Raw genomic sequence first — 70471 nt, 5'->3', positions numbered from 1 at the left:
TCTATCCTGCACTGTCCAGAGGCCCTCTGCTTTGGAGAACCTGACACTGACCTCAGAGGAGGAAGGGGGAAACAATGTTACCATGCTTACAGCTGGCATAACTACCTCTCTGGTTTGTAACATTGACTATGAACATATCCAGCAGCTGTGGCACATCTTGGCCACCTACAGTGACTCTCCCATGAGGCTGGAGAGGGGCCTGATGCTGGCCAGAACCCCAGAGATGATGTACAGGTACAGCCAGATCAGACCCAAGGTGGGACAAGAGGAGATCCACACAGACATTGAGGCTGAGATTAAAGCTTCCCCTGCATGGCTGATGCAGGGAGAGATCAACTTCCAGCTTGACCGGACTACTACCACTTTCTCTACTCTGCATATTAAGTACAGGTCTGTGGTCAACCTGCGTGTGGAGAACACAACACCAAAGAGAGACCGCTACAGCTGGACCATGATCAAACGAGACAACGAGACCAAGACTGAGCACACTGTACTCACAGGTGGGAGTTAGAGATTAATGCAGAATAAATTAGCTGATAGCTGGTATGACCTCCACTCATCTAACCACAAATAATGCAAAAACACTTCAATTCATATTGGCCCACCATTTAACTGATGGATGATAACCTAGTAACCTGTAAAAATGTCAACATTGTCAATCTTTATTTATTCACAACAACTCAGAAGACTAAAAATGTCAGTGTGTAGTTCTATGATAAATAAAAAATAGTAGATTACCTTTACAAGGACACAAAACATCAGTTGCTCTGTGGCAATGCTGTATTAGAATTATAATAACGCATAAATTTACATACACATCAGAAATAAATATTGAGTAATATTATATTGTATTGTATTGTATTATCATAGGTGGTGTGGCACAGTTGAACTGCCAGACCCTGGGTGAGCCAAAGCCTTCGGTGGAGTGGATCTTACCAGATGGCACTAAGGTCAGAGCCCCTTACTCCAGTGAGGACAGCAGGATCATAATCACAGCTGAGGGGAAGCTCACTGTACAAGGAGCGGATACCTCCGACACGGGCCTGTACCGCTGCATTGCCACAAACTACCTGGACGCAGATATGCTCAGCTTCCGGATGACAGTTCTGTCCCCTGACGTGGAAGAAGCAGAAGTCAATGGTGTCCAACTCTCTCAACCACTGGGTGAAAACCTGGTTCTGGACTGTGGCTCCACAGGCAGCCCTGAGGCTTCAGTCCAGTGGATACTACCTGACCATTCAGTGCTGGACAAGTCTCATGGGAACAGGAAGGTGTATAAGAATGGAACCCTGTGGATTCAGGGTCTCACAGTGAGGGACCGAGGATTTTACAGGTGTGTGGCTGCTAACCACCTGGGGGTTGACCTGCTGGTGTCTCAAGTGACAGTGATTGGAGAAGGGTCTGAGAAAGTGACAGTGGTGGACAATGAGGGGTCAGGGATGGGAATGGAGGTCAAGGTGAACTCTGGCTTGTCAGAGAACAAAGTCTCCCTTAGTGAGATCCCCTCTTCCAGCCCCTCTAACAAAACCAGTCAGGAGTCTAGGACCATTACCTCAGACCGACCCTACCCCAGATTCAGGTCACAGGGCAGAGGAGGCTCTGCAGGTAGACTGGGACAGAGAAGGAGGGGTCCAGTCAGCAACAGACGTATCTGGAGCAATAGGAGAGTCTATGATAAAGCACCCAGGAAAGTGGACCCACAGAAATTTGCTGAATTTCTGAAAAAGGCCCAAGATGGGTCAAGAATAAAGACTGGCACTGAGGTAGAGAAAGTAAAATATGAAGACTCAGACACTGGTCTTTCTGGTGATGGTGAAGGAGGCTCTGGTGAAGATCAGCTCATCATTGTGCCAACTACAGATAATTCACAAGAAAGTAGAACATTTGGCCAAGAGAATTATAACAGGCAGACAGAAACCATGACAACCACACAGAACAGTCAGCATAATGTTTTAACCACAACAGAGAATAGTGAAACCATTGCCATGGATACCACAGAGAGCCCAGACAGAAGTCAGATTAGTTATGCACAGGTAACAGAAAACACAGACACATTAACAACAGAGTCATATACACAGTCAGATCCTACACCAATCAAATCCACATTCACACACAGTCCAGTGAGACTGAGTGAAACTCAAAGTGATGCAGTCACACCATATGACATGATTTCAGACCATACAGTCATCCCAAGTGTTGGTGAGTCCAGTGAGTTCTATGCCCTGAAAAGAACTACCCAACCACCCTCAAACACACGTCCTGTCACTCTCCACCTCACTGTGACAGACACTTCACAAGAAACCAAGCTCCAGTTCTCAGGAGAACCACCTGGAGAGCCAGAGACCTCCACTGGGGCGGTGCTTTCCTTTGTCACAGACCCAAACGTTACTCCAATGATGGATGGACCAGGCCCGATGGAGCCAATCGTCCACACCTCCATTGACCCAGAAAGCCAGACCACCTTCACAGCCGTCACCACCACAGAGAGACAGAAAGACCAGATCACCTTCCACACCACCCAGAGGATCAAATCCCCGCGTCTGCCTGCTGGATCTACCATTATCTCCCGCCAGCACATCCATATCATTCCACCCAAGAAGGGCCGAGGAGGGGGTCGCAGGAGGACCTTCCAAGGGCGCAGGAGGATCATCAAACCCAATAGGATCACTGATATACACTCCTTCATCAATAAAGTCAAACAGCCCACACTGAAGAAGGAAGGGAATGCCACAGTGCCATATACTATTGAACTGACCACAGGTAGGCAGTCATGATGTTTTTTAACCTTGTTCTGAAAACATGAATATTGTCAATTTTGAATTAATGTCAATGTGCTTCTGCAGCTGATATTTTATATACAGTATATTTTATAGCTGATACTGTATTGCAAACCATGCAAAAATCCAAACTATGTACCTATCTATGTATCAATGTATCTATCTATCTATCTATCTATCTATTGATTACATATGAACAGATCGAACTAAGGAGTATTTTTTTTTGTTCTGTCAGACTGTGACGATGACGAGGACAGGAAGAAGACAGCAACCAGTGGTCCGCAGGTTGTCACACCAACAACTTCTCCTAGTTCATCTTTACGCAGAACAGAGAGACCTGACTCTACACAAGATACCACAGCTACTACCACTAACTATTACATTACTTCAAATCTCCCCTTCACCCATACCCAGTCTAGGCTAGAGGTGCCCAATGGCTACATCACCTCTGCTGATGCCCCTGAGTTTGACCCGAGTCCTGATCCATATATGACCACAAATGAAGAACCAACAATCTCCACCACCACTACTACTACCAATTCTAAGGTTATCCGTGGAAGGATTCCATGGAATAGGCTGTTGGGAGGCAGGGGCAGACAAAGAGAAAAGATGCTGAACAGGCTACGGAAACCATCTACCACCACAACAACCTCAACTACAGCTGAATCTACGACAATGACCCCAACCACAATCCCTGCTGCTCCGCCCACAGCTGAATCTCTGGCTGAACCTGAGACTATGTCCCCATCCAGACATAGAGAGAGCACAGAGAGCTCATCAGACGATGACTATGGAGATTTCTCCTCTGCTGATTCTGAGCTTACAACGCCGCAGCCTAGCTCACACCGTCAAACCACTATCAGCCCATCCTACCACTCCAGGTCCTCCACGACTGCTGAAACGCCACCAGAATCCCAGACCTTACCTTCCCCACCTACTGTCAAACCACCTGCAAGGACAAACCCTGATGAAGCCTTATCATCTGGATCTGGGGGATACTCTGGTAATTGGTTTGTAATCAAACAGAGGCCTGGCGGAGCCGGAGGACGATTAGGGCGGAAGAGGAGGCCCTTTAGGGGCAGGAGACCCTTCAAGAAACCTAGAATCACTGAAGCTCCTACCACCACAACAGAGGCTACAACTACTGAGGAAACAACTATGGAGACAACCATGGAAACCACCATGGAAACTACAATGGAGACTACTGCACTCCCTCAGCGGACCATTTCAGTTTCCAAGCCCCTGTACACTCCATCCAGGGAGTCAGACAGATCAGCAGTGACTGTCTCCACTGATCAAAACTCAGAGGAGGAGACAGACTCTTATGAAGAAGTTGACTGGAGCAGTTCGTCAGCCTATACAACAACCAAGAGACCTTGGACCACCTCAACCACATCCAACCCTAGTACCACATTCAGGCCAACTACCACAAAAAGGCCTTACACCACATCTCAGAACAGAGTCCACAGCAACATCAGACCACCAACAGAGAGGAAAAGTGGTAACACTACACAGAGGCCCATGATTAGGAGAGTCAGACCAACTGTACCTAGTAGTGGAGCCAGAGGCGGTTCAGAGAAAGCCCTCACCATTGACACAAGGACCGTTCTCACAGCAGAGCAAGGATACACCAACACCCCTGCCCCATACAACAAGAAGGACATACACGATGCCATCTCCAGTGTCTATAATCGTGTAACTGGCTATGAGACTACAACTGCCAATATTGTGGGCTTTGAGCCCTCTACTGAGGACATGCCAAGCAAGCCCAAGATAGTGGGGGGCAATGCAGCCAGCTTCACCGTGCTGTCCAACTCCGATGCCTTCCTGCCATGTGAGGCTGTTGGAAACCCTCAGCCAACCATCAGCTGGAAACGCTTCTCCTCGAGCACAGGTGCACAGAGAATTTCTTTAAAAATTTTATTTTGTATATATCATATATGATATTCAGATGGTTTCAGCTGTAGCCTGAAAGTACCCCAAGAACCAGGTGAAAAGTGAATTAATTCTTTGATTCTCTAGTAATAGCACAAACATCAGCAATATTTAGAAATACTAATTCTAAGTGAATGAAAGTCACAGAGGCAACCACGATTTCAATTAACAGGGAAGAGAGTGTTGATGAGTTTAAGTGATTTGATCATGGAATTATGAAACATGTTGTAATTGCTGCTCTGACTTCCATTCGTTTAGAATTCAAGGTGGGTGGAGTGTGTAGTTTGTTCTAGGCAATGATGCATACTACTTTCCGGTTTTGATATAAAATTGTGATAAGTACAGTAAATGTCTGTTTTTAAGTCTGTATTTGTGTGTGTGATATATTTTTGAGTGTTTTTAAATTAGTTGTTTCAACATCAAAATGTCTGTCTCGATCTCTTCAGGAAGCACCATTACCATCAAGGGGAGGATGGGCAAGTTTGAGGTGTTCAACAACGGCACACTGTCCATCCAGAATGCCAACATTAAGGATCGTGGCCAGTACCTATGTCTAGCTGAGAACGATCAGGGATCAGACAAGCTGCTGGTCACCCTCTCTGTGGTGGCCTACCCTTCTCGCATCCTGGAGCCAAAAATGCGGGAGATAAAGTCACATGCAGGGAAGACTGTGGAGATGAAATGTAAAGCAGAGGGTCGACCCACACCTATGATATCCTGGATCCTGGCCAACCGGACCCAAGTTAGGGGTCATAACTCAGACAAGGGGAGAGTATCAGTGACCAACGAGGGGACCCTTGTCATTGAGCAGGTGTCTGTTTATGACAGAGGTCATTACAAATGCATCGCCAGTAACCCAGCTGGAGCCGACACAGCTACAGTCCGACTGCAGGTGGTGGCAGCTCCCCCAGGCATCCTGGAAGAAAAGCGGCAGCAAGTGAGGGCTGGTGTGAGCCAGAGCCTGTGGCTGCCCTGTACTGGCCAGGGTAACCCACAGCCTATTATTCACTGGGTCCTCTACGATGGGTCAGTGGTGCAATCTAAAAGGCCTGCTGTTGACCCCAGGGTATCAGTGTATGAGAATGGAACCCTCCACCTTAAGGATGTGACTTCAACAGACAATGGGAAGTATGAATGTATCGCTACCAGCTCTACAGGCTCAGAGCGAAGGGTGGTGACTCTGACAGTAGAGAAGCAAGAGTCAGCACCTCAGATAGTGGAGACATCCCAGCGGATCACAGATCTGTCCTACGGGGACCAGCTCAGACTGAACTGTTCAGCCACAGGAGACCCCAAACCCAGGATCATCTGGAGGCTGCCCTCTAAAGCTGTGGTGGACCAGTGGCACAGGTGAAAATGCTTTCATTGTTCATTGGTAAAAATGCACAGAAGCATAGATGGTTGCATTTACAACAAACACTTTACATACAAGGTAAAACAGACATGGCCATCATTTTCAATGGTCTTAGAAATATATCAACTGACACTTAAACACATTTTAAGAAATGGCCATGCTGGTCTTGCAAAAGGAAACTGAGCTTTGGTGGGGAGTGTGCTTCTCAGTTCAGGATTTAATAGTAAGTCTCCATTCATGCACTGAGCACCCAAAGTCCTGGAATTTGCAAATGTAACTGGAATTGGAAACAGACATACTTCAACAATAAATATGAGTCTTTGAATATCAGCTGAGCTCTTTAGCACAGCTTGAGCACATGATGTGCAAAAAGTAACATCTCTGGGGATCATGTGTTTATATAGTTGAAATTTTTCTGTTTTCATTTTAAAGTCTTGTTCTCAGGTTTCCATATTTCCTCAACTTGGTTTCCTGCGTTGACCTTTTGAGTTATCCCCGTAAGGTAGAGAATAATGGTGTCAGTGTTTTGATGTGATGATTAGTCAATCCTTCCATGTTTGAAATCAAAATAAGATACTGAGTTCCTTGACCATACTGTTTCAAGGCTTAATTAAATCCAGTTCAATCCAGATGAAAACACTGGCAATAGAGTGATTAAAGCTGTTATGGTAAAGAGGCCAGTTCAAAAGAACTTGGGAGCTAGCTCACTTAGAAGTCAGAGGATTTGTGAAGAGTGCTTTTTATTTCTATATTTTTTATTTTGTTTTCATGAAAATGCTATACCATGAGGCTATAATAATGGCGACATAATGGTGGTCTGATGACATTAATATTTTAGTGAACATTAGCCTATCCAATGTAAATTGTGATAAGCATGCATGTTCAAGCCTAGGTAAGAAATATTCAGATTTTTTAAAGGTCACTAGTATAACCTATGGTATTAGCTATTTCCTATGATGAAAGGTTTGTGTGTTGATGAGCTCTGATTTCTCTATGGACAACAGTGAAGTAGACCTCAAATGAACTGTAGTCCCATTATGACAAGCCACAGCCTATGTTGAAGCTTTACCAAGTTACCACAGCCAGCTTCAACACTTTATCCATAAATATTTTCTCAATTATTTCCATTACATTCTCTGAGCAGGGAAAAACATGACATAAGAATAACAGAATTTTTTTTTTTTTTTTTTTTTTTTTTTCAGAAATAACAAGCTGTACATCAGCAAGAACTGGGCAGTTATCCAAGTTGTTCTTATTTGACTCACAGTCAAAAAGAAACATCAGAGTACTATAAGAACACTGGCTTACAGATAGTGGCCTTCATATTTCTGTAAACAATTTGTTTGACATGAAGCCTCTCTGCATGCAACAACAGGGGGAAAACAGCTGAGAAAGCTGAATGCTCCTCAATTCCAAGAAACACATTGTCAATACAGTAGTTCAATACATTGCTGCGACCAATGGCTTGGTTTACTGGTCAGTTCATAAAGTCATTAGTCCCTTCAATTTCCTTAGTGGGTTTATGTAAATATTTATGTTTGGTTGAAAGGGTTTTTTTTGTTTTTTTCTGTTCCTTTTTCTGCATTTCTCATCCAGTTTAAACTATTTGAAGGTACAGTACAAGATGCAGCCAATGACCATCTGCTTTTATACAATTGTTACTAATGCGGTGTACTGTAAGTTTTCCCCCAGGTAGTGTACACACATAGGAATAAATATAGGAGAAAACAAGAAAGATTGCTAACTAACATCTTTATTACCACAAGGCATAGCTCCCAAAAAATGCATGGCTCATCGTGTTTTAGGGGTATTATTAGCACATTTGGTTCTTATCTTTGACCTGTCAGATTCTTTGGCTGAAACTACCTGTTACCAAGAGCATTGATAAGTACTGAGTTAAAATACATTCAAGCTCCATATGAGGAATACTCATATTGATACTCATATCTTCTAGATGTCAAGACATGAAAGCTGCTGACTTAGCAGGGTATTAAAGTGAAAACAGAAAATATTCCTCAGTCCTTGTCCTACAGTAGAAATGGCCTACCTGTGCAAATTCTACCAGATTAGAGTTTAAATGCTGCTGTCATGTTCTGTTTATTTGATCAGGCTTTATTTTGTCCTCCACTCATGATAAATCATCCTAATTTTCTCTCGTGTCTTTCTCCAGGATGGGCAGCAGAATCCAGGTCTTGGATAACGGTACTCTTATCATTAATTCTATGAGTGATAAAGATGCCGGGGACTATCTTTGTGTGGCACGAAGCAAGATTGGTGATGACCTCCAACTCATGAAGGTCAGTGTGTCGATGAAGCCAGCCAAGATAGAACCTAAGGTCTACCGCAAGAAACAGGTGCCCTATGGTAATGACTTGAAGGTGGACTGTAAAGCCTCAGGAGCTCCAGAGCCAGAGATCTCCTGGGGACTACCAGACGGTACAGTGGTCAACAGCGCCCTGCAGTCTGACAGCAGCAACGGAGGAGGTCGAGCACGCCGCTATATTCTGTTTGGCAATGGAACACTCTACCTCAATCAGGTATGCTGGAGATACAGTATATCATCATCCTCCATGAATATAAACAATTTTCAAAAGTTTTACATCAATGTTATGTTTCTCCAGGTTGGCATGTCAGAGGAAGGAGACTACACCTGCTATGCTGAGAACCAGGTGGGCAAAGATGAGATGCATGTACATATCACTGTAGTAACTGCTGCCCCCAGGATACGCCCACCCAGCCAGACCTATGCCAAGGTGAAGCCTGGAGGGAACATCCGCTTTGACTGTGAAACAGTTGGAGAGCCCAAACCCAAGATCCTGTGGATGCTGCCCACCAACGACATAATTGCAGCATCTAATGAGCGATACTTAATGCATGTCAATGGCTCTCTGGATATCAGAGATGTGAAACTGATTGATGCTGGGGAGTATGTGTGTATGGCTCGCAACCACGCTGGAGAAAATAGCAAAGTCTACAAGCTAGATATGGATGGGAATCCACCTGTGATCAATGGCTATCACCAGAACAGGACTGTAATCAAAGACACAGCAGCTAAATACTCCAGGAAATTTATAGACTGTAAAGCTCAGGGAGATCCGGCTCCTACTATCACCTGGATTATGCCTGATAACATCTTCCTGACAGCACCATATTTTGGCAGTAGGATTAACGTCCATCATAATGGAACATTAGAGATCCGGAATGTGCGGCCGACTGACACAGCAGAGTTCATCTGCATGGCGAGGAATGACGGAGGGGAGGCAGTAATGGTGGTACAGCTGGAGGTGACTAGTATGCTTCGACGGCCCATCTTCAAGAACCCCTTCAATGAGCGCATTGTGTCTCGGATGGGGAAGACCACAGTTCTGAATTGCTCTGCCGACGGACACCCAGTGCCAGAGATTATCTGGACCTTGCCTAATGGGACGCGGTTTACTGGTGGGCCCGACCGTGGCTCCCGCCATCACCCAGGCAACGATGGGACTTTGGTCATCTACAGCCCTAGCAAAGAGGATGCTGGGAAGTACCGCTGTGCTGCTAAGAATTCCATGGGCTACATAGAGAAGCTAATTGTCTTGGAGGTCGGGCAGAAGCCTTACATCCTGACAAGGCCTAGGGGCATCATACGCAGCGTGTCTGGGGACCCTCTCTTCCTTCACTGTCTGGCTGACGGGAGCCCCAGACCCAGCATCTACTGGACCGTCCCTGGTGGCCACACCCTCACCCGGCCTCAGATCCTTGGGCGCTACCAGTTGCTCGAGAATGGGACCCTGGTTGTCCGGGATACCACTCTCCACGACCGGGGGAACTACGTCTGTAGGGCACGGAATGATGCTGGGGAGGCTCTTCTCACTGTCCCAGTTATTATAATCGCCTACCCTCCTCGGATCACAACTGGGCCACCTCCTAATGTGAGGGCAATGGCCGGGGCACCTTTCCAGCTCAACTGTGTTGCCATTGGGATCCCCAAGCCAGAGATCACCTGGGAGCTGCCTGATCATTCACTTCTGTCTACGGCGGGGCAGGGCCGACCTATGGGTAGCGAGCTGCTTCACCCCCAGGGTACACTTATCATCCAGAGACCCACAGCCTCAGACTCTGGCACATACAAGTGCCTGGCCAAGAACCACCTGGGCACAGACTCAAAAGTCACATATGTGCGCGTGCTGTGAGAAAAAGACATGACTGAAGAATGACAGTGGTATATCAGAATGTAAACTATTAACACATTAGTAGTGTCTGTGATGTACAGTATACTCTTTCCCACATGGATTTGTGAGGATCACTGCTTGTGGAATATTATTAAACAAGTGACAGACCTGGGTTAAAAAAATAAAGGGAGCAAAAGAAGAGAGAAAAAAACAGACATTTTAGAGGAAATTTTTTTCTTTTTTTACCAGGAAAGCCCAGCCTGGGACTAGAAAGGTGTTATTGTAACATTGGGGAGTTGGGGGTCTGGAAACTCGTAGGTGGTTCTCATTTGGATGTTTTTAAAACCTGAGCAAGGGAGCAAGAGGGCCAGTTCAAAGAGTTAAGCTGGAAGCAACGGCTTTGACCAGGCACTGCTAACTGAAAATGAGGATTACTATTATAGCCCATAGATAGAGGGAGAGAATAAAGTGTTACAGAGTGAAAGAAAGAAAAACTTTGCCGGTAGGGTTTTGATTCTCTTCAGACATTGGCCAAAAGTTGTCATGGCAAATTGCTTTGTCTTTGAACAGCAGATGATGACAGACGACAATTTGTATAAAGTAAAATATCTAAGAGCACATCATCAGCTTTCAAAGTGGAAAAAATAGGTTTACTCAAAAAATATATAGAGACTTGTTTTACACTGGATAGACATCTGCATGGACAGTACTTTCATACCTTAGTTACATCAGATTTCTTTATTATCTACTCATTTTGATGACAGTTAAAAGAACACAAAAGAAGCCTTTTCCTTTATGTCTATTCTCAGTACATTAAAGAGGACAAATCATTTACAAAAACAACTACTACTATTCTATTGTGTTGTACACAAGGATCTACGGTAATGTTATACATTATGTTATTCTGTAATAATACAGTATATGTATGTCTTTTGTAGTATCTACTTTATCAAAGTATGATTTTTTTTACCCTAGAAGGAAAATTGAAATCAAATGTAAAATGTGCTTCATGTCTTTTTAATGCTTTTATTGTACCAGTTGGAGCACCAATGACAAAAATTTGGTGTCTTAATAAATGTGTTTTAAGTGAAGAACAAAATTATTGTGTGAGGAGCTTTTTAACATTTGTTAAATATATCACTGGTGGAGGTAAACGGAATTGACCTGGGCTCTCAGTATTATGACTCTGAAATAGGCTGTTACAGTACTGTAGCAATGGAGGTCATTAGGATCAGCTAATTCTGTATCCTGCAGAAGGAGGTTGGCTCTCTAGACACACACACAGTTTAAACTCTGCAGCTGTGAAAATAGCTCCTCACCCAGCTCTTAAATATGTGAGATCCATAGGGGAGCCTTTGATTTTGTTTGTGATTATGTGCTGATTTTACTGCATTCCTGCAAAGTCGAGTGCAAGAGGAGAGAAAGTGGAGGCAGAAAAGGGAAATGGAAATATAAATATATAAAATGGGCAAAGGCAAAGGGAAAGTGGATGAAGTGATGAGAAATGAGAAAGGTTTTAGAATGTAAATCTGAGCATTTACAAAATCCACCAAAGATTTCAACACAATGGGGAATTAATGTCCATGAGATTGACATGGGAGACTACACAGTGATTTATGCTCTCTAAACACACTTCTATGACAAATGTGTGCAGACTTGGGTTATTTTTTCCTCCTAAAGAAATGGGTTACAACAATTATTTTAAGGGCAGTCATTAAGACAAATACCATTTGCCTTAAGAAAAACAACTGGTAACAATTTCACAGTAAATTGGAGCAATTGCAGATCACCTATAATGATGCACATTTAAAATGGGTAGAAAAACTTCCCAGCTCCTGCTGACTGCAGCTTGACCTCATAGCTAATGCTGTCACTTTTGCTGAGGTATGATCAGTGTATTACATTAATCAATAGATCTAAGGCAAACACGGTGCTATCGGCCACATCATCTAACTTTTCTGAGCAACTCCAATCACATCGTTCTACTCTCTGCAGCATTGTGTCATCACTCACCCTATAGCCATATCAGAGAGTACTCTGCAGTCCCCTCCTAGTTGCTGGAGCGTGGAGGATAGCTGTAAATATCTTACTCAGCCCGGTTAAACAGGACATAATTCTCAATGACTGACAATACTTAACAACTTCAGATTAATGGAGACTCACAAAGGAGATGACTGTCTGGTGCTGAAGTATGGATGTTCCAACAAATCTCCCTTTTTAGATTCAAAAAAAGATTTTTTTTTCCAAGACAAGAGCCAGTCCAAAGCAGTGCGATATGTCCTTGGCTAGTATTGGGAAAGAGGGAATTCTCTTCCATAAACTTTGGAATGTGGGCCACTTGCTCTGTGATTTGAAAACTGCTTGCATATGTGAGCTAGAGGACAATCAAACATAGTTAAATGAAACTAGTTAGGTGACGTCTGTAGTACCTCTTTATGTATGGTTCTTCGAATGTGCAAGACAATTCCATCATTCACACCCGTGCCCTCCACGGACGGTGGAGCGTTTATTTGTTCAGTTCTGGTTTTGCAGTTCATGTTTGGGGAATGGTTGAGTTTACCTTCCACTGACTTGGATATTTATGAGGATTTTAAACATGTGATTTTCCCATTTGTTCCTTTCCCCTTGAGTGTTGTAAAGAAAAGAGTTGAAGTCAAATAATTACCCTTTAAAATATGGTTTTACAACAAACTACTGAAAGGAGTTCTCTATTGCCCCAGAGGGGTTTATGTGTGAGTCTGTGTGTAGGAGATTGCTGCAGCTAAACCATATTGTGGACCAATTCCAATTACAGGCCAGCAATTTAGATCAATGTGTTGTTAAATTATAGAATAAGTTATTTGTCAATCTGTTTTTCCAGACATTATTCAGCTTTGCCAGTTCAAATACACCTCTCAACTCAATTTCTGGTTAAAGTTGTTGAGACAGGTTGACGTGAAGAGATGCACTACCACTACAAGTTCATGAAATGAATGAACCCAGTTTGTTTTTACACTAGATGAGGTAGGTGAAAGGACAGCCACTCCTTGGCCACCTCTAAGAGCGTGGAAAAACAGCACTAATCTGCAGAGGATCAAACAACTTTTTACTGAGAACACTGTCGTCAACTCATTACCCCATCATACACCATCTCCGAGGGACTTACCTCACACTGTGCACAAAACATGCAAGATCCATATCATGGAATTTTTCCACAATTACCACTGCTTTTTATCTGGATTCAGCTGTCAACCTGTTACCTTCTCATTGCTTAACAACAGACCACCAGTCCATTCTCTACTTCAACCCAGTCTGTAAAACATGCCCAAACAATCTGGGTACATTTAACAATGGACCCTTTGTTCAACTAGTACTGTCCCACCTAAATATGCTCCATAATTCCATCCAGAGGCCTCCAGCTGGGGTGTCCATCTCCAGTCCAGGACCCAATAGGAGCCTAGGTCTGCCCCACAGATAGCATGTCACAGGCAGGGAGAACATGGAGTAAGTTTTTCCCTCATCTCATCTGTGTTTATTTTCTGTTTTCCTCACTGACTGAATCTGCTCTGCTTCAGTCAGTGATTCAACCTCTGGACAACTTTCTCAACTACCCTAATTCAAGTCCTCATCTTAGCTGCCTAACATTTATATTACTGCAACAGTGTGTTAGAGTTTTTTATCGTCAACAGTTTTCAAGTGTATTCTTCTGTCGTCATGATATAACTCCTTTTCAATCCAACCTTGGCTCAGTATGATGTCATGATCCCCAGCTTCCTTTCTGGTTAGGGTTAAGGGTGATGATGGGTTGTATAAAGTTTATAGGTTCACAGTGAGATATATAAAGAATCTTTATAGATGAACAGAGCCTGTTTTTTTTATTCATTTGCTTGGGGGTATTGCTGTCTCCTCTCCTGGTAGTCAAAAACACAGATCCAAGAAGTGACCCCAATTATTGTTTAACCACTGTGCTACAACAACACTGTGAGTGTGGACCACATGCCAGGACACTCCTTTTATCACTCTCTCTAGGGCTCCTTTGCTGTTGAGGTTTTCTTGTGACCAGAATGTTTAATGTTTGGTCTGCACCCTGCCTGGTTGTTTTTGCAGCTAGCCTGACAGACTGATAAATAATTTATATTCCACCCATTGTGAGACCTCACTCATTACCTCATCACAGTGAAACATCTACACACACTTTAACATGCTTGCCTTTGATATACATATATATTATGTACCGTGTTTCAAAAGTAGGCATACTTAAGAAACAAAACTGTATGACTGTATAAACTGCTCATTTCAATTGATAATATTAAAAAAATAGCGTAAAATATTTAATAATACAGTGAGAATTTATAATGTATATAAAAATGAAACAGGCTTTATATGTCATATCATATATCCCTGTGTGTGGATACCAGGAATGAGGAGTGGCAAATGATGGAAAAAGAGAGAAAACTTAGAGCTAAGTGAGAATTAGTGGAAAAGGAGGAGAGAGTCTAACAGAGCGGATAGAGGAGGGAAACCAGGGAAGGGTGAGACATATTTTTGGTCTGCGGCGTGAATTCCACTCTACATGGTGTATGACTGCTCAAACTAGAATGCTGCAAAAAGCCTGAACATGGAAAGCTGGAACCCAAGGGAGCACTGTTGGGAGCTGACCACAGCCAGTTTGAGAAATTACTCCTCTGCTACTTCAGAGAATTTGTCTTACTTCTCTGACGCTGTAAACTTCACAACCACTAAATGTCACTGGAGGAATTAAGTGGATCACACGCTTTGTTTGGGATGCAGGACTAAGAATGGGAAGCCCTTTTCAAAATATCAAAGGGTTAAGTGGCTCCATTTCAAATACCAGGATGTGCACACAGCCACACGTATGCACACACGCTTGTCCATAGATCGGCGTCTCTCTCAGTATCTGTGGTGATGTCGGAATTTCACGTCAGCATTCTAGAATCCTCACCTCCACCTTGCAGCCACAAGGCAGAGATTCATCGTTCCGCTTCCCATCCAGGTGGGGTCGATCATGCCATGGTGGGTCCCAGGTGCCTCAGGTCGCTGCTTCTCCGGCACATCTGTGGAAATCCATGCGGCTATAAAGAGGTCATGTTTTTGGCCATAAGTAAGGGAAAAAGAAAGTAAGCAGGTATCAAATGTTTTTTTTTTTCTTGCTCCCTCTGTTGCAATTAAAACAAAGCTGGAATTACAGCGGGACTCCTCGCGCCAGCGTGACATTCATGAACATCCTGAATCTCAAACTCTGTCTCTGTCTCAGATATCTGCTTTAAGTGTTAGGGGTGAGTCATATTGCACCTTAAGCCAAGTTTAAAAGATAATTCCGGTTATTTTCAGGCTGAGCCATATTCTCCTAGTTTTTCATTGTGGTCAAAATTCTGTCACTTACTTCACTGCAGACATGTAACTGCAGGGTGACTGTTATTGTGTTGAAAGGACGTGTTGTTATCGCTTTTTGGGTTTGTGACTGTTGGAGATTGCCTTGGCCCTTTCAGGGTGTATTGAAGAGCAGCACTCCAGGCAAACTGGAGGTGTATTAAGCTCTACAGTGAAGTAAGTGACTAAATGTTGACCACAATCATGATGGCCCAGGTTGAAAATAACCAGAATTTTCCTTTAAGAGATAACAAGGACCAAGGTGCAAACATAAATCAGTCTACTGCAGCCATAATTTGGCCAAACCACTGAGTAAGCAAATACAGTGGCCATTAAATGTAATAATCAGTAAAATACCTGAGAGGATCAGATAAAGGCATGGTATATACATTTTAATGGGGCCATATCCCTCACATTCTACCCCAGGGGCAATAGAAGTACTTCAATGGGGGCTCTCTGATCTGATTGGGTGCAGATGTGGTCCTGGTCCTCAGCAAGTAACTCATCACTGTATACCTAACCTTAATCACTCCAGACCCCCAAACACCAACCTGAGGACATCAAAGCACTTCTACATTACTGAGTCCCAAAGGGGAACACGTTTTTAAACAACCCAGCAAGCCAATTAGATGCATCAACACGTGGCATGTGGCACTGCTACTTCACGGCAGAGGTTGATGTTTCTCAGTGACAGGTTTAGCTTTTCCAGATAGCTTTATCAGTTCAGTGATGATTAGGGAAAAGGGAAGGTTTCAGTGGGACCACATAGGCAAATAAACTGCCTGGGGCCAGAATTATAAGGTGTTTTGTATGGGTTGCATCTATAAGGAAGAACGCCCCATCTGATTTAATGACACAGAGAAAGCTGGACCTCCTTTCATTCACTCAGGAAATTGCTGTCACTTCAGCTGTGGTCCATCCAACAGTGGTTCTGGTAAGGCTGTTCTGTCCTATTGTTCTAATAATGTGCATGTCTTGGCTATTCACTGACACAATATGGCTTGAGATCAGCTAGGCAACAGTTGCACACCATTGCTATGTCCCCTGATAGAAGTGGGGCCACTGTTTATCTCCTGTTTGAATGGTTTCCCATATTCTGTAGAAATCTCATTGTTTCCAGGAGGAAGATGAAGTCCAGGTTGGAGGGGCTGTCAAGGAGGAGAGGCATGTGTTCGCAAGAAACATTCCTTTACTCTGACACATCCGCAGTCAACATTTCTTCTGTGCTTCTGGAAATGAAGTTTAATTCTCTGCTCTATAGGAAAGCCAATGTGTAATTTAAATGTAACCTGGAGGAGCTGTAACATAGTAGGGGCACACTTAACATATTCTATAAAAAAAAAAAAAGCAGCAGGAGCAGAGGTCTGGCCTTGCAGAAAGGCTATACTCTATAAATACAGTATAAGCTCTCTCAGGTTAGATTTTGATAATGCTTGTTTACATTTTTTCAAGACAGACAGTCATGTGGTATGTATTATCATAGATCACTGGAAATAAATAAGTCATATCCATCAATCACATTATCTGTCATTCTGTAGATAATAGTATTTTAACCATTTATTTTGACAAGCAATCATAGGTGCACGTTTTCATCTTGGCAATCTGCTTAAGGAAATAATGCTTCAGGCCAACATTCAGTGGAGAGCTGAATGTGTTTGTAGATTGACAATGGGCAGCAATTATAAGCTGTAAATGTAAAATGTTTATGGCATATGTATGTGACATGATATACAGTATTAAAAAGGGCCCCAAGTTTGAAAAAAAAAGCAAATAAACAAAAATACAGTCAAGAAGCCTATATGAATAATAAAATTGTAATGTTTGGGAATGACCCACAAACATTGACACATTGGCAAAAGAAACCTTGCTTTCACAAGCCTGTGCAAGGTTGCCATGATCAACAGTATAACACAGTAAAGATCAGAGACCGCTCAGAGCTTGGTGGTCAACTCTGTTATTAATTATTTTATTAAGATCTCAGAGCTGGGGAAACAGTGCAAACATGCACTCTGATTGTGTTATTCTCTCAGACAACCAATAGATGGCATCAACAGCTCCAATCCTCCATATCCAATACATTTCAAGTAAGCATGTGAGGATACTTAGGGCTGAAAAAATGTGCAAAGATATTAAAGATTAAGATATGAAAAGGTATGAAAACTGTCCAAGATGCTAAAGCTACCAGCCATGAATGAGGTGTCAGTCTGTTAAACTTGTAAGCAGCCTCACAGGCTTAGTTTTACACAAAGTGCCACACTTAAGTCATTACATGACATCATTGAGACCACCTGCTCTGTCATGTCTGTCCTACATAAATGTCTTTACAACACCTAGCAACCTCAGAATGTCGTTATGACATCACAGGAAAAACAGACTCCTATAATAGCTCTGAGGTCTCCCGTTGCTACTGAAGTCATTCTTGCTACTGAAATCATAAAAGATGCTCTTTGCCATCGACATTCCCCATGGGAGTGTTCTATCACGTCATTCTATGACATATTGCTTCATAGCCAATGTCCAAAGCAGACAAGTAAACTGTTGGGAAGGCAACCTTTGTTTTAGTTCCCTGTAATATCTCTAGGCCTTGAAATTTCTCAGTTTGGGCTTTGTGGTATTAAGTTCAGGGTTAGGCCTTAGTTTGCACTTGAAGCATGTGTGTTTAGGCTTAGTCCATTTGCATGTATGGCCTCTTGTCCTAGTTTGTACATGACATTGACCTTATTGCATATGTGTGTGTTGTGTGTACTCTACTTGTGTGTTAAGGTAGAGGTCAAGGTTTGCCCCTGTCCAACACTGTGGTTAACAGCTGATGCTGCTGCCTTCATCCCTGTCCATTGGCCTACCTGCTGCCCAGTGTGTGCGTACAGGTCTCTGCTGAGCATACAGAGACACCCTGTCAAATATGCCTGGTATCCCAGGCTGGACAGCCTCTCAAAGGGAGCTGTTGTCCCTCTTTTTCCAATACACAAGCCATAGCTCTGCATCCCTCTGTCTATGCTCTCTCAGACAGTGGTTTGAGGGATTATCAGACACACATCAACACTAAGGATACAAATTTGAAAGAGGAATGTCACTGCTGACAGGTGCCTGAAGCACTCAAGAGAAAAGCATATATACACAGTAGGTGTACAGTGCATGCACACACATACAGTATGTGCAATTTGACTTATCACAACAGCAATCAATGCACCAGTCCAGTCGGAATCTCCTGAATACACTTTACAGTTGATCAGAGCAGTCAGGTGACATTAACAGGTTGTCATTGCAACTCAGTTGCTGTGGGGTTTTTGGGGTTTTTTTTTGTTCTGGCAAATAATAAAAGTTGATTCACTAGCAAGGACCACACCATCAAAAAGATGCATTTAAATTATTTATTGAAGGAAGATTGATGAGCGTAGTTTCTGGTTGCTGAATGCGTTGTGGGGAGGCTTCGTAAGGAATCCGCCGCAGCACCCGGGCGACAACGGACCCCCTCAGGACCCTACAAGGGGGAGGAAGGAGAGGGAGAAACTCGCTCGGTAAGCTTCAAATCGAGACTTGAAAATTTGACATAATTTCCCTAACAAAAGTGTTTACACTCACTTTAAGTGTAAAATTACGCAAGAAATAAAATGTCATTGCACCATTGTTGAAAGGTGGCTTTGGACATTCTGAAGTCTGTAAAATATCTGCCCACCTCGACCTCCCAGAAATGTCATGCCAGCTGTCACTCCCATGTATAAGGTGCCTATTTTGGTCCTATGTCCATTAGTTAGCACATTAGACACATTAGTGCATGTCTTTGTGACACTAAAGAACAGAAACAACTTGCCTAATACTAATTAATTATTGAACAGTCCATTGCATTTTCCTCGTGGAGGTGTTTTTTTGATATTGAGGAAGCCTTTGTTCGTTTTAACGCAGTCAGTGGAAATAATTGACAATTGTCAATGGTCATAAAATAAGCAGAATTACTGTTACATGTTGAAATAAAACAAGACTTTCCAATATGTAAAGCTAAGTAGATCTTTCCTCTACAATCTTGAAAACATCAGTTGTGTAAGCCAGGTAGTGTTTAGTAGGTCATTCGCTGATGCTCGTACCAGACCTAACAGATGAGCAATGACTTGTAGCAATAACCAAACAAAAGCAGTTGCTATGGACACTTCTATGTGTGCAACAAACTGGAGCTCAGGACGGAATCAACGACATCATTCACCGGTAGAGAGGAAAGCCCAGGAGCCAGCTGGACCCATTGGTGTATGTGCACATGTACGTGTGCGTGTGTGTGTGTGTGTGTGTGTGTGTGTGTGTGCGTGTGTGTGTGTGTGTGTGCATGTGTGTGTGTGAGTGTTCATCCAGTTTTGATGCAGACAGTCGTCACTCCAATACTGGACACATGGGGCTCATGAGAACTGGAGGAATGTACTTAAGTCAGCCGTTACAAAAGTAGAACCGTCACAAAGTTCCCACACCCAGACAAATAGAACTACCAGCTATAGCAGGATGAATAGGCCTTTATAACACTATTTTATCATGAATGTGAAGTGATGTTTTTACACCCTGATGGCGCACAGCGGTTACTGTGGTTCCATCCCCAATAAAATCTAGATATAGCTCACAGTGTTTTTTAGTCGTATTAATCTCCCCCATCACCTCTATATAAGCTGCTGTAGTTTTGTCAGTGTGGAAAGCCATATGGGAGGCAGACCCACTGGAACCTGCACTGAACAGTGAGCCAACAGCAGTAGCTAGAGAAACCTTAGACTGTCAAAACAAACCGTAGCCCACTGGTTCAGACAGTGTGACTGGGAGCTGATTTGACAGCCTGCCAGAGGAAATGTATACACATAAACACGCATACACAAAGACAAAGACAGTCGCAAACAAACCCCCCCACACACACACGCACACACAGGGACCACCCTCAATGTGTTTTTTCTCTACGTGGTTAAAAAGATCCTGCAGTCTCTCTCAGGTCTTTCTACCTGTCATGATGATGAGATGATCAACGCTTCGACCCTTTACGAGGGTCAGGGATCATAGTTCAACTTCATCACGCTCTGGGATCACCCAGGCTCCTCTCACCACAGTTGTCACAGATCTGACCCCCCACCCCCACATCCCCTCTCCTTTCCATCCACATGTTTTTCTTTCTTTCATTCCCTGGCAGGATCCCACATGAGTGCAGACCCTCCAAAGGCTACATAAAGACAGACTATTCTGCTCATAGCAGGGCTGCTGAAAGCAATAACCCAAGCACAGAGAGGAGCTGAAGTGTTTCTCCCTTCACTTTTCCAGCTTCATTATCACCACAGGACGAAAGCTGTTTACTTTGGCGCTGCTGGTTAGACGGTAGCTATGTAACAGTAGGTCCGCAGTTGGGAACTGGCGGAAAGGGAGAGGTGGAGTGAGGGGTGAAGGGGTGACCTGGGAGGTAAGGAGAGCAGTACGCCTGCAGAGTGTGTGTGTGTGTGTGTGTGTGTGTGGGAGGGGGGTTGGGGTCAAGGAGGGGGGTGACGGGTGGAGAGTGTGTATGGGTGGATGTGGGGGGCACAAGAGGGTTTTAAATGGAAATTCAGGTCTGGTGTTAAGTTCTTTTATTTCCTCTTCTCATTCCCCCTTCCCGTCTGTCTGAGAGGGATTATTGTGTGCGAATACTTGCGTGCGTTTGTGTGTCTGGGTCTGTGTGTCTGTGCGTGTCTGTGCATGTCTGTGCATGCATACATGTATTTGTTGTGTATGAGTGTGTGTATGTTTTAGCATTTGCCTGCCAGCATATGTGATACTGTATTGTATGTTTCTACAAAATGCTTGTTTATCTAAAAGTCTGAATGCGGCATCATTAGGTGTGAAAGAGCACGTACACCATGACCCATTTTTTACTGAGGGCCTCTGTGTAGGAGTTCAGCCAGGCTTGATCGCTATGTCTGATGCACACCAAAAAGAAACACATAACTTATAAACCTAAAATAAATCACATGACCAACTGAACCTATGTCAGATCTGAGGTGAGACCCTGGATTTAAGACAGGATCAACAGTAAGAAAGGGGGACAGAAAGATAGGCAGGTGAATGTATGGATAGACAGACAGACAGACAGATCAGTGTTAAACTGTAAAAACAGCTGCTGTAGCTGTCTAGTGCCCTTAAGGAGAATGCATGCTTGATGCAGTCCTGATCAGAGACAGGTGCTGAACGAGAGAGACTACAGCTCTGTGAAACATGGTTGTGTGAATAAGGAGGGCTGGGATATTAACCTGGTGTATGTATTTGAGTGAATTTAGGCTGATATAAGTAGATGGCACACAGTAGAGTACATACCTCCAGTGGCTAATCAGTGTGAAAAGTTAATCAGTTCTTCCTTGCCCCATGACCAATCTTTCCATAAGGTTTTGTACAAATCCATTCATAACGTTTTGAGATATCCTGCTAACAGACAAACAAATAAATGGAAAGGGGCGAAAACATAACCCCCATCCATCCAGAGGTAAAAATACAACCATAGCATGTGCAGGTACACGCACGCGCACACACACACACATTTTTAGACAAGGGGACACACTTAGGAAGTGAATGCTGCTGACTTGCCAGTCCTGCCTCAGACACAGGAAGAGGCAGTGTTGTCATGCCAACCATCCTGTCACTCAAGAAAAAGGCAAAAGGCCATCAGGGCCAAGTAGATACCAACATCTGGAGACAGTGTTATTCAATTCCTATAAGAAGTAATACAAAATGTAAAACTACTGTGCTGTCAAATTCCCTCTGGGGAATTGTGAACTAAAACACTAAATGATTGGGGTCATATGGGGTCTACACTAGGGCCTTGTCCACACTAAGCTGGGTAAATTTGAAAACGCATCTTTATTTCTCCATTTTGGCCTTCCATCCACACTAAGACAGCATTTTCGACCACCGAAAACGGAGCTTTCTGAAAACGCTCTCCAAAGTGGATAAATTTGAAAACGGCAGTTTCGTGTTGTAGTGTGGACGGGGGAAAACAGAGCTTTTCAAAAACACTGATGTGGGATTGTCATGTCTATATTCTCCATGGCTTTGGCAGTCTTGTAGTCATTTGTTACTTTCAAAAGCAGCTCAACTTCGTCGTCTGTCCAGACAAAGAAGTCTGGCTTGCTTTTGTCCGTCTTTTGTCGTGATTTGGACATCTTGTTGGCGCTTAAGGCTCTGCTACTGCAGCCATGACAACACTTCCATAAACAGTGGTAACCACGGTGGTAATGACATAAAGGTCATGGGTCAGAGGTCGAAGGCCCAATAGGGTAGATTTCACCATTTTCCTATATTTTTGAGTATCAGTGTGGATGGGAAACTTTTACAAAATGGCATGAAAACATTAGTGTAGACGGAAACGCAAATGACAATGTTGTTTTCAAATTTACCCGGATTAGTGTGGACAAGGCCTAGATGTGTATTTCCATACATGTACTTGTTTTGCTGCTTCGGTGCCCATGATGCAGGACTAGTAATCGTCCATTTGAAAAGTTTGACATCTACACTCAAATTGATTGTTGACATGAAATAAAAAATGTACTTTTGAATATCGTTCAGCTAATTTGTGAGCTTTTAGATATAACATCATAACATTTTATAGGATGCAATCTTCACTTCAGAAATACTGAAAAAATAAAGTAACTACCAGGTAACGTTATTGTTTTTTTAATGGATACCCTGTTTTTAAAATCAATCTTGCACTGTTTTCACTTCAACTTTTTGTTTAAGTGTTCTGGAGAGGACAAGGTTTCTGTCTGTTATAGATTATTGTAGGTTGTGCTCAGAACAAGAAGAGAGACAACAGTTTGGGGAAGTTTCCATTGTTTCTAAGAGAAGAAGGCTGAAGGGTGAAGCCACTTAAATGGAAACAAACTCCTATTTCACAACCAGGAATTTGCCTTAGAGACACTGTTAGAAAACCTGACAGCTCACAGGGTCTGCGAAGGCAGTGAGTTCAAATTCTGAATGGGAGCGTGAGCAACAGGGAAAGTTTTATATCAGTGGGGCATCTGCCAAAAACTTCTTCACATTTTTCCACCATGGAACAGAAGGCAATATCGCCAGGATGCTTCACAAGCTGTTGGTTTTAAATAGCAGTGCATTGTATTGTTGCATCAAAACTGAATTCTAGTTATTTTGCATGCATCATGTCTGTTTACTGTTGGCTCTGCTTAAAGTTGAATATCAAACTGCTGAAATGTTTTTCACTTTGCTTCAAGTAATAATACAAATTTTTGCATTGATAGGAGTGAATACCCCAGACTATTGTCATAATTTTTCCAATTTTTGAGAATTTTTGAAGCCAAAAATGAAAATTATCTGAGGTGCAAATTAAGGTACATTTGCAGATATACTAGAAGCAATGGTAATGGATATTATGCAAAAAATGGCTACCAAATATAACTGAATAAGATGCCAAGCATTGGTCTGACAAATCAAATTTGATCAAAACAAGCATGACATATGAGTCACGCATCAGAAATGCATAGCATCCTTTAACAGCCATATAAACTTGTCTCTACTAGAGGATTCATCATAAAAACCACTGGTTGTGCAACAAGAGGTCTTAAGATAAGTCTCTGTGACCCGAAAACTAGACAATCATTCCACATGACAGGAAGCAGAAAGCAGAAGAGAAAGAGAAAGTCTTCCTGTGGCTTACCACCAGCATAAGTCCACACACACACTGACTGAAAGTGTCCAGTATTGTTTATTTCAGTGTATTTAACAGCGCTGCACCAGACAGATGGGTAACTTTCAGATGAGACTTGCAAACCACACACAGGACAGAGGGACCACAGAACGCCATAAGAACTGCATTGGGACTCCACTTGGACTCCATTGAAACTTAACAGCACCATTATCCTGGAACAAAAGTAACAGGTTGGTTACAGAAACTAACTTATTACACATCAGGACATATGTGCACAATATATGTACAAATTCTGAAGTCAAGTTTGAATTTTACGTGTTTTATGAATTTTAAATGTCTGTCTGCTGACATGCATGCTATATCTAATTTTAGAGATGAATCCTTTTATCCGTAAACAGTCATTCTATGACAGTATCAATCATCAATTCAAGATTTAAGTCAATTTTTTTAAAATTGAGTAATTCTGAGAAAATATTGAGAACAGCCTTGTCTTGTATTTTTTTAGAACTCTCTCTCCATGGACAGAAATGCAAGTTTCCTCCTGTCCCCTGGTCTTCATAACCATACCAACAGCAGTTGTTCCCGTGACAACATTCTGAAGACGGTGGTTTTTCCTGTCCTCTACTCCCTCCTCTTCGTGTTGGGGCTGTTGCTCAATGCTGTGGCTGTGTGGGTGTTTTTTCGTATCCCCTCAAAGTCTCACTTCATTATATACCTGAAGAATATTGTGGTGGCTGATGTCATCATGACCTTCACGTTCCCATTTAAGGTTGGTTTAAATTTACAAAGATAATATGTTGCACAAAGTTGAAATGAGTGTTTAAACCATAAAATGATGAAGGCCCAATACTGTGTTTCTCCAGGTGTTGGCAGACTCCAACATGGCATCCATTGGGCTGCGTGTATTTGTATGTCGAGTCTCCTCGGTTCTCTTCTACCTCACGATGTATATCAGCATCCTCTTCTTCGGCCTCATCAGCATTGACCGCTGCAGAAAGACCCTCTGGCCCTTCAAGGGGACCAATGCAGCCAGGTTGGCCCGTCGGAAGCTCCTTTCTGGGGCCATCTGGGGCTTTCTGCTGGCTCTGTGTCTCCCCAATGTGGTCCTGACACGTCGGACTCCCACCTCACCATACTTCAAGTGCAGCGATCTGAAGACAGAGGCTGGGCTATATTGGCATGAGGTGGTAAATCATGTCTGTCAAGTTATCTTCTGGGGCAACCTGGTAACTGTGATAGTGTGTTATACCCTAATCACCAAAGAGCTTTATAGCTCCTATTCCCGCACTAAGACCCACCACACTGGAGGAGCTACATGTAGAGCACCAGGTGGGAAGCCACGCCAGGCCAAGAGAAAAAGCATGAGTGCAAATGTGTTCCTAGTTCTGGCAGTGTTTTTTGTGTGCTTTGTGCCATTTCACTTTGCTCGTGTGCCGTACACCATGAGCCAGACTCGTGGGCTTCTCTTTGACTGCCAACTCAAACTCTTCTTCTTTCAGCTGAAGGAGAGCACACTCTGGCTGTCATCCCTAAACTCTCTCCTGGACCCTCTCATATATTTCTTCCTCTGTAAGTCCTTCAGGACCACCCTGTTCAAGACCCTGCAGTTGCCTCCTGGTACATGCAGCAGGCTAACAGGGAGAGGGTCAGATACAAATACAGGCAGCATCGCTCCGGAAGACTCGGGAATATGTAGAACAACTGCATGTGATAAAGGCTTGGTATCTGAATGTGGTATCTGAACGTGGTTCTCTTGGCAGTTAATGTGGCACAAGATTATGTTTCCCTGCTATTGAGAATTGGCTGAAATTCAAGCTCAGCCTTGAGACGATCATTGGAGGACAAACTGATGTATTTTCAGTCAACATGTTGAATGGGCCAGTATTCTGTCTCAGACAGACAGAACAAAGTGAACTGTGCATGTTCCTGCAGGATATTAGCGTTGATGACACAAGACATTACCGTCTTATGATTTATTTTTTTTTAACAACCTCAATCAGGATTGAAAGGATTCTTTGTAGCATAACTTGTCTTGATTTTTATTTTCATTAGAACAAACTACCAACTACAAAGTTAAACATGCAAAAATAATCAAATTTCAGTGCAATGCAGTGGTATGTTTATTATAATCATTATAAAAGCCAAAAAACACAATATGACATAACATTTACACTTGACAAAAAATATTGCGTTGTTTTGTTACTTGCTTGTTCTCTTCAAAGTAAAAAAAAAACACCCACATGACATTGGCATAACTGCATCATTAGCAAAACTGGCAAATGTGGAAATTGTTTTGGTTGATCTCTTTCTGTTTTCCTTTCTGTTCTCTAGTCGAGAGCATTTTTTTGGGGGGTACATTGGTATGTCATAACAACAAGAAATGTGGTGCATTCATTCACAAACTGAAAATATATCTCATTTCAAGGCCAAGTTGTGTTTGGTATAAACAAATCCCAGAATTGAATAGATGGCAGTGTGAAGGAAAGCAAATGTGCCGCTAATTTTTCTTGAACATTTCCCTATCATTAAGGAAACAAAGAGTATATGCATATGAACAAGTATGAAACAGACTGTGATTGGAAGATACTTCACACTGTGTGGAGTTGTTTGACAGCGATCTTTACAAACACACACTGCTAAGTTCAATCACATAATTCAAATAGTAACAGAGATCTTGTGAGCTTACTGTGGTGTCTGTCTTAACTTTTTGTATATGTATTGTATCAGACTATTACAGGGTGTGAGTCTAATATTTATGCAAGACTATCTAGAAGATACTTTACAAAAACACACACACACCTACAACAAACTTAATTACAGTGTTACAACAATGTAAATCAATCATTAATCATTGACTGATCAGTTTTTACTTTCTGTGTACCTATCATTTATTGACATCTAATTGCTAAATAACTAAATAAATAAAATACTTTATTTATATAGCACTTATCTGAAAGCAAAGTTTACAAAGTTTACAAAGAGCATAAAAACAAGGAACAGTAAAAGCATAAATGGAGAGAAAAGTTAGACGACACAATTAATAAAAAAAAGGTTTTAAAAAATGAAATATTAATAAATATTACAAATAAGAAATATTTTTAAACATAATATGATAATCTTTGCAGAGCTATCTCAGCCCCTCTTTTGGTAATGGGCTGTGGTTTTAATGACAATACTGTAGGACTATGTATTCTTTTCTTTACACTTCTCCTCCCTGGCCTCATTCTTGATGGAAGAGAAGCTTTGTTAGTCTGGACCGCTTCATCAAGATCATCAGACCATGTAGCAGGCTGATGGGTCAACATCTGGTCTCGGGAAAGTGATGTCTGCATCCGTCTGGGACCTACTGTATCTGTGTTCAGTTTGCTTTCATTACCAAGCTCACATTACAGTTTAATTTGTAAAGTTTACCATCAGCTTTGTTGTCCAAATGATTTATATTGGTGGTGAATAATTTACTAATCATTCAATTGTGTTTTTTTAATACACAGGATGTTATGTTAATAATAAGAAGCAATTTGTTTATATAATGGCTCATAAAATATAGTTATTATGTGTAATTGTTAAGGCTGAATGTACTATAAAGGAGAGATTTTATTATAGTAAACAGGTGTACCAACAGTATAGAAGATACATGTAAATACTTTACTTATGCTTTATGACATTTGCTGTAGCATTACATTGTCCAAAAAAAATAAAAGTTATCCTTTTGTGATGTTTTATTATATGTCTGACTGGTTAAGACAAGAAAAGCATCTACCATTCAACCCAACATGCCTAACTCTAACATGTTACAAACATGTAAGTCTTAAGATTAGACACAACGAACGGCAGAAAAAAGCATCCTGGATTTGATATTCAGATCTGCTACTGTAAAATGCTTCACTGTGGCCTGTAAATCTATGGTCCACCTCAATCCATGTTATTTGTATGCTTTTTAATTTTGTTTGTTTTGTTTTTTGTTTTTTTCCACAGGCAGCTCTCTGTCCATTGATTTGCATTTCTCAGGCTGAAGAGACTGACTACACATTTTCACTTTTTAGCTCTGAAGGTGTTAATTTCCCTGCTCAGTGTGGAGATAACCAGTCTTGGTGAGTGGCTTAATATATTTTTTTATTTTTTTATCAACTTTTTGAATAAATCAGGTTAATTCTCAGATTAGTTTGAGAAGTTCATTGAAGGGATCACTTTGTCATTAATTAAAGTGGATTAATGCTTTTTCAGAGACTGATCAACTGTGGTTAGAAAAAAATATATATCTGGATGCTTTGATTAAGTATCTATACCTTAACTTGTAATAGTTTGAGTAGAGCATTTCATGTTTCCTTAGCACAGCTTAATATTAACACTAGAGTGAGCATGCACTTGCCAAACATTTTAATGAATCTGAGCAAAGAAAATGGCTTTTCTTCAGCATAATTCTGAGATTGCAACTTCTATATTGCCTTCTAATGTTGTTCAGTGTTTTCTGTAATTGGTTAGTTTTTATATTTCTTGCCACCTCCCCTGAAACAGCACAAGTTACTTGTGTTCAAGACCATTGTATTGTGAGGAAACTTACCACACTACCTGATCAGTCTTTCATCTTCTCAGCCGTGGAGTTCAAGTACACAAGTAACTAAACCAAATTTAACATTGACCAAAAACAAAAAAAGGTCTGAAAGGTTTAGTGTGCAGATGGTCCTATGCACTGAATGTACAAAACATTAGGGACACTTACTGTTTTCATGAGGTACAATGATGAGGTGAATCCACGTAAAAGCCATTATCCGTTATTGATTTCCCTTATTAAATTTATACAAATTACAAAGGAGGAGATGTAGATAAAGAGAAGCAGACGAGTTAGAGAAGTTGTGAGACAAGTTGTGGATTGTGCAAAATAGGCAGCAATTCAGTATCAGGAAGATGTCTCTAATATTTTGTACATTCAGTGTATATTCAGTGTGTCTGTACGTGATGTTTTTTTTTGTATATGTTAATGTAAAAACAAATGTAAAATTTTCATAACTTGTGTCATTCAGTGTCCAAACTGGAGGTGTCATGTTCAGCATTCAGGATGCATTCAAATCCTCGGGTTGAGCATTCAAAACCAAATGATAAAAACAAATGTCGAACTAATGAACAATGCAAATCAGGTTCAACTGGGCAAGCCAGAAACATTTAAAGCATTTCCAGATAGCCTTCAATAAGTCAAACAATGGACTATACTAAATTTGCGTCTCTTTATTTTTTATTCCAGATTCTATAATGGCATCTAACAACACATCATACGTCTCCTCGGAATGTGCCCCCTTCAGCCATGACACCATACATGTGGCTGTCTCTGTCCTTTACTTCTTGTTGTTCCCCATTGCGTTGCTGCTGAATGGCGTAGCAGGCTGGGTCTCTCTACACCTCCGGTCCACCTCCACCTTCATAGTGTACCTGAAAAACCTGGTGGCTGCTGACCTGCTCATGACCTTAACGCTCCCACTAATGGCAGCTAGAACGCTCCCAGGAGCAACGCTTGAGTTAAAAGTCTTTGCTTGCCGTTACTCTGATGTAATCTTCTACTGCTGTTTGTACACAAGTATTACTGTAATGGGTCTTATCAGCCTAGACCGCTTCTTCAAAATTGTTAGACCGTGTGGGAGGTTGTTTGGGCAAAACCTGGTGTTCAGTTTTGTAATGTCAGCCTTGGTTTGGGTGGTGATGTTTGGAGGCACGGCACTGCCAACCATCATTCTAACTGATCAGATTCCTGGTAATAAAACAGGAGATCTCTGTATGTCCCTGAAAGGTCCGGCCGGCGTGACTCTTCACAAGGTTGTGGTGCTTTTCATGGAGTCTATTTTCTGGTTTGTCAGCATGCTGGTTGTGTTTTGCTACATCTGTATCACCAACAAGGTCCTGCAGTCCTTCAGAAACTCTGGGAGCAGCAACAGCCAGGGAAAGAAGAAAACCAAACTAAGAGTCTTCTTGATTCTCCTTGTGTTCTTTGTGTGTTATGTGCCTCTCCACATGGTACGGATTCCATTCACACAGCATGAACTCCTTGAAGACAGTGTCTGCACTAAAGTTTGGGTGGAGATAACCAATAACTTTGCCCTATGGCTCTCTACCACTAATGCCTGCCTGGACCCTCTTCTCTACATCTACCTGTGCAGGGAGTTCAAAGAGAAACTGGTTGATATGTTGAAAGCTAGAGGTATCTGTACTGAGTTAGGCGTAAAAGAGGATACTTCACAGTAGAAAGAAGTAATCTATTGGTCATCATATGGAATACCTTTAAGAATTTTGAGACATAAAAGATCTCAAATTGTGCATGTAGCTTGCTGTTTCATTTTATGGATTTGCGGTGAATGTTTGACAATGAAACATTCAAAACGGGGATAAATGGGAGAATAAGTTGCTTCTTTTGAACTTTAATATTTGTCTTGTACTGCCCTCTAGTGACTTTATGGAGATTAACGTCTATGGAGGCTTCAGCTGCACTATGGGAAACTGAAGAGAAACACAATACATCAGTGACATATATGATGCCAATTTTGATGTTGTAAAAATATATTAAGAATTATGTATTATGCTATTGTAAATTATCTGGGTCTAAACCTTTGTTCATTTGTTCTATTTTAGATCTCCTTAATGTGGCAATCCTGAATGACATGTCTCTGACTGGTCTGTCCTTTATGTATACAGTATATGTATGCATGCAAGCATCCATGCATGTATGCATGTATGTAAACATGCATGTATTTATTCATACTAATCCTTTTTTCAAATGGTTCAATCATTTAACAACACATTTTAATCCCATGATGAGGTGTCACATATTGTCAATGCTTGTACCAAGACCTCTGTCAATAAATGTGAGTGTGAAAAATGTCTTCAGCCCTATGTTTTGTTTTTTCTCTGGTGGGTTGCCTGTGTGTTTACATTCAGGCCGTGGCCTGGAGTTTACCTGTTTATTTTAGTACTGGCTAAAGCCAGTAATTTTTCCTATCTTTGCATCTGTCCTGAAGAAGTGCCAGTGTGGTCACAGATGAAATGTTGCTTTGTTTATTAGGAAAATGAACGGTGTTTCTTAAACACCTACCCTGTGAGTACATTGTCATACAACTCCATCTGCTCGCTTCATGTTCAAGAGGGTGAGTAAAGTTACAGCATCATCTGTAAGTTATTATCAAAATATAGCTTATTACTCGTATTAGTTCACAATGTTTTGTAAAATATGTTAAGCTGTGACTGGAAAGATGTTCATTCAACTAAATCTTTTAACATCTTCTTGTGAAGGGCTATCTTGAAATAATTGATGGAAAGACAATAACTTGGTTTGTGTTTTCTTTTCTAATCATTAATATAATATAATAAACACAAACTACAGTATGAGGGAAGGATGGGATGGTTACACCTGTGGCAAAAAACAGATGACCAGTGACTGTGTCACACCCATAACAACAATATTTAAACAAAATGCTCAGAAGAAGTAACTGCAGAATTACCTCTTTGTCAGGCAGCCAGCAACTCAGAAAATGTTTTCACAGAAAACTTAAACTTCAGTCAGTATTTCTTAAATCTTCTTTGCTGAGGTTGTATTTACTTGAGGAGAAAAACATTGTTTTTTCTTTGAAAATCTAAATATTATTGTTATTTTCTATGTTTGTTCTACTAAAACGATCCTGCAAGTAAAGTTATGATAGAGATGTTAGTGGCTGGTATAGATAAGTTGGAGTTATAGACCATAACTTATTCAAGGCCAAAGACCTTAAATAACAAATATTTTGTATGTGCTAGGGGTGTGCGGAGATGCTACTAGTTGTATCTGCATTTGTTCAACCAACCAAATTATGTGTATTTGTATATTTATTCAAACAAAGTGGGCGGAGCTTAGAAGTGGGTGTGGTTTAGAGCCCTATAAAGACATCTAATGGTAAAAAGCATACTACTGAAATTGCCATCTGCTACTGGCCGATGAGAGCCTGGTGATGTCACCTTCTAGAGTACAACGGGTGGTGACATCACAAAAGAACGTGTGCAATTACTCATCTTTGCTTTGCCAGTGGTTGACCTGTGGGTTCTAAAATGTATTTTCCGTTTTTACAAAACCTTTAAAATACAGTATGTTGCTCTTCTGCCTTACCTGTGTGTACTGTGGCTTTTCTTTTCAATAAGATATTGTTTAAAATTTATTTTCCAAACTTTTTCTCCAGGTGCAGTGATGACATCTAATGGCACATCTGTGGTATGCGCCAGCTTCAAACCCAATGTAATGATAATCCCAGTTCTCTACTTGGTCATGTTCCCCATAGCCTTGCTGCTCAATGGTGTAGCAGCCTGGGTCTCCCTGCAGCTCCATTCCACCTCCACCTTCATGGTGTACCTGAAAAATCTAGTAGCTGCTGACCTGGTCATGACCTTGATCATCCCAATTAAAGCTATAAATTACATGCCAGGTGCACCGGTCAGGTTATTCATACTTGTCTGCCGTTATTTCAGTGTCATTTTCTATTGCTGTATGTATACAAGTATCACTTTGTTGGGTCTTGTCAGTTTGGACCGCTTCTTCAAGATCGTCAGACCCTGCGGCAAGTTGTTTGGTCAGAACCTGATCTTCAGCAAACTGATGTCGGCCTTGGTCTGGGTAACGCTGTTTGGAGGAACAGCTTTACCAACCATAATTTTAACTAACAAACCAGCAAACAATGTGACGATCGACACTTGTATGTCTCTAAAAGGATATGGTGGACTTCGTGTCCATGAAGGGATGACGATTTACCTGAATGTTTTGTTCTGGCTTGTCAGTGTGGAGATTGTGGTTTGCTACATTTGTATTGCAAACAAGGTTATCCAGTCCTTCAGAAAATCTGGGAGCAATAACAACCAGGGAAAGCAGAAGACCAAGCTGCGCGTCTTCCTGGTTCTCATTGTGTTCTTTGTGTGCTACGGACCATACCATATGGTGAGGATCCCATACACTCTTCAACAAATCAACCATTTTGGTACCTGCTCTCATGTCCAGGGCAAGTTTGCCAAAGACATCAGTCTATGGTTTGCCACCACAAACGTCTGCCTGGACCCACTTCTCTATGTCTTTCTGTGTAGAGAGTTCAAGGAGAAACTGATGTCAATGATGAAAGATTTTGTATGTAAATGGAAACAAAAGGAAGATCAAACATCAAAATAATGTTTCACACATTTATTTACATTGTGCTACCCATGTAGCACAATGGGCGGCTGTGGCTCAGGAGGTAGAGCGGGTCGTCCACTAATCAGAAGGTTGGTGGTTCGATCCCCGGCTCCTCCAGTCTGCATGTCGAAGTGGCAAGATACTGAACCCCAAATCGCTCCCGATGGTTGCGCCAGCACCCTGCGTGGTAGCTTGCCGCCATCGGTGTATGAATGTGTGTGTGAATAGGTGAATGCAGGCATTGTAAAGCGCTATATAAATGCAGTCCATTTACCATGTTGAACTGTGGTGTTTTGTGTCTTGTCAAAGTGTCAAAGTGTGGCTCTGACTAGCTTGAAAACCACCAATATGAAATACAACAAGTTAAACAGTATGAGACAAGAGGTTGATGTTGCTGGATTAATTTTTAATGTCATCAACAAAAAAAACATGCAATTTTATTATTGCTGCAGAGGTTTAAAATCAGATTGCAACTGAAGCATCAGGAAAGATAAATGCAGATGCAATGCAAAACAACTTTTTTTTGTTGCTTACTTTCAAGTTGCATACTGATGTCATATGTAGTAATAGTACCCTCAAAAACTAGGGCAAAAAATATGTTTCATGTCTTGGGGCACTGCAGGTGTGCAGTGTCTATCAGCCAATGTCATTGATTTGTGGCATCCTGTAAACACAGCTAGTCAATTGTCAACAGGGAAGGTTCATGGCAATGAATAAATTATTTAAACAAAACTTAAAATGCATATGTTATTAAAATATGTCTGTGTTGTAGAAACAAGAATATGTCCGTGTTTAAACATCTGCAAAAGACCAACAGTACTTGAAATGCATATTGTTACTTCAGAATAGCAACGTCCAAAAAAGACCAAGTCACTATATTCCTGTATTTCCTCCATCAAGAATGCACTAAGTTGTGAAACAAAGAAACAAATTGCAAATCTTGTCAATGTAGTAATCAAATCAAATGTTTAACACACAATTAAGGCATTGTACTGTACTGCGTTTCTTGAGTTAGGGCTTTTTAAAACTACTTTCGGCATCAATACATTTTCCATTAAATGGTTATTGTTTGTACAGTCCATTTAGTGAGCTGAGCAAATTAAGCTGCTTTACCATGGAAGCAGTCCCTCAAGGATTTGCTGAGTTTGTGGTCCCACAACCAAAACCTTGACTGCTGGGAAATTTTATAGAAAAGTTGTGAGATAATCTGATTATTGCAACTGTAATTACTAGTTAAAATTAAAATCATTATTATTAAAATTATAGCCCTTGTGGTGGATCGTGGAAATTGCAAGGCCTTGCAATATTTACGGGAAACTGATTTGGTTTAAAAAAAAACAAAAAAACAACTGCACACAATAAGTTCATGAGGGACTGGTAGTAAACATGTACGTCATTTCTCAGCTTACTGTTTCCCATCAATCATAATTCCTGGTCCAGATCCAAGCAATATCACACAGGAAATCATGTTGTGTTGTTCTCAGAACACACTATTTTTGTCAAGATAGCACAAAAGGGAATAAAGGTCTATGAACGCCAAGCTTCATCAGATTTGAGTGTAAGGGAATGTTCCAGCTCTTATACTTACATGGGGTGTTGTACTTGAGAGTAGTTACAGATTATAGAATAAAATTCAGCACTCACACAGATACAGTACACACACAGGCTTAAATATAAAATATAATATGTAAAACTTATATTGATTAACCTGCCATTCCTGTCTGTGCACAACTTTTGTTTATGGTAAAGGAAATGATATAACCAATAGATACAGATTTCATGAGTCAGATGTTGTGTGGTGGGTGAGCATGTCAACATGCTCACCCACCACAGCCACAGCTGTCTGTTTGTCTCTTTCTGTTTGGTGCGGCTCATACTGCAGCTTGAACTAAGGCAGAGACGCTGTGGGGGAACTGGGTGCGCTACTGGACGGAGGGAGGAGCAAAGTGGGCGCAAAAGGTCTATCTCTAGATCTGGGTCACAAAATGAGTGCATGTCTTTGGTGTTCGCCCGTCAACAGCCACTGAGACTGACGCAAGCTAGCGGAGGCAGGGGGACTGGCACGGACCAGAACAAACCTCTCAGCACACAATTGGAACAGGAAGCTAGGAAGGAAAGGGTCTTTCACCCAGAGGAAGACTGGCAAACTCATTGGGATTGTGACAAGACAGCCACACATGAGCTCCAGAGACCACCCATTGTAAGAGCATCAAACGCATGCACACACACACACACACACAGAGAGAGAGAGAGAGAGGGAGAGAGAGAGAGAGAGAGAGATTGAAACCCTCTATTTCTTGGGTGAAGAGTGTTGCTATTGCAATTGAAGTAAGATTAGGAGGGTGTGGAATTTTTTTTTGTGTTGGCAACAAAAAGAAAGCGGAATTGGATATTTCACTTCTTCATTTTTTTTTTTTTTTAGGAATTTCTCATTGCTTTATTCTTTATTCTTTACATGCACCAAAGTGAAAGGCGGTAAGGATACTTTCAGAGGTAAGACTTCTGGATAAGACACCAGTCTAAGCTGGGTACAAAGACTTAATTTGTGTAACTCTTTTTGTAACTGTCCTAATTAACATTAGTCTGCACACCCTCAAACTGACTAAACTTTGACAGTATGTTGTGGTTGCCGTAGCACCTGCTCCTGCGCTGAATGCTATTCTAAGCTGTTAAGGGTTTCAATGTAAAGGCAGCACATTAAACAGATATAGTGGTATGTTTGTGAAAAAGACAGGAGCAGAATTCAAAATGAACATCTAGTTAGTTGTTGGAGGCCTTGGCCACTATAAATTCAAGGTATCTTTGCATTTCTGCCAGTAGACTAAATTGATGATTATTCCACCATTAATTGAATGTTGCATATTTGATAGCACTTCTCAATGTCTGGACCATGGATGAGTGTGAGTGGCCTCTCGTCTAGACTGTGTTATAATAGCTGTTATTCAGTTTTCATGTGGAAAAGTTTGTTTTGTTTTAAAGTAAGCTGCTCCTGAAGGCAGCAATGCCATTACTTGCTGGATCCAAAGACAAAAAGATAATTAATCCCTGGGACAAAATACTGGTTATGGAAAAAGAAAAACAATTTTGGGTGGAAAATACAGTATGAGCCAGCTACTTCTATTTCAGTGAGACCCAGCACACATACAGCTCAGTAGAACAAAAGGCTGTAAGCTTTCCGTATAACATAGGTTCTCTTGATATCATTCATTTTACAGTGTTCTCTCTCTTTCTCTCATTTTATCATCCCTCCTCACTCTTTTCTCCTCTCTGTCACTCCTCCAAAGGTCCACCAAAGTTGGGAAGATGAACAGCACCCTGTCCAATACCTCCATCAAGTGTGTTCGCGATACCAGTGTGACAGCTGTGGTTTTCCCCTGTCTATACAGTATTCTCTTCGTAGTGGCCCTGGTACTGAATTCCCTGGCTGCATGGATCTTCTTCAATATCCCCAGCACCTCCACGTTTGTGGTCTTTCTAAAAAATGTGGTGAGACCAAGGGTTTTCTTTTTAGAAAGCCAGATACTGTTATTGCCAGTGCAGAACAATGGATAAAGAAAAAAATAACTCATGTGATTAATAAAAAAATCCTTCATCAACAGGTGGTGGCCGACTTGCTGATGACCCTGACCATCCCTCTGAGGGTCCTAAGTGATGCGGGTGTGGGTTCCTGGCGTCTACGTGCCTTCCACTGCCGATACTCTGCAGTTCTCTTCTACATCACCATGTACATCAGCATCCTCTTGCTGGGCCTCATCAGCCTGGACCGCTACTTGAAGATAGTCCGGCCCTTTGGGAAGTGTGCCCTGCAGAAGGTGCGGGTTGGTCAGGCCTTGAGCGCGGCCGTCTGGGTGGTCATGTTATCTCTAGCGCTGCCCAACGTCATTCTGAGCGACCAGACACCGCTGATTTCTGGAGGCAAACTGAAGTGCTCCTCCATGAAGAGCAAAACTGGCCTGCTCTGGCATGAGGGATTCAACTACTTCTGTCAGGTAGCAACTGATTAATATAACACTGTGATATCACTAAATTTAAATGTTGTGCTCTATTCCTATGTAATTACAGAGTTATTAAAATGTTGACACAACAACTTGACTTTGTATTACTCAACTCCAACTGATTAAATGCCACAGTAGTCATATGTGAGAAAAGTTATGTTCACATGACATTTAAGCGAATGCTTTGTTGAGTGTTGTGTTGGTGTTTTTTTGTGTCCAGGTGGTGTTCTGGGGCACACTGGCTCTGATGGTGGTTTGCTACACCTTCATCAGCAGGAAGGTGTATGAGTCATACAGAGCCTCTAAGAGCAGCTCTAAAGCAGCCAGCCGCCGGACCAAAGCCAAGGTATTTGTGGTGGTAGGGGTGTTTTTCATCTGCTTCGCCCCCTTCCACTTCGCCCGCGTACCCTACACCCTGACCCAAACCCGGAACATGGCGAATCACTGCCGGGCGCAGAACGCACTCTACATCGCCAAGGAGACCACCCTGTGGCTGTCGGCCACTAATGTGTGTCTGGACCCGCTCATCTACGTGTTCCTGTGCAAGGTGTTTAGGAGACGACTGACAGCCACGCTCAACCGCAAGCCCCTCCCACAAGGTGCCATGGAGTCTCCCACAGCAACCTCAACTCAGCTGGAGATGTCACAGATAGTCCACAGTAACAGAATGTCATATAATGGCTCGCCTTAGCAACCCACTGGACAATGACAATGACAGCTGGACACAATGTGTAACTATAATTGTCTCATCCCATCAAAGGCAACATAAGACACTGCCTGAAACAATGTAGCAGTTTTACTTGTAAATTTTTTATCTAGATAACAAAGATTGTGAAAATTCTAAAATCTAAAACTAATACAAGGTTACAGAAATTAATCAAATGGACAAGCATTGTGTGTGCCAGAAAAGGGTGAAAAGTGTCCAGAGGCGGTCATAAAGTTTCATGCCAACGATGGCTAATGGGCCACCTCACTGCAACACCACACAATGACTGCACAAGAGAATAGCAAAAGTATTTTTGATACAGATAGCACTTCTGCCACGTTTGCTAAGTCACCCGATACATTTCCTCAACTCTGCTTACTATCATTTCTGACTTCCTTCTCTCTAATCTTTTTCACACTGTACTTTCCCTTTGCATCTGTTCAGCAGAATGGGGAAGCAACTTGACAGTGCATATTCTCTAATGACTGCACCAGAAGAATAATGTGACCAAGGACTGAAAGATAACACAATGTGCAGGAAACAAGGGACTGCAATGGACAATGCTTATGTAAACTTATGTGAATTATAGGTCTAATATTAATATTTTGCATACTGCTACCACATACTGTATGATGTTCAAGTTGTATGATTGAATTTGAAAGATTATGGTTGAATGAAATTTTAAATTAAAGCACAGTGTTTCACATCTGGTAAAATATCGTGTGGCTTAACCTTTACAGATGCTGAGCACCAGCAGTAATAGACTGACCATTGTACCTTATTATAGTCTTTTTGATGACTAGATCTGTGACCAAAGACAAATGTTTCCACAGCCATTCACTTATATGAAAACTGTGAAGGTTTTAGTTAAGTAGCTAGGCTGTATGAGTTAAATTTGAAGGTTGCCAATTCCCAACTGTGGCCTACTGTGCAATAAACTCACTAGCAAAGTAGTTCATAGATAGATAATTACACCGTATTAAGATAAACGTGACTGAGGTTGAACAGCAGAGGGCAGTAGATCCTAAAATGTTACTATGTGGGTAGATCAGTCTCCATGCTGTGAAAAGGTGGCTTTTCTGATAGCTAACCACAAGAAAAACTATTTATTCCAGAGATCAATTTCACGTTTTGATGGAAACTTCAGAGTGCCTGCACCAGAAAGAAAGGATGGCCTTATTATGGAGGGTAAACCCACCTAAACTTGGTTTAACTACCATAGGCTGACGTAAATGTTTATGACAGGAATTCATAGTTTACACCATGTAAGTGGTATCAAACTACCTATAGTATGTTGGTAGAGACTTTAAAGGGGGAAAAAATAATTGAATAATTAATAATTGATTTTTGTTTATAGTGGTGATTGTTTGCCTTATAGTAATCACTGATTGAAGGTCATAGTTTACCCACCTTTTTATTCACCACAGCATCACTGATGATGATCAATAACTGAAATTAGGGACTTGATCAACGGACATCAGGCTCCCATTGCTCTGCTGGAGATTAGGTGTTAGAACAGATCTGAACTCAGAACCAAGCCGCCCAGCAAGGCTGTAAGCATGGCAAGGATGTAGCCTATTATTCATAATAATATTGCAATAGCGTCTGATTAATTTTTGAATTGAACAAGGAAAGAGGAGAAAAAATATAGAACGGGAATAAATTGCCTTTTTCCGACACCGCAACACCCCGGAGACGGGTTTCGGGACAGTCACAAACTGGTTCTGCAGGATTAATGTCACCTCCCACCTGATTTACGATGGTGTCTGCATGCGGGTCTGATTAATGTAATAATGAAATATGATCTTCCTCCATCCCACTCTCTGTCGCCTACGACACAGGCTGATATTTGGGCAGGAAATTAATGAGCTACAGAGCGGTCGGAGCGGTGACTGGAGCCGGGGGAAGGACCGTTCGTCACCCTCAGATTAAATCCTCTGACAGATGACCCCGCAGGAGTGAATTATGAGAAATTCTAAATGACATTCATGGAAATTAAATAAACCCTGGAGATAGTGTCGCCTAGCAGTAGGCCCTATGCTCAGAAACAAGGCGCGGACAGAAAAAGGTGAAATAAATAGGCTACAGAGGGCAGCTGGTTGTGAAGGTTGGCAATTGCAAATGACAGTGGATGTTTGAGGAGACCTGATGTTTGCTCCTGATGAAACAAATTGGCACAGTCAACTTGCATGTCAGAGAAACCTGACAAGCTGCATGTCAGTGATGCCATTATAGGGCAGTAGCCCTATAGTTTCAGTGTTTCAGTTTCAGAGATGCCTTAGACTTGTGTTTAAGGTCAGAAAAGTCATTCTTACATTCTCCAATTTGCTAACTTGAATGAAATAAGAAGAGTGAAAGTGAACTAAAAAAAAAACTCATTTGGCCAGAGACACCTGCTGCCAAATGAGCACTGGGTTGCAGCTGACTGCTCAGCAAAGATCTTATCGCCTATATGTATAAGATAGCCTAAATCAATAGTCTACAAAAAATAGCCTCAACCAGCTAAAGTTGTTTATGGTCTGAGCTGGTGTTTGATGAGCACTGCTGGTCTTCTGATTTTAGCTGGGCAGAGATAGACCAGCTATGACCAGCATAAAAGTGTCCAAAATATATACTAAGCTCACCTGCAGCTCAGAACATGACCAGCATATTATTTATTTATGTATTTAGGCTATTTATTTTTTGTTCAGCAGAGACAATGGGCTTCTATCTCAAAAACGTACTTTTTTATCTTTGAATATTGCCAATGCTTTGTGTGTATGGACTAAGTAAACCGTTTTAAGAGAAGCATTTGGCCATATCTCTCAATATTTCCACCAGTGTTGGATTACAGTAGGCCTATGTTATTACTCTCCTTAATGAGTTAAGGAAATACTATCCTACATCAATTAACAGTATTCCAGTCCCAAAATACGTGTCGTCAGCCTACTTCTTTTGTTCATCTACCCCGACCCCTTCCATATCAGACTAGATGAATCCTAAACTGTAGTTCACAGCATCCCTGATTCGGTTTCCTCAGTTGTTCATTTTCCTCTGATATTAAGCTAACTTAGTTTAGATGGGAAACGGCAGAAAAGTCCGACTGGACGTATTCCCGCTAGGCTACTTCTAATGTTATCGAGCCAAAGGATGACAAGAAAACATCGCTTATCAACGCTATTCGGTTAACAGGATCTATAGCCTACTATCTTGATTTTTGAAGGCAAGATAGGATGCAACCGCGAATTCAGGGGGTGTAACGGTAAGTAAAAACCATAAAAACGATAGTGCAATGAATTACTGCTCTCAGGGGGTTATAGGTAAAGTAGCGTCCAACAATTATAAACGAGTACGAGTACGAGTACTGGGTTAACATGCATTACTTTTTTAACGAGCCTCGCTCCAGCGGGCGGCAGTCAGTTGAGCTTCCGTAGGCTGAACGCTAGTGCTAGGCTAGGCTAACGTCACGTGGCGTGCTGGCCGGGTCATATGATCGATCGTCTACGCCTTCTTCGCTGCCTTCTACTTTTCCCCCCACAGCTGACTCCCAAACAAACGAATATGGCGGATGTGGAGGAGCGGCAGAGCCTGTTGGGAGATGAGGACGATGCGTCTTCCTCGGGCCGGCAGAGTGCCAGAGGACCCGGCAGACCGTTGCGGCCCATCTGCGACCCGAGCCACTTACTGCACCGCATCGTTGTCCTTGCTTTCATGTGCTTCTTGGGATTCGGTGAGCAGAGAAAGGCTTTAACTTCCCTAAGTATCCCGACCGGCTGTTGCGAGATTTGAACACTGCACTGAAGTTTGATAAATTGAATTGTGTATATTTTGACAACGTAGGCAGCTTATAACGAACTTATACCCTTTACTCATGTAATGAAATATATTAGGCTATATCAACATGCCCATTAATGAAGTTGACGTGACTTTGTTCCAGGAAGCTACTTCTGTTATGATAACCCAGCTGCACTGCAGACTCAAGTCATCCAGGTAATTCAGCCTTAAACTTGACTCTATAAAGGCAAAGTTGTAAGTTACACCAAATCACTACACCGTAATATAAGGGTTCCCATTTTTTCATCATGTCAAGCACCCTGAATATAGACACTGACCCCCATTTGGTAAAGGTTTCTCCAGAATTTTTTTTTTTTGCCTGTAAGTGGGACACAACAGTGGAGAGAGTGAAACCTATGATCCAAATAGTCCAGCCAGAACAATGAAATGAAACTAATCCTAATTTTTGCTGCCATAATAAATCAAGCATCAGCTTTTGTTCCCTTTAGTCCACAAACTATACCCTCTCCATTTCACACCTAGGCTATGATGGTGACATTACACACAATACAACCTGGGACTGTTGGAACTGATTCAAACCTGACTTCATTTCTCCCTGACTATACCAGGATATGAAATTGAACACCGCTCAGTTCATGCAGCTGTATGCTTGGTACTCCTGGCCCAATGTGATTCTCTGCTTCTTGGGGGGATTCCTACTTGATCGGGTCTTTGGCATCAGGTAAGAGGACCACTGGGTCCCAGTTTAGTAGGCATATTCAACTTCAGTGAAAGTGTTGCACAACTGTTTTTCTGGTCCTTTTGGTCAATGCCATCTATTTGTTTTTTTTTTTGTTTTTTTGTAGGCTTGGAACTATCATCTTTTCCCTCTTTGTCTGTGTTGGACAGGTAGGTTTGCTTTTGGTAGTTAGATGCAAGGAAAGGTGTTCAATGTGAGATGAATGTGATATGTTGTAGAAATGGCTATTTGAAACCTTTCCCATTTTATTTTCTCATACTTTTTCTACCCTTTGCACAGGTGATATTTGCTGCTGGAGCGTTGGTAAATCGTTTCTGGTTGATGGAAGTTGGACGGTTTGTGTTTGGGTGAGAATTGTCATTTTGTTTAAAACCTATGAAGTTTCCCACCATAATCTCACAACATTACAAAGGGTACACTAGTGAGTAAGTGACTGTTTACACATACTGGTGGCCAATTCTGGACACCCATAGCCAAATCTGACACACACTCTTTGATATGAAATCTAATTTTTAGCTTCGCAAATATGTATGATTTCATGTCACATGCCTTTCATCAGGAAGCTCTTAAAAAAAATTGCGTTAAAAGACTGGAACACGCATCAAAGAGTGTGTCCTGAAGTGGCCACCGGTACATTCCACCATAAACGGCCATGAAAATCTTAGGCTCCAGATTGGTCTAGAATTACCACATGGCTTAAATGCTCCCCTCCCTGTTCTTTTCCTGGGTAGAATTGGAGGAGAGTCCCTGGCTGTGGCCCAAAATACCTATGCAGTCAACTGGTTCAAAGGAAAGGAGCTCAACCTGGTGTTTGGCCTACAGCTTAGCATGGCCCGACTGGTAAGCACATATCGAATGGAACATGTAGTTGTGCCTACTTTTAAAATAAAATGTAAAACCTTTTCTTGATCATTATCATTAGCAGTGAGTCTATTATAGAAAATACATGCCATTGATAGAATTAATTTATGCTGTGTGGTGTCCTTTCCCCCTCGTCTCAAGGGCAGCACAGTAAACATGAACATCATGGGCTGGGTATACAGCAAAGTTGGTGACCTTGTTGGCTCTCCAGGATACACCACACTAGGCGCATCACTCATGATAGGTAAAGCGTGCGTGTACTAATAGTATATGCTTTCTTCTTTGCTTGTGGTATGTGTCATTGAAGGAGAATAACTGAGATTCACAAGTCTTAAACATTAAGACTCGGCTTACAAGTGCTGGATCTCTCTGTCTCTGCCAGAGATACTAGATCCTTTTTCTAACAACTAATGATCTCAAATAACGCAGCCAGTAGAGAGACAGAGAGAAGTGGGAAAGAGAACTAAAAGTGCTGCTGGCTGTCGTTGATGAATCACACAAGTAGAAGCTGTGTCAGTTCTTGTGGTTTTCTCTAGATCTTTCTTCATTTTTTGCTGTCACTTTGGCACACCTTCCAGTTGTGTGTTTATTGGTGTATAATGTCCCTATTGCCATTGTTAAAGGTTAATCTGAAATATGCAAGATATGATTGAGTTCCCTCAAATGGACAATAGAATAAACCAGCAATTGCCAAGTGCCCTTGTTTGAACTCCTTCATAATCTTATCACCTAAGTATAACAGGAACTGAGTATTTGTTCCTTTTGTTTTTTTGTTGAGTCCATATTTCTTTCTGTCTTTCATTTCCCTTTCCTTCTCTTTATTCCCTTAGCTTCAGTAACCTGTTTGTTGTCTCTAATCTGTGCCTTGGTCTTGGGGTTCCTTGACAAAAGAGCAGAGAAGATCCTCCACAAAGAGCAGGGCAAAACAGGTGAGGTATTCCAACATCATGTTGTTTATCTTCTGTTTTTTCCTCTTTGACCCATACCTGTCAATAAGTACAATGTTGACCTCAACAGACCGTAAGGCCACGTTGTGTTTTTGTTGTTATCTATAACCTCTCTGTTCACATGTTTCAGCACTTTCTGTGGTGTGGTGTGGTGTGGTTTCTTAGGGGTCAGGGGGGTCAGCTCAATTTGAGGCGTAATGGTGAATTTTCGCTCTGAGAATTATTGACATGCTATTATCAGAGAAGCTGTGCTCCAGCAGATATACTGAATAACTTGTGTGATGGTGTTACAGCAAAACGTTTTGGAGATGCCTGTTCTTTTTCACAGTTGTTTAAAAGGAATTTGCCCTCAAACTGATCTGTGTGTGTTTGAACCCGCACGCATGTTAGGTGAGGTGATCAAGCTGACAGACGTGAAGGACTTCCCCTTCCCCCTGTGGCTCATCTTCATCATCTGTGTGGGCTACTATGTGGCCATCTTCCCCTTTATTGGACTGGGACAGTGAGTAGCGCATCATTGCCGTCTCACTAAAAACCCTCTTTCTCCCAGAGGTCCTGGCATGTCCTTGTATTACTCTAGTAATGGAGCCTAGATTAAACTTGTCTATTTAAGTCAAGACAGTCGGTGTTCACAGTGTTTCCCCTGACAGTTCCAGCAACAATAGTTCATCAGCAGGCAAACTCAGTGCATGGTATTAGTTTTGTATAGGGAGTAGCACTGCTTATTCCTTAGGGTTAGACCGGACCTGCTTGGTTGTTGGTTTTGGATTAGTACAATGTAATGGTTTTTGTTCTAAGTCTTTATTCAGTCTTTAATTTCATATGCTTAAATAATGGAGCACATTATTTGGCTAAGCGCCTGCTGAAAATATCTTAATTGTCACTCCTCCTTGTATGAATAAAGAATAGAATTCTCTCCCCAGACGAGATAGTATAATCCTCAAAGTGTGTGGGAGGAATAAAAGAAAGACCCTCATCAAATCAGTACAATGCCTGTGTCTGATGTAAGATTCAACAGTGCAACCTTACAAAGCTGTGTTTTCATAGAGCCACAGAGGGAGGGAGAGGGAGTCAGATATGGGAAAGAGGGAGACAAATGGGTTGGCAGAGAAAGAAACCAATTGAGCCTTGATGGGCTATCATAACCCACATTTCCTTCACTGAAAGGCACTCTCAAATCACTTAGCAACTGACATGGTTTTTCCACAGAGGGTCAATACTTACAGAGCAAATAGATGTTATGCAAATGGAGGGAAACAATGTATGCAATACCGAGCCACCTGCTGCAGGAGCCAACTCAATATCTCCTACCCTAGTGGCCACATCAATATCAAGGCTATGCAGCACTCTGCAGTGTGTCTGTAAGCCCCACTGTGGTTTTCTTTCTCATCTTGTCCTTTTTAATTACAGGGTTTTCTTCATTGAAAAATTCAACTTCTCCCCAGCTGAAGCCAGAGCTGTCAACAGGTAACTCAGATCAGGTGTAATGGACTGTTAAAGGAGAAATCCACCCTAAAACACTTTAACACTGTTAAAAACAGATATTGGTGATGTGACTTGCATTTCTGGGCCCATTTTATTGTGTGGTGGTGTATTTTTCATATTTACATGGATGACTGGCCACACAATATTTCCAGTGCAGCTACAATGGAGTTTGATAGCAGGATACTGTATATATATAACAGTGTAATCTGAGGGTGGAATTTTTCCATTAAAAGATATTAATGCTCAGTTGATATTCATTTACTATTGATACCCTCCCCCTGTTCTTCTCTCCGTTGCCATCCTCTGTACACTCGTTACTCCCTCTAACTTCTTCTACTTCTTTTCCTCTCTCCATTCCTCCACCTCTTCCTATCCTCTCTCTCCCTCAGTATTGTGTACATCATCTCAGCCCCTGCGTCTCCTATACTGGGCTTCATGGTTGATAAAATAGGGAAGAATGTGATCTGGGTGATATGTGCCGTGGTCACCACACTTGCCGCTCACATGATGCTGGCCTTCACCTTCTGGAACCCCTGGATCGCCATGGTAACGCCCGCCTTCCACCTTAGTCGCTTGAGGATATTAGAAGTTTGCGGTTTGTATTTTCATTTGAGTGTGTGTGTGTGTGTGTGTGCTTGTTTTTCAGTCCCTGTTGGGTGTGTCCTACTCCTTACTGGCCTGCGCTCTGTGGCCCATGGTGGCCTTTGTGGTGCCTGAACATCAGCTGGGGACGGCCTATGGCTTGTATGTACCATAATGTCATCGTTATGTCCTATATACTGATTGCTTAACCTGTATGAGAGGAAAGGTAAGGCATAACAAACCAGATTGTTTACTCTCGTCGTCATTGTTTTTGGTTGATGATGATGGTCTCCCGCCTCCGTCCCCCAGCATGCAGTCAATCCAGAACCTGGGACTTGCTCTCATCGCCATGGCAGCAGGAGCCATCCTAGACACGAGAGGATACCTCTTTTTAGAAGTCTTTTTCAGCGCCTGCATCTGCAGTCAGTAATCTCTGTTTGTTTTTGAGTATAGTCTTTCAACCTCCTCTCAGACCCTTTTGAGTGACACAATAAATGATTCCCACATTCTCTCCATCCCCTCCTGCTTTCTTACAGTTGCACTGATGGCAGTGGTGATGCTGTACTTTGTGGATTATCTCCGAGGTAAGAGAAAAAGGCTGTAGCCGTCACATCTTCACACAACAATAAGAGTCAAGTATGCGTTTTGTTTTCCACCAAGCCTTGATACCTCCCACTGTTCTACTTCTCTGCCTCTTGTCTGCTTTTTCTCTCCACATTGTGTTACATTTCCTCCCCTACCCACTCTTCTTCCTTTTCTTGTGTCACGTCTCTGCTCACTGTTTGTCAGTCTTTAGCACATACAGCCACCACTCTCACCACTCTCACACTCACTCTCTTCTTAATCTCTCCATCTCCTTCTCTTGCTCCAGGTGGAGATTTGAACCTGTCAGCCGCAGCCAGAGCCAAACTCCAGAAAGAAGCCACTTCAGACTCTGAGTGAGTAGCCTTGACCTTTCACCTTCCATCGCTCTAGTGTCTAGACTAGTGTCTCAGAAAGATCATGAAGAACCCACTCAAAAAAAACAAGTGGCACAAGCATATTTTGGATGGGAACACATTCAAAATATCTGTAATATCTGTGTATATCTGTAACGTATCTGTAACACGGCTTTACACTTTTAAGAGCCCATTATACTAAATTCCTCTGGTGTACGTCCTTAGCTGAACCTGCTGTATTCAATAAATCATTTGACAGCATGATTTGAAATATGATGATTATGGTGAAAGTGGTACCATGAACTCTCCAGTTCATGGAATTGTTCTTTTGTTCCATCAACCACATGACTCGCATGTTGATGTTTAACCAAACTCTGCTGCTCTTCAGCCTATGACCCTGACCATACACTGCTAAATATTGCAGCTTTGCACTGTTAAGTAAACCAAAAGGGCCAACCTGTCAGGTTTGTGACAGGTTTTTTTTAAATTGAAATATATCAACCTTGACAAGCTGTGCAGAAATGTAACTTCTTGACTTAGAACCACTGTCATTAAGCAGTGTTTTTAGATTTTCAAAAATCATTAAGGGGAAATAGTGTATGATCGAGTTTACCACACTTTTGCTGAGCAGTCCTCATTTGACGGGTCCATTTTGACAGTTTCCATGACAAAGGATTCTAGATTGATTCTCATAGCAGCCTATAGTATTAGCTTCTGGCTTCTGAATTTGAAATTATGTAAACAGTATTATAACAATACTTCTAAAATATTTCACACATTGAGTACACTTTTTTACTAGAATTAGTTACCAAAGGTCCTGATATTTTTTTTAATTTGGACTGCATCTTATGTTTAGCAGTCTATCCTTTTTATATTTGTTTGATTCTATCCTACTGGTAATTCTGAAAAAATAATCATACATTTGCAAGGGTGCATTTTATTTGTGTAGGCTTTATTGTCTATTTCTAATAATGTGATCATATCCATGCATCTTGCTTTTGCCCGCAATGAAAGTTAGGCCTTGTCGTAAAAAGCTGCCATGAGGCAATTATCACTATCGATGTTGATCTAAACAAAGGGGCAATTCATTCTCTTATATAAACAATATAGTTTTGAAGAGTTTGGAAACTGAGCTGCTGATGTTTTTTCATAACGATTTGAATAGGCAACATAATCTAGGATGAGCAAGACAGACAAACAGGAAATATAGCACAGTAACAAACAGTCACCCTTCACACAGCTGAAAATTAGCTTTTGTTAATATAACTAGCAGATATTATGTTTTTGTGTAACAGTTGGTTTTTATCATTCCAATAATGGTCTCTCTGGAACGGGAGGCGGAGGGGAGGGGGGAGCATGAAGTGGCTGGCCGTCAGTTAACAGGTGGACGGCCCTCCTTCAGCTTACTCACTTTGGTTAGCTCTCCTGGTGTTAAAATGTGAACTTGAATACTCTGTAGTCGTCATGAGGGGCAGGAATTGAGGCTACATGTTGTAATTTGATGGCTAAGTATACAGAATAACATGCTGGTCTGTGATATTTTCCAGATGATGATGATGATGATGATGATGATGAGGGAACACACAGACATGGTCCTGGGCTTTGGAGCCAGCTGGCTGCACTGTCCTGCCCAGAGCTGTCAATCAACTGCCATGGGGCGGGACTGCACTACTGACTCCGCCCAGTGCTGTCATCTGTGGCTCTTCCCACCAGAACTCTGACTGTCTGGACCAGGCTATTACATAATTGTGTATTAATAGCTGATCGTCTCCCTATCAACTCACTGACAACTCCCAGCTTGGGCACCACAGTCGCTCTCTGACTTCACATACTGACTCTCCTCTTTTTCACTGACTCTCCACCGTCTCCTGTGTGTATATCACACTTCAGCATTACGTGTTTTTATTTCATTGAAGCCCCAGAAGAAACTTAAGATGGTTCAGAAGTGCTTTTAAAACGTTTTAAATGTCTGAATTGATCAGCAGATGATGAGACTCATATCCTTTGGAAAGCGACTTAGACCCCTGATATAGCACATAGTTCTTGATTTATTACATGCTAATGCCACCCACAATATAGGGGGATTCCTGTATTACTTCAATTTTTAATTTCTTTTATGTATATATGAGTCATTTGGGTATGTTTTAAATGTATTTTTATATGGCTTTTTATGTAAATTGTTTTCAGCAGGAGTCTGTTACTTGCCTTATTGCAGATATAACAGCAATCAATTTGTGTGCATATCATTTGTCAGCATTTACAATAATTGCCAACCAAAATGTCCCTCTCTGGACTGTGCTTTTGCAAAGAGTGAGTTCATATTCAATTTTAATCATATGCATCATTGACATTTTATGGTGGAGGATCTCAGAAAGAGCATAACTCTTTATTGTTGAAATCTTTATTGCTCAAATCTTTCATTTCTTTAATTCCTTTCTCTGCTCTCCGCTGGTTTTGGAGGTTCATAAAAATTTATTTTCTGTCACATCATCAAACCATACATTACTGTAACGATAAAAAAAAAAAAGATACAAAAAGGAGAGGGCCACACTTTTGATTGCACTTACCCGTGTAATGACATTCACTTTGTTACCCTCAACTTTTTAAAACTGTAGTTTATTAATGTGACCTTTTAAAGATAATCAGACTGGTAACTTGTGCAAGAATATTGTACAATATTGTAACATTGCCTAAAGATATCTATGGGGGATTTTTAGGAATCTGTTCCATCAAATTATGTGTTGTAGGCTGTGTTTAGTTCATTAATCAAGCTCGGGTAATTAATTTGTTGAAAGCACTGCCTCAAATCGTTGGTTGTTATGCCCTCTCATCTGAATGGTTACATCAAAACATTCATGTATTCTGCTTTACTGTTGCCGCTCAAGTAATGTGGAGAGAGCTTCGTCTCCCTCTATTGCTATTGGGGTCACAGACCTGTAAATGCAAAACCTTCACTACCTCCGTTTGGAAAATTAGTAATTAGGAAAATTAGTCTTCAGCAAGACATTAAAGGACTGGAAAAAGCCCAGAAAGGACTAGAAGATGTTAAGCCGTACAAAGATGTTGTGACTGACATTCAAATGACTACAGTATCATTGGTACTAACAGAAACATGCCACTTTCTTCACCCATCATTCATTTGCACTATGGTATTGTGACTGCGGTGCAGTCTATGCTTAGATTGAGATTGGTTCTGGTCAACTGCCTGGTGTTAACTATCATTATGTTCAGAAATGGTGTTACTGGGAAAATAGAAGATCTTATCCTCGTCAAAATGAAAATGACAATGTAAAGAAAGCAAATTTTTACATTTACCTTAGGTCTTTTTTTTAAACAAATTGACTTGATACTGGATTGTTCATGCAACAATTGCATTGAATTAAAAAATATTTTTGATGGAACCTGAATTCTCAGTCATTCTACAGCTTATATTGTTTCTGCTGTCATAGTTTTTGTTGCAACAATTTTGCTTGAATTTGCTTAGTCTTGATATTTACTTAATTGTGCTCATAATAGTGTTGGCGGTTGTGATGGTAAAGATTACGACATTATCATTACAGGATTAAGAGGCAGCCCAGTAAACTGTCAGAGGGGGAGCTTGCTAGACTGAAACCCATGTCTGCTTTTGGCCTACGCAACCGTTACCTCTCCAGGCTGGGAGCACAGGTATACACACACATACACACACACACACACACACAGCTACTGAATTGACTGCACGATTACACATGATCCAGATAGAAATCCATTTATTAATGTATTCAGCCTCTAATCGAGGCACTGGCAATACATGAGGTTTTTTTATAGATTGGGCAGGCAGGAGTGTTGGTCTTACTGCTCCATATAATTCAACACAAGTAACTCTTTTCTATGTAATTACAGTAGCAGACACTGACTGTGGTCTTTTCCCCTCACTCAATCTCTCCTCTCCTCTCTCAGCTGCCAGACCATTGCTCTACCCATCTGTCATCACTCGCCCACAGGAGTGTTCTGAAGTGATGCACTTGATCCAGCTGTCTGCAAACACTGTAGCTCTGTGTCTTCACACAAGTATGCACTAAAAAGAAAGAGGATGCTTCCAAAGTGTCTTTTTTTGGACTAGATATTTGTAGCACTTATTTACCTTAAAGGTATTTATAACGTTCACATGACTGACTATTGTTCTGGTTATTTAGACCTGTTCTTTTGCTAAATTTTAATTGTTTGTTAGGTGTTTTCATGAGTTGTACTTTTCCACAGAAATTATTTTGGCCCACACTTGAGGATATTGTGCCTTTTATAGTATGTGGGTAACCACAATATCTATATACTGTTTTTTCAGAAGGTTTTTATAAAATTGGAAGTTAGCACTTGGGTGTCTGGATGTTGTTTTAGGGTCTGAGACTTAACCCTGTACAAACGACAGAGGGCACCAATTCCCTCAATTGTTAATGTCAGGCTAGGCTACAATATCACTGTTTTTAATGCTTGTCTAGCCTAAATATTTGCCATATGTTTATCAGTTCAGTTCTTTACCTTTGCTGCTTCACCTGGTTTTATAGGTTACAATAATCTTTATGCCTGCATGTAAGGCTGTAGTCGCACAAGTCAGGTACTTTTGTGACATGTTGGATGTTGACAATGACATATATTTTTGATATATAAAATAATAAAATGAATTATTAAACACAGCTTGCAGACCACAGTATTTAATGAGAAGAGACTAGGCCTACTCTTCTGTTTGCTGTTTTTATAGCCCTCCGAGTTGTAAGAACAATCACTGTTTAGGTTGATGAGACCGGTGATGGTGTTTTATCTATCCCCGGACCTGTTGGTGCTGCCTGCATCCACCAGACACACCACGGGATGGACCCTCTTGGTCCTCCTCCACAGCCAGGCCTGGAGCTTCTTGCGGGACCGATCAGAGCCCCAGAAGTAGAGGAGTGGGTTTGCACAGCAGTTGAAACTGACGAGAGGCTTCCACACCTTGAAGGAGATCATGACCACGTTTAGAACACGACAGTCCCCGACCATGTAGACCCGCACAAACAAGTAGACTGTCCGAGCAACGTGATAAGGCACAAAACACAGCACAAACGTCAGACACACAACCAAGAGAGTGCGCATTGACTTGTTGCGCATCTTTGCAGTCCTGACATGAGAGATGCTGTCCGCGGCCCTATAATAAAGCGCCTTTATCATGGAGCAGTAGCAGGTGATAATAACGAGAAATGGGAGCAGAAACCCCACTATGGTTAAAAACATCCCATAAGGAAAGTAAATATTAAATTGTCTGGGGTCAGTCATTTCAAAGCATACAGTCATGTTGTTGATGAAACCTGTGTGCGCAAAGACCAGTGTCGGTAATATCTCCGCCGTCGCCAGGACCCAAACCGAGCCCGACGCAAAAAGTGCGAGTTTTTTAGTCCTGAACCGCAGGGCGGCGATGGGGAAGCACACCCCGAGGAACCGGTACACGCTGACGCAGGTGAGGAACATCATGCTGCAGTGGAGGTTGGTCAGGAAGAAAAACCTGACGGCTTTGCAGATGATGTTGCCGAAGGGCCACGCGCCTCCCATGGCGTTGCTGATGATGAGCGGGGGCAAAGCCAACACGTAGAGGAGATCCGCCACGGCGAGGTTGGTCAGGTAGATGACCGTGCCGCTCCAGCTGCGGGTCCGCCAGCACACCGACCACAGCAGAGCCCCGTTCAAGCCCAGGCCCAACAGGAACACAATGCTGTAGGTCAGAGGGAGAAGGATCCTTTTGTAGTAATCCGACACGGGGCAGAGGTGGAAGTCCTCCATTCTTGTTCGTCACCAAACTGTAAGACCGAAGTGATTTACATATGACCAGTAACAATATAGCAGGCCTACTTAGTTAACACATATAACTTTGAGCGTGTGCCCCAGCGCCTCATCTATCTAGCGCACCTAACCAATGTTGCGTAAAGAGGACGTGTGCTTAGTCCAAAAATTGCCAAATGCTCATGTGTTTGTTCAAGTTTTGCCTCCCTCCTATTCCCAGCCCACAGCTGCCAAGTGTAAACCATTACAATGGCATATCTAGGATTTGAGCAAATAGATAGGCGCACCGTGAGTCATTTCGCAGGTTGTGTACAATAGGAGATGTGATTGCCCTTCCCCGGGGAGAAGGCGCGCAGAATAATTACTGCTGTGATTAACGTTGATTGCCAAGTTAAATGACACCCCCGACACGCGCGGCGGACGCTGTATAAAGCGCGCACAGGCTCAGCATCTCATTGGCTGCGAGCATTTCCCAAGTCTGGTCCCTCTCCGGCTGCTCCCGTCTCAAAGTGTTCACTTCACTCTGCCTGACCGCGGAGAGAGAGAGAGCCCACCATGCTGAGGAACGGCACTTACAGGTTAGTCTCACCCATCAATACCATACAAATCACATCACAAATAGCATTTATTTCTGATAACTGATATCTAAGCTCCGGTATTGGCAGTTTCGAGTGATGGAATCCTACATCACGGTACTCTCACCAGTTGGACAGAGATGGGTGCAGCCTGTTAACCAGCGAAAGGCTTAATGCTTATTTCATATCTAGAGAGTTGTAGTGTCTAACTTTGAGTCGTGTCCTTCCAGAAGCATGTACCAGGGAGAGGAGGCGAGGCTGCGCAGCGGGAGTCTGGCTGTGTCTCGGGAGAGGAAACACCTTGCTCTGTGCATCAATAACCAGGTAAGAGCCAGCTCCAAGCGCAGTCATGTTGCCTTATAGACAGGCAATCTCTGCACCGTTAGCCTATGGACAGCTGTTGTGAACTGGATGGTGTAATATGTCCCGTATTCTTTCAGAGAGAGAGAGAGAAAGAGAGAGAGAGAGAGAAGAAGAAAAGCTGATTCGTGATGGTATTTTCTCCTTGGGTGGTGGGGGGGGGGGATTTCAGCGGTGATGTAATTCAGTTTCGATCATTCTTAGGCGCGGAAAGTTGATGCATAGTGCTCAGTAGCAAAGGCTCTCCAAAGGAAAAAAAAAGAAAAACTCCCCTTTGAATGAGAACTATGATTCCCTGCAATATGGCAACTATTCGTCAGTGGTTCACGACTGGCTAAGCAGCGAGCTTTCAGCACCAGGGACAGCTATTATTATCATTTCTCTCTCTCTCTCTCTCTCTCTCTCTCTCTCTCTCATGTAGTAGCATTAACTACTTTGAATTATGCCTTCCTTATTCCCCTATTCAAATGGTACAATTGGCTGAATTCAATTTGGTTTGGGAAATTGCTTTTTGACATTGGCTTGAGGCCACTTAAAAAGATTTTTGTCATGGCAGCAACTGAAAAGGTCTCATTAACACTACATACCCCCCACTGTAAGTGACTTCATTTTCAGCTGGGGATACTAGAACTGTTTGGCTGAATGAGGTGGCATGCCTTCCTGGTGTTGAGCGCAGATTTGTGTTTGAAGACACTCATTTGGTTTGAACTGACCTGTTGTTTGAAATCTCTGATTCACTTCATAATGTAAATCACAGTTTTTCTAGAATCATCTTTTACAAAAGAATAAAACTTTTTGTGTATGTGTTTGTGTGAGTGTGTGTGTGTGTGTGTGTGTGTGTGTGTGTGTGCACCAGTTCACCTGGCTGTATTGAGCTTCTGAATATTTAATGCCAGTGATGTAGTGTGGCGCATTATCGGTGACTGGGGATATTGAGTGCATGAGCACAGAAAGCACTGTTCCATCACAGCATTCGACTTACTCTGCAATAGATTATGATGGTGCAACCCCCACACACGCACACACACACACACACACACACTCTCTCACTCTGTCTCTTGTTCATAGTACATCCCCCTAAAGTTTTTCATTTTTCCCCAGAACTGTTCCAATCAGTTTCCATTCAGAGCTAAACCACCTGACAGTTGATTTTACGTTCTTTTTCCAAAATATTATGTTTCCAAATGAATCTGCAAGGCGCCATGTGAGAAGAGGTTCATAAGGACACTGAGGAGAGACAGTGGCGAGGAGAAGCCGGGTGAAGGACTAACCAGTAATTGCCGTGTGAAATATGAGTCAGGATAGAAATGCAGGTTATTGGATATGGATGCTGCTCCACTTGCTGTGTCTGTGTTTGAGTGATTCAGATTCATTGTCGAGGCGTGAACCCCTTGAGAAACACATTAATCTATCCAGCTATTACCCGGTAATCAATGGGACAGCTGAATTTTACGGCCACAGGCCTGTGTTGTTAAACCATTTTACACAGAGCTTATTTAAACTGCATGCCAAAGGCGGGGTCACACTTAATGGGGTTAAACATGAAATATACAGTACAGGTGACATTGTTGACATAGCACTTACTGTAGAAGTCTTGGAATCATATATCGACGTTATGTATGATGCTCCTACTCTTGTAACATCCTGAAAAAATGGTCACCTTCATACTGAACTGATGTGCTTCATAACAGTGTTGATAGGATTCAGTGCCTGGCTGGGACAAAAACCCAACACACACAGTTGTCGTTCAGTTCTGTACCGGATTCAGGATAGGACAACATCAGTTGTCCAACACAAACGGTGAGAGTCAGAAGCGGAGCTGGTGTGCTGCCATGCAGAGGGATGTATAGTACAGTGGGAGTCTGGTGCCAGGGATGGGTGTCATATTTCAGAAGTGCATTATCGTCTCTCTATCTCCCAGTGGGACGGAGCTGTGCTGAGTGCAGTCTGCTGCCGGCTCACTCAAGCGCTCCGCGATTGAGTCGTAATAACCTGCATAGAAGCAGACCGAGCCGGCACACTGACAGATAGGTGTCTCTCTGCCTGCCATGGTCATATGACTGGGAAATGGATCCTGTGTGTGTGTGTGTGTGTGTGTGTGTGTGTGTGTGTGTGTGTGTGTCTGTGTGTGCGTGTGCTGTGGCACTCACAATGCCACAGAAACACAAAATGCCTCTTCTACTTTTAAATACAGCACAAACCCCATTTCTCTCCACCCCACCCCATACACACACACACACACACACACACTCACACACACACACTCTCCTGCCCACCCATTTCTGTAGTCATTTCCATCCCATCCCATTACCATGTCTTGGAAGGCTGGTTTGGTCTAAATGAGTGAGCTCAGTCTTTGATCACTGGAAGAAGCCAGCTCGCTGACACTGGGCGTGCATGCAGATCTAAATATATATATATATATTTATATGTACTGTGTGTGTGTGTGTGTGTGTGTGTCACTCCTTCCCTCACCATATGTTAACCAGAGCAGCTCTCTACTGGTTAATAGTAGCAGGGGGAATAGTCCCAAGTGCTCCGTTTTGCATTTTGATAGACCGTATGATCATCTTCTCACTCTCACACCTCCTTCATCTCTCCTCATCACACCCCACCCACCTCCACACTTCCCTGGGTGTCTTTGCCTTCTCCTCCTTTCTCCTCATTTCTAAATAATCATGCCCCCTCTTCTTCTTTATTGCTTCCTCTCTGTCATCTCTCGCTTCCCTCATCATAGATCCCAGCTTCCCTCTCTTCCACCCCTTTAACCATTCAGCATTCTTCAATGCAGGGGGAAAAAAAGAATCAGCTCAGCGCATGTAGGTTTGAATACTCATGTATGTAATTATGTATGTGCATGTTCATGCTGTCAAAAGGGTTTTGTAGTGGAGCCATTACCTTTGAGTCAAATCTATAAAACCTGTGTGTAGCTCCAATAGAATGGGTCTGTCTCCGTTTGACGAACTGCTTAATTATAGATATGAAATTAATTCTATATCTGCTTGCCTGATGTGAGCCTCCTTGGTGTCGCCATTCCTTATCTGTGCTCCCTGGGTCAGTTTCCACTGCCTGCTTCAGCCTGGTATTGATGGCTGTGTAACTGCAGGGCCAGGGGTATTGTGGGGACGTATAGGTCCTTACACACGGTCTGTTATCAGACCAGTATGGGTCTGCTGCCATATCACTATCCCTCACTGCCGCCTCTGTCAATAATAGTTCATCATTTTATTTCTGTGTCTATCTGTCAATATATCTGTCTCTAAACCAGAGTGTCTTCTTCTCCTTCGCTCTTTCTGCCCTGCTTTTGTGTGCCTTCCTCCCTCCCTCCCTCCTCTCCAAAATTGTATAAATGCATCCATTCCCTCCAGTAGGAAGTATTTGTTTTGCCCCATAGCCATAACTCTAACAGCAAATGGCAACTCAAGTCGTGTAATCGCATGATAGCGTCAAGTACACCTACATTTCCCTCTCACTGTGTGCGGTCTTTACCTACTCAGGGACTCAGGCGAAAGAGTAAGTGTTGACTTCCATATTACGCCTTGCATGCGCTGCTCATGTAAATTGATTTCCCATGTTACGATTAACGAGCATCCCTACTGGTACAGCTCTTTTCCTGATTGGACATTTCCCTGAGCTGATCGCCTAGTCGAGCTCCAGCTAACCAGCCAATAGCCTGATGTAGATGTTGCAGCACATCACCACGCTGCAATGAAATACTCTGGGATCAGGTTCCTGTGTGTGTTTACATGTGAGTGTGTGTGTGTGTGTGTGTGTGTCTCCACTCAGGTGTTGACTTGTGGGTCTCTGGTTCATTGTGCTTGTATGTTTGGATGTGTATGGGGGTTGTTCTCACTGAGAGGAGACCACACTGCTGTCTGAAGGGCATCCACAAAGACCAGACCATCCCTCACACACAGGAGGGAATTAGCTTTTGTCTTGAGTGTGTGTGTGCGTGTGTGTGTGTGTGTGTGTGTGTGTGTGTGTGTGTGCGGTCAAGTATGTTGGCCATCGATCTCTGTGATAGAACTAGGCCTCTGAGAAATTATGATTTTAATAACTCACCAATTAAAGGGCAGCAGACTCTTTGGTGTGTGCAGTTGTTTTCTCTCCCCTTCCTTCCTCTTTCCCTCCCTCCATTTTTCCTTCCTCGTCTGTCATGACATGATGCTTATTACTGACTACCTTTACATGCATACAACAATCTATCGATTGCCTTTACTTTGATTTTGAGAATAATCCAATTAAGCTGTTCACATTCCAGAAGAAGGTTACAGAAGAAGGTTCTGTTAATATCCCTGTTTTTATGCAATCATGCATACTGTGATTATTGATTGAATAGATTGTCATGTACCCTATAGGCTACAAGCAATGTATCTCTCCTGTCATCAGCTGCAGTCGTATGGCTCCCTAGGTATTTCTGTTGATCTCATGTAACTTTCCCGCAATTTATCCGGTGCAGAGACCCAAGGCAAGATGGTTGGCTGCAAACACAGAAGAGATAGCAACTGTAAAAAATGAGAAAACAAAGATGATTGCTCTAAAAGTGAACAACACAAGGTCTATCAAGCAAATGTTGCAACTTCTGAAAATTCTGATGAACAGCAGCGCTCCCATAATGCAACATGACTCATGTCCTAATTGCAGTATTATCATAATTGCAATAAGGTGGAAGTATTAGAGTGCCAGTACATGTAGTCATTGTTTCTTTTATTTTAGCTCTCCTTAGCTTGCTTTCTATACTGTATATTAATATATTTTAAACATTTCTTTTAATAACACATTCACAATGTTGATTTTCACTCCCAAATAAGAATAATAATAAGAATTCACCACCCACCCACCGATCTTTGGCGTCCTCAAAAAGCTCACAAACATGCCATGATTCTGAATGGATTCCTATTTTAGCTTGAGCACTTGGATGCTGTCCACTGTAATACAACATAACACTTGTTGATACAGTTATGTTTTAAACCCTTGTTGGCCTTTTGCCTGGCATTCTGAACACTTAATCCCCGCTGGCTTAGCTGAGTGGAGAAGCAAGAACATTCAGAACGGTATGACTAAGACAGCACACAGTGTCTAGACAACATGCACACAAACCTACACAACATAAGCTTATAGACACAGAAACACACACATACACACACACACACACACACACACACACACACGCACACACACACACACACACACACACAAACATGCATAAATACTCACAGCTTGCGCCCTGCTGGCTGACAGATAGGCGAATGAATGAGAGAGATGGAGTGGAGCAGCTTTGTGAAGACATCCATCTGCCTAGTCCAACTGAGCTTTATGGCGGTGGCCCCGGCGCTGCCTGAGCCTGGCCCCCGGCCCCCCGGCCCCTGTCTGGCTCCTGGTTGGCACCTTCACGGCACACTGGCATCTGTGCCGCCTGTGTGCCAGGAATCTGCACAGACGCACGGGCACAAATGCTGAATTTCATATCGCACATAGATACCCTACCATATGGGCACACTCCAGAGTACACACATACTGTCATGCATCAGGAATGGCATAGACATACCCAGTGCCAGTCGCTCCGTTTTCCCTATCTCTTTGTGTGTTTATTATTATTTATGTTTATGTTAACACAGCAAGAAACGCTGCCATTCTCGAGGTTAATGAACAGATGAGAGAAAGATATAACAAAAAGAGCAGTTCTCCCCTGTTTTGGCTCAGTAATGCAGCTCTGGCAGACACACAAGATGCGTGGGTGGAGTAACCGTTACACATAGACCCAAGACTGCACATTTATCATCATATATCTTATAGGAGGCACGGCTCCTCCTCTGTCTTATCCTTGGCATAGGGAATTGAAAACCTTGTTGACATTTTGGCGCTTTTCACTGTGCAGGAGGAAGGGAAGAGGTATCATCGCTACTGCAACCACAGCGGAGGACAAGCAGTTCCCAAGGTGGAGAGGTGAGACACAACACAGCAGAGTCCTCACTGCTCCATGAAAAGACCTTATTCTACAATGAAAAGCCCTTTTTCTATCATAGAACACCCTTGCTCTACCATGACAAGACCATATTCTACCATGGAAATTCCTTGCTCTACCATGAAAACCCCTTACTCTGCCCGGCAAAGTCCTTCCTCTCTCTGCAATAGAATATGAAATATAAACTCCCTTATTTACAGCATACAAGATGAGCTGCAAACAGTGTGTGCTCTGTAGATTAATATCTGTTTTTCTTTCTTCTTTCTTCTTTCTTCTCATTCTTGGCCCGGTCTGACCCCATATCTCTCTGTCCATCTGTCTTTCTGGCTATTGTCATAGAAACCGCTCTCGTAGGAGCGAGGAGGAGGATGACAATAGCCCTCATCGCCGTGAGCAACAGCAGCACCTAGAGACCAAGGCTGTTGTGTGAGTACCTGTGGCTCATGTGTGCACCTGCATGCTTGTTTATGGACAATATGTATGTGTCTGAGAGTCTATACTGTACTACCTTTTTCTGTTTTTTGTCATTCTCGCATCGTGTGTCACCTGCCTTGCTTGTGACCTCAAAACATTTGTTGTTGAGTGTGAGAGATGAATCCATGTGTGGCTTTAATTCAATCTTCTCCCTGATTAGATTTCTGAGCTGGGGTCAGAGTGCAGTGTTGAGTGCGTGAACCCTCTTAGACCGCCATCTAACACCATTTTACTTAAACATGGGCCCAGGCTTTTATAGGTGCTGTAACAGGGAAGGACAGCTCTCGCCTCGGGCTCTCAGTTCCTTGAAAGTGGCGGATAGAAGAGAGGGAGGCAATGTTTCTGGGTAGAGTTAACATGATTGGGGTGTAGAAAGGTGAAAGGGGCAGAGAAAACGTGGCAGGATAAACTTGGAGAGAAAGCCATGGAACAGGATGCATGAAGAGGTGGGAACGGAGAGATGGAAGGAGCAAAGGAAGAATAAAAGTGGAGAAAATAGAGATGGAGGAAGGAAAGGGAAAGGTATTGGTTTTGGAGCTAGGTGTTATGGCTTAATTCAATTTGTTCCATTTGGCTCAGCTGTCTCTCTGCTCCACTGGAGGTGAATGTGTTTCTCCATCGGGTAATTGATCCTACACTCCATCCTGGACCCCAGTGTTAGGGTGACTGGAGGGATGAAAGAAGGAGGGAAGCGAGAGAGAGAGGGCGAGAGAGGTCTGAGGATGTTGAGAACACACGCGAGAGAGAGGGGTGGGGAGAGGTCAAGAAAAATTTTGAGCAAGATTCAAGGGCAGAAAAATAGGTTGACTGAGTTAGAAAAAAATGTCGGTGGGGGAAAAAAAAAAAGATGTGTGAAAACGAGCGAGAAATAAATTGACGGAAGGAACGGCACAAAGGCAGCGAATGAGAAGTAGAGTGAGAAAGGGAAAACTGCGATATGGTGCATGGTGACATCATTATCCAGCCTCTGTGCTTTCTAGAATAGCAATGAGGCCAGTGATTTGATCTACAATACAAAACAGAAGATATATTGTCAGTCATATCTGTGTGTGTAGTGTAATCCACCTCGATTTAAAAAATGCCTGCATCTGTCTAATACCCTCATTCAGCTCAGTTTGGTCATTTTCACCATTACACAACCGCATACTAAAGCTATAGAGAGAACAATAGGTGAGATGTAGATGTTACTGATGTATTCCACCCACTCATGCTCCCAGGATCCAGCGTGCCTGGCGTGCCAGCAAGTCCCGCAGGGGGAGCTGGCAGGGGCAAGGCCAGGACCAGGAGAACCTCCAGACTGCTGTGGTGACTGCCGAACTTTCTCTGGTAAGAACACAAAAGAAAAAAAATTGAAAGAGAAAAGCAAACGCTTTGTGGAAGAAAACTCAGGACAAGAGAATGGCAGTTTGGCAGGTTTATTCAATCTGCAGTTTGGGAGCCAAGGAACTCAAAATCTGGATGATTACGCAGAGTTTTATAGTGTTGAATATTCATGATTATGTAAATACAGACTATAAACTATATAGAATAAAGCTATTGTTCAAAAAGTATAAGGTCAAAAGAACAAAACTGAACAACCAATGATAGTTTTAGTTCTAGCACTTTAAGGAGATGCGTAATAAGAGGTGACCACATTCTTCTAAAAGACAACAAGTTATTATTTTGTGACCATGGACGCTTGGTCAATGTTATCTATGAGATTTAGGCATTTGCACATTCCAGGCTCACAGTTCTGTGAGAAACACACAAGATGTTGCTTTTAGAGTTTAATATTGTAATGTTATAATGGTGAAGCAGATTCAGTATTCTTGAATTTTTAGGCACTTAAGGTGTAAAGATGGGTCAAAGGTTACATATAGGAATGTTGTCTAGTATAGGTACTTTTCCATTTCTTCCTCAACAGGTGGGATATGAGAATGAGAGAGGGGCGAGAAGCGAGATCTAAGTCTAGACACGTTTCTTTAAAATGATTTTGAGTTATCTGTGGTCTCAGTAGAGAATGGGGAAAGAGAGACGGATGAATGGATGCATGAATAGATGGACTAATAATGAAGAGAGCGAGGGAGGGGATGAGGGGAGGGGTGTTTACCTCCAGTGTCATCTGGGGCTCGGCGGGGGTTGTGGTGGCGGAGGTGGATGGGATGCCGGCTGGCACCGTGCCCAGATCTGTAATTAGCCGTTAATTAGGTAAATTTTCAAAGTTGGTTGATTGATTAATGAAGTGCCTCTGCCCTTGTCTCCCCACCACCCCCTCACCCACCCACCCCCCCTCACCCTCCCTTCCCCTGGGAGAGCGCAGGGGAGAATTAAACAGTGCTCACAGGGCATGGCAGCCAAACAAAAGGCGCCGAGAGAAAAAAAAACGACTGTATGAGCGGCAGATAAACAGAGAGCAGGAGGGAGAGAGGAACAAAGCTGGGGGAAAGGCGGAGGCAGAGATAAGGAGATGAATGTGGAGATGCGAAAAGATGCTTTTTGAGAGCGCCTGAAGTTTCTAAGTGACAGACAAGGACACACAGGCACAAACACATGCACACATGCACAGCTCGCTCTGCTGTTTGTCTTGTTTATTTCTCACTCCGAGTTCGCTCTTACAGCGTAGTAATCAGACTGCAACACACACACACATATACTGTACACTCACACACAAGCTATCCGTGTGCGCCTACCCACGCTCTCTGCAGTGCTAGAGACTCAGCACAGAGGAATATGATGTCATGTCTGCATACTCACTAGTGTGTGGGAAGCTACTGTATTTTTTTTCTATTTTTTTCCCACTCTTTTCTTACCCACGGCTGGAGAGGGAGCAAAATTCTCTGAGCAAACAGATGGGTTGGTGTCCTGTTGTTTTTAGGTTGTTTGTTCTGCTTGAGAGAGTTTGTTGTTCATTAGCACAGCAGCAAATGTCTTCTTAATTAGAAAGAGTTACTGTAACTTAGAAACTTAGAGATGACAAGAGTCACCCCCCTCCTCTTCTCCCCTATCCCTTCCCTCTCTCTCTCTCTCTCTCTCTTTCTCTCCTTTTTCCTCTCCACTTACTCGCCTCCACCTCTGCCCACAACACACTCTCCTGCCTCTCAATCTTTGTCTCTGTCTTGGTTTCTCTTACCTCGCCCTCTCTTGCCCCCTCTCTCTCTCTCTCTCTCTCTCTCTCTCTCTCCCTCTCTCCCTCTCTCTGTCCTCATTCACACTCTATCTCTCTCCTGTGGCTGTAGTGCTCTCTGAAGGACGCACATTCATCAGTGTGAGGCCAGTGTGCCACATTACATGCATGTGTGTGCGTGTGCGCGCAAGTGTGTGTTTGTGTGTGTGTGTGTGTGTTCATGTGAGCTCTTCGTACTCCACTGGGTCTAAAGGACCTTGCTGCTGCCCTGTAGGGGAGGGGGAAGGTTCAAACATACTTCATGCATATTTCATGGAACTCTAGTACATGCACCCACACACACACACACACACACACACACACACACAAGTACTGATATAAACACTGTAGTGCACACTTGGAGAACTACCAATGTTTTTCTCCCTCAATAGCTGCAACACGCACACACACTCATCAATGCCTCCCCAAATTGAACTTTGGCTTGTAGCGATGTCTTTCTGTCTGTATATTCCACATGTAACAGTTGTTGTGTCCAGTGATGGCTGTGTCAGGCATGATGTAGCCCCAGACCCAGATGTATTATTTATACAGCAGGGGGTCAGGCCCTCCATGTCCTGCCCTGGTCCTGCCTGGTCTGTGGATAGTAAATCAATAGGTCTGACTGTTCTGGCCACACTGCTGCTCTGCTCTGCTGCTGTATGATGGCCAACCTGCGGGGTTTCTGTGCAGGTGACTGAGCGAGATGGAGGGGGCGGGGTTGTTCCAAAACAGAGAGTACAGGCCAGAAAGTGAGTTTTTGAAAGCCAGAACATCTCAGCACTTGGCAAAGTAACGGTTGAGTCATTGGTATTGATCAGTGACCCTATCAGAGATCAGCAGATCCATTATGGTAATTTTGTGCTATGGGACAGTACAAATCGTACCCAATGCAACTTTAAATATACAGATATTTTCCAAAGTGCTTTACGGGTTAAAGGCAAAAAGCTAAGGGCAGAAACCCAGCTGATAGCGGTGTGAGCTGTGCTTCTAAGATCCCTCCAGGCTAAACTTCACATTATGGATGTCCAGTTATCCTGGTGAATTTGTGGTAACAAGATGATGACTGATTGGTTATTGGCTGCGGTTATGACTATAGATGAGCTCTTGAACATAGAGAAGGACCTTGACCAGGGAATGCCAATAGATGGAGATCTGCAAGTTAACATCGGTGGAAATGCTACACCCTGCGGCAGACACAAGGTGGATTTCTGCAGTGTGTTTTTTATTAACGTGAATGCAGATCATACACACATGCACATGAGGTCATGTGCTCTGTGTTTAGCTTTGAGTTTGTATTCTTTTGTAGTGTGTGGTGCATATGTAATGCTGTGTATGTGTGTGTTAGTGCGTATGTGCTGACATTGTTGCTTGAGTGGATCTACATGATTGACAGCAGAGTCCGGCCCTCTGGGATGGATTGGTGAGTTGTGTTCACAGACTCAAATCTGTGATCAAAGCCAAAGTGATGGAGTTGAGAAGGAAGATGAAATGCCTTATTATGCCTGTCATTACAGAGAAACTGATACCACTATCTAGGCTGCCTGGTCACTAATGGAATGATTTCAGTGATGGATAGTAAAGAGAGTAGAAGGACTGTCAGTCAGAGAGAGAGAGAGAGAGAGTAGGGTGTATAATGTAGAACAGAACACATTGGTGCATCTGCGTTCGGGAACCTGTGTGCTCGTACGTGTTTGTGTGTCCATGCCTGTGTTTGTTTGCTGACAGTGTGAGTGAACATGGATCTATTCCCATCTGTGTGACATGCTTGCACTTTTTTTCCCTCTTTTCTGGGGGCCGGGCGGAGGGAAAGTGTTAGAGTAAGCATTCCTGCAGCATGCGTGGGAGATCGTTCTCTCATCTCTCACCGCCAAGCATCTCACAAAGCGAAGTGATGGCTTCATCCATGCCTCTACCTCTACCTCCCTCAATCCCTCTTTCCCTCCCTCCCTCTATCATCCCTCACATTTGCTCCTGCTGCTTCTTGACGCACACATGCGCATAGGCACACGCGCACACACACACACACACACACACACACACACACACACACACACACCAATCCTCCTTTTCTGCAGACAGATGCTAACAGATGACTTGTTTTATTGGTGTCAGTTGGCATCTCATTGGAAATAAATTTATATACCTCTGCCCCGGAGTTGACATCGATCGGGCTTAACTCATTTAATAGCCATGACATTTGCCTATTAGCTTATTTACTGTCAAAGCAGGTCCAGGCTCAGCTGGCTTCCTGAGAAACACTAACTCTCGCATTTGTATCCTTTAGGGAGAAAATGTGATTGCTTGCAAAATGAAAACCCCAATGGACAAATGTCAGCATACGCAAATGCAAGTACACACACACAGACATGGACTCTCACACACTAAAATTAACACCCATCGTGTTTAAACGCACATTCATATGTGAGCATATACATTTGTGTACATAGGCAGGCACACACGCAACATGTGCACCGTGTCTATAAAGTGATGCTCCAGATTAGCCATTGATTTTGTGCAAGCCCATTGGGAAGGTATCTTGAAGATTTATCATGGCTGTACGGTAGAGAGGGAAGAGGAGGAGAGGAGAAAGCTCATGTGTCCAGGAGGTGGAGAGAGGCAGATGGATGGATGGATGGAGAGATGGAAGGAGGAGGTCAGAGAACTGCAAGATGATGTGGCGGATATTGGAGTGATTATGAGGATAATAACTCTGTATTAGAGTCTCCATGAGTCTCCATTTGTGCGTGTGTGTGCGTGTGTGTGTGTGTGTGTGTGTATGTGTGAGAGTGAGTGAGTTTTGGGTGTATGTGCAGGCCTAAGTATGTGTGTGAGTGTCTCATTTCTTCTCCATCACTGGCCTGTCCAACCTGCACAAAAGATTTATGTTGACTATTAGATCTGTGGACCAGCACACTTGCACACATGCACGCAAACACACACCAGCACACACACACACTTACATAGATGCTCACCCCAGCTCATCTAGACAAATATAAACACACCAGCAACTTTCAATGGCACATTAAGAGCATCTTATGACCCCCAAAAAATCAATGAAAGCTGTTACACAAATGGAGAAGAGGTGGCAAGTGGAAAAGAGTGGAGGACATGTGATGGCTCTTGGGAAAGATGGGAAGAGAGAGAAAAATGGAGAGTGGATAAATGGAGCATTTTGGCTCATTTACGTTGGCTACTTCTTGCTTTATGGCATTTACTGTTGTTTTTTGTGAGCATTGGGTCTTGAATCTCTTGATTGGATATTTACAACAGGCTGTGCAAAGCATTTTGATGAGAGGGAGAGTTTATAGTTAGTGTATGGGGATTTGATTGGTAGCTCACTGCCTACTCCCCTGAGCTTCTAATTGGTTATTTATCTAGAAAACATGCCATTTAGCTGACGTTACACAAACTAAACGAGCATATATCCGCACACGTGTGCACGTACGCTCACATACAGACATGCATGTGCTTACACACACACACGTACACAGACAAACCATAACAACACATAAATCTGCTGGAAGCGTCCCCCAACCATCTGCAGCAGTAATAACAATCTGGTACCTAAGGCTATCTGCTCTACTGTTCTATTACAGCACTCCCCTCTCAGCACCTGAATCTGCACACGCACCAATCCCCAGTTATCTCTCCTCCTCCCTTACCGCAGCCCCTGCTCTATCTCTCTGCATTTCTCTTTTTCACCCACTTGTTCTCTCACTCTCTCTTTCATTATCTTGCTCCCCCTCCCCCCTTCTTCTTACACATAGGGCATGTCCCCCTCTTTAGCCCGTCTCACAGGCAGATCGGCTCGGTCCTTATGGCCAGTGAGTCCTGCGTAATGAGATCCCAGGAGGAGAGAGGAGTAGAGTATAGAGCGGAGGAGAGGGGAAAGGAAGAGAAGAGTTGAGTTGAGTTGATCTTCTCTCTGACCCGCTGAGATAGGAAACCTCTAGTGTAGTAGTTTGCCTCCCTCTAACTCTACCTCCCACTGTTCTTATACCCCTTCTCTCTCTCTCTCTCTCTCTCTCTCTCTCTCTCTCTCTCTCTCTCTCTCTCTCTTCTCTCTCTCTCTCTCTTCCCTTCTCTCTTTCACCTCCCCCATTCCACGTTTCCCTTGTTCCACCATCTCCTCTCCTCCCCATCCTCTGTTTTTCAGCCAGCCGCAATTACTGTCCATTAACCAGATCAGAGGCATAGTCCTCTGCTGACAACATTCCCTCTCTGTGTATGCTTGGTGCAGGGGGGTGGGGGGGGAGGGGATGGAGGGAGGAGTGGAGACAGAAATTAGTAGATATCCTCTGAGAGGAGAGGGGGGATCGGGGTAGAAGGGTAGAGTAAAATCAAAAGCGTGCATATACAGAGAAGGCTGGGGGTGGTAAGGGAAGGTTAGAAGAGAGAAAGAGAGAGCGAACAGGCTGTGAGTTGCATGTTTTATCTCATATGGTGTACAGCAGGTCCATGAGGTATTTGCTTAAGATCTGATCATTGGCACCTCTGTGGTCAGATAGCCACAATACTGCACATCCTTAGAGACAGTTAGAGAAAGAGAGTCCTAGCGGTGAAAGGTTATAAAGAAGATCAGAAAGCACTCTTGCTCTTAAACATCTGTGCTTTTGCCTTACCAACTACAAAGCTCTTTCTTAGTTCCTTCAAAAATAACCTCTCTTCCCCTACTTAGCCTCAGTTAAGACCATCCACCAACTATTCCTCTCCCCATTGACTATCAAGTGGCCAGGAAGAATGAGGTGATGAGCCAATCAATGACTGTTAAACTAGGGGCGCGGCCCTGATATCATAAAGGCCTGGCCGCGGCAGCTAACTGCTGTTTGTCTCATTAGCCTGTGCACTGTTCATCAATGCTCTAACGGTGTATTAGCAGACAGTTTAAGCAGGAATTCGATGAAAGAGCCTATTAATGAAACGTTATCTGGCCATTTAAGGAGACATTGTTGTTGGTGGTGGTTGTGTGCTCACGCGTGAATAGACACACATGCCGTTTCTCTTTCTCTCTTTTCCCTCTGAAGCACAAACACACCTGAGATCTTGATGGTGATGATAATAAACAAGCATGCAAATGAATATTTCAGTGGCTAGCGCACATTGAGTCACTGCTGGATTCACTTGGGTACCATCCCAGCAATTGTATGTGTCTCATGGTGTGTGTTTATGTGTGTGTGTGTGTGTGTGTGTGTATGCATTCGTTTTATCCGTAATAGTGGATAAGTATGTTAAGTATTCCAGTGGAGGTTCTGCAGATGGCCTATTGGTGGATGTCTTACAGGCACATTTGATCTCCGTCTGCCCTTTGTCTTATCTTTTTGATATGAGTGATATGAGTGAGGGATGAAACAGAGGAGTGGCTGTCCTCTAGTTTTATGCACATAATGAGTGTCCGCCTCTTTACTGCATCCAGAAGAAAAGAAAACAAGAGATTATAGGAGCGACAAAGATTGCTGTGCATTCTAATGCAAGTGCATGTGCACATGTTTGTGTGTCAGAGTGCTGTTGTGTGTAAGTGTGCCTGGGCGTGTTGGGGAATCTCTTCTTAGCCAAGAGGAAAGCCTTTGCTTTGAAGTTGTGCCTTTGTCTATAATGGATTGTTGAAGCTTTGAAGCCACCGTGAAGCACTTGAAATGTATTTGCATAGATGTGTTTATGTGCAAGTGCAAAGGTACAGGTAAAGGGGTGTGTGTGTGTGTGTGTGTGTGTGTGTGTGTGTGTGTGTGTGTGTGTGTGTATGTGTGTGCACCTGTCTAGTTACTCAACATTACACTAGTAGTTTCAACATTGGCTCGATGTGTCCTCATAATCTTCCTACCATCACCATGGTAACAGTGAACTCGCTCAGGATGTCCTTATTTACTTATGCAAATGACGTCCTGCAACTCTCCAACCTGCCAGTCACAATCCCAAGCGTATTGCAAAACGTAGTCAAAAAGGCGAGAGCTGTCATTCTCTACTGTAAGTTATGTAACCTGCACTGTGCACTAGGTTGGCCATAGCAGTGCCAGGCGCTCTCTGTATAAATCAGTCCGTGCCTCTGACAGTTTCTGATGCTGTGGCAAATTACACTAGTCATTACCCCATGGCCACGGAGATAAATGTCTGTGCAAGCATCAGTGTGGCTTAGACATCATTCGAACTCTCTGGAGGATTCTTTGGCTTAGCGATTGCCACTAGCTGTCTTGGATGCTGTCCTTACGTGACTTTAAATGGTCCCATTCTCACTTGTGAAACACAATCAAACCGCTCTATGATCCTCTTGTATAAAGTAGCACCGAATAGTTCATCAGTACATAATGGCAGACAGGAATCACTCTGGGTCTTTAGCTACTGTGTATGGTTAATGACTACTCATGGGCTTACTGTTCTACTTCAGTGAACATAATGGTGTGTTTGTGTGTGTGTGTGTGTGTGTGTGAGAGAGAGAGAAAGACACAGAGAGCGAGAAAGAGAGACACAGAGAGAGAGAGAGAGAGAGAGAGATTTTCAATAGACTTTACAGTAAAACATTAACTATGAAAGATGACATCATGCATCAACTCTAAATGTTCCTCTTCAGTCGTTTAGCAGATGCTCTTTCCTGCCACAGAGTGAACGGAGAATCAGAGAACAGTATTAAACCCAAAATTTACAGACAGAATGAGAGGGGGAGGACAGGGAGGGAAGGGTGGGAGACACAGAAAAGAAAGACAGAGGAAGAGGGGGGAGAGGGGAGACAAAAGCGGTTATACTAACTGAACC

The 70471-nt window shown here is 42.7% G+C and overlaps 7 protein-coding genes across 12 annotated transcripts in view; 6 read left to right on the top strand and 1 right to left on the bottom strand.

The window, feature by feature from the left end:
• The window catches only part of igsf10 (immunoglobulin superfamily, member 10), a 14521-nt gene extending 4283 nt beyond the window's left edge, over positions 1-10238 (top strand). The window contains exons 5-12 of the mRNA XM_071545358.1: positions 1-500; positions 871-1906; positions 2012-2760; positions 3013-3252; positions 3283-4671; positions 5159-6062; positions 8237-8603; positions 8688-10238. The exon at positions 1-500 is cut by the window's left edge and continues 268 nt beyond it. Coding sequence (XP_071401459.1) covers positions 1-500; positions 871-1906; positions 2012-2760; positions 3013-3252; positions 3283-4671; positions 5159-6062; positions 8237-8603; positions 8688-10238 — 6736 coding nt within the window. The remainder of the gene's footprint in view (positions 501-870; positions 1907-2011; positions 2761-3012; positions 3253-3282; positions 4672-5158; positions 6063-8236; positions 8604-8687) is intronic.
• Positions 10239-24343: 14105 nt separating this feature from the next.
• p2ry12 (purinergic receptor P2Y12) lies at positions 24344-26215 on the top strand. Its single transcript, XM_071545357.1, has 3 exons — positions 24344-24461; positions 24737-25000; positions 25095-26215. The coding sequence occupies exons 2-3, from the start codon at positions 24749-24751 to the stop codon at positions 25971-25973; spliced, it is 1131 nt and encodes a 376-aa protein (XP_071401458.1). The 5' UTR covers positions 24344-24461; positions 24737-24748; the 3' UTR covers positions 25974-26215.
• A 2073-nt stretch (positions 26216-28288) lies between these two features.
• Positions 28289-30462, top strand: LOC139666220 (P2Y purinoceptor 13-like). Its single transcript, XM_071545345.1, has 2 exons — positions 28289-28322; positions 29471-30462. Exon 2 carries the CDS (start codon positions 29479-29481, stop codon positions 30460-30462), a length of 984 nt encoding a protein of 327 aa, XP_071401446.1. The 5' UTR covers positions 28289-28322; positions 29471-29478.
• Positions 30463-31354: 892 nt separating this feature from the next.
• LOC139666229 (P2Y purinoceptor 13-like) lies at positions 31355-33590 on the top strand. The gene is made up of 2 exons (XM_071545360.1): positions 31355-31358; positions 32421-33590. Exon 2 carries the CDS (start codon positions 32429-32431, stop codon positions 33392-33394), a length of 966 nt encoding a protein of 321 aa, XP_071401461.1. The 5' UTR covers positions 31355-31358; positions 32421-32428; the 3' UTR covers positions 33395-33590.
• A 1847-nt stretch (positions 33591-35437) lies between these two features.
• On the top strand, positions 35438-38800 carry LOC139666225 (P2Y purinoceptor 13-like). 2 transcript variants are annotated; one of them, XM_071545356.1, is made up of 4 exons: positions 35438-35597; positions 36682-36883; positions 36997-37386; positions 37613-38800. In XM_071545356.1, exons 1-4 carry the CDS (start codon positions 35575-35577, stop codon positions 38081-38083), a joined length of 1086 nt encoding a protein of 361 aa, XP_071401457.1. In that variant the 5' UTR covers positions 35438-35574; the 3' UTR covers positions 38084-38800. The 2 variants fall into 2 exon arrangements, with proteins under 2 accessions (XP_071401457.1, XP_071401455.1); XM_071545354.1 differs by lacking the exon at positions 35438-35597 and adding an exon at positions 35772-35890.
• A 2806-nt stretch (positions 38801-41606) lies between these two features.
• Positions 41607-52075, top strand: mfsd1 (major facilitator superfamily domain containing 1). 5 transcript variants are annotated; one of them, XM_071545348.1, is made up of 17 exons: positions 41607-41807; positions 42015-42067; positions 42481-42593; positions 42718-42760; positions 42891-42958; positions 43343-43451; positions 43614-43716; positions 44303-44401; positions 44810-44921; positions 45830-45886; positions 46294-46450; positions 46551-46648; positions 46796-46908; positions 47023-47070; positions 47358-47424; positions 50985-51090; positions 51364-52075. In XM_071545348.1, exons 1-17 carry the CDS (start codon positions 41639-41641, stop codon positions 51421-51423), a joined length of 1575 nt encoding a protein of 524 aa, XP_071401449.1. In that variant the 5' UTR covers positions 41607-41638; the 3' UTR covers positions 51424-52075. The 5 variants fall into 5 exon arrangements, with proteins under 5 accessions (XP_071401449.1, XP_071401448.1, XP_071401452.1 ...); XM_071545347.1 differs by having other exon boundaries at positions 44303-44406; positions 44815-44921; XM_071545351.1 differs by lacking the exons at positions 50985-51090; positions 51364-52075 and adding an exon at positions 48978-50879 and having other exon boundaries at positions 44303-44406; positions 44815-44921.
• A 140-nt stretch (positions 52076-52215) lies between these two features.
• Positions 52216-53211, bottom strand: LOC139666219 (P2Y purinoceptor 3-like). Its single transcript, XM_071545344.1, has one exon. The coding sequence runs from the start codon at positions 53209-53211 to the stop codon at positions 52216-52218; it is 996 nt and encodes a 331-aa protein (XP_071401445.1).
• Positions 53212-70471: the final 17260 nt, after the last annotated feature.

The sequence above is a fragment of the Centroberyx affinis genome, unplaced genomic scaffold, assembly GCF_046629955.1.
Source record: "Centroberyx affinis isolate AG114_WGS23_722 - 3 ecotype Tasmania unplaced genomic scaffold, CSIRO-AGI_Caff_v1 ptg004889l_1, whole genome shotgun sequence".
Classification (NCBI taxonomy): Eukaryota; Metazoa; Chordata; class Actinopteri; order Beryciformes; family Berycidae; genus Centroberyx; species Centroberyx affinis.
This window is presented reverse-complemented; position numbering and strand designations above follow the sequence as displayed.

Bases quoted from the DNA above. Each gene is read 5' to 3' on its own strand.
- p2ry12 (XM_071545357.1), top strand. From the start codon at position 24,749: ATGGACAGAAATGCAAGTTTCCTCCTGTCCCCTGGTCTTCATAACCAT. The intron at 25,001-25,094 runs GTTGGTTTAAAT...GTGTTTCTCCAG, and splicing joins CCTTCACGTTCCCATTTAAG to GTGTTGGCAGACTCCAACAT.
- LOC139666220 (XM_071545345.1), top strand. From the start codon at position 29,479: ATGGCATCTAACAACACATCATACGTCTCCTCGGAATGTGCCCCCTTC.
- LOC139666229 (XM_071545360.1), top strand. From the start codon at position 32,429: ATGACATCTAATGGCACATCTGTGGTATGCGCCAGCTTCAAACCCAAT.
- LOC139666225 (XM_071545356.1), top strand. From the start codon at position 35,575: ATGAGCTCCAGAGACCACCCATT. The intron at 35,598-36,681 runs GTAAGAGCATCA...ACTCCTCCAAAG, and splicing joins AGCTCCAGAGACCACCCATT to GTCCACCAAAGTTGGGAAGA. The intron at 36,884-36,996 runs GTGAGACCAAGG...CTTCATCAACAG, and splicing joins TGGTCTTTCTAAAAAATGTG to GTGGTGGCCGACTTGCTGAT.
- mfsd1 (XM_071545348.1), top strand. From the start codon at position 41,639: ATGGCGGATGTGGAGGAGCGGCAGAGCCTGTTGGGAGATGAGGACGAT. The intron at 46,649-46,795 runs GTATGTACCATA...TCCGTCCCCCAG, and splicing joins CTGGGGACGGCCTATGGCTT to CATGCAGTCAATCCAGAACC. The intron at 46,909-47,022 runs GTCAGTAATCTC...GCTTTCTTACAG, and splicing joins TTTCAGCGCCTGCATCTGCA to TTGCACTGATGGCAGTGGTG.
- LOC139666219 (XM_071545344.1), bottom strand. From the start codon at position 53,211: ATGGAGGACTTCCACCTCTGCCCCGTGTCGGATTACTACAAAAGGATC.